Source organism: Hydra vulgaris, chromosome 10 (assembly GCF_038396675.1).
Source record: "Hydra vulgaris chromosome 10, alternate assembly HydraT2T_AEP".
Lineage (NCBI taxonomy): Eukaryota > Metazoa > Cnidaria > Hydrozoa > Anthoathecata > Hydridae > Hydra > Hydra vulgaris.
This window is the reverse complement of record NC_088929.1, coordinates 1,822,146-1,894,234: the sequence shown is the minus strand read 5'-3', so window position 1 is coordinate 1,894,234 and position 72,089 is coordinate 1,822,146. Positions and strand designations below refer to the sequence as shown.

Sequence of the window (72,089 nt, the reverse complement as noted above, 5' to 3'; positions counted from 1 at the left end):
AAATGTTAAACAGTTCTCTAGTTATAAGGTTATTTCCTTTTTTTCTATCAGCGCAATGCATAATGCAGTGGAGGAAATTCTTCTTATTTAGTGATTAATACAATTATAAAAATGACAGATGATGACAACTTCAATTTTTTTTTTGCGGTGGGTAAAAAAGCTGCAAATTTAATCAAATCAATTGAAAAACCTACCTTACCAAGAAAACGAAAAAAGTCGAGCCATTCCATTTTTCAATAAGTCATTGCTTACGAAGAACAAGCAAGCAATGTCTATTACCCAGAAACAGTCAATGATTATTTTAAGCGAATATATTTCAAAGCTCTTAACACAATTATTTATACAATAGAAGATCGATTCAAACAACTAGCATCCAAGAGGTTTATGAACGTTGAAGAACTTGTTTTGAAAACCATTAAAAAGGCGGATCTATCAAAGGAGCCTCGCGTTTACAATCTGATTTCCATGGACATTTTAATCAGAATCAAATAGAAAGTGCGCTTCATCTCATACCGACTATCATTACAAGATATGTTATGAAGTGTCATGCGTATATTTCTTTTGAGATATATGCAACACTTCAGAACAAGGATAAAGAAAACAGCCCAATCATCCAGAATACTTGGATCATTATCCAAATTGTGTTAACAAGTGGAGCAACATCGGTCACTCCAGAATGCTCTTTTTTAATGCAGAGGAGTGTCAAAACATGACTCAGATCAACAATCTATCAGAAAAGATATAATTCCTTGTCAAAGCTAAATAAGCACGTTGATTTTGTCGATAGTCTATTTTTAATATAATCGCTCGTATTCGAGCAATTTTCTGATGGACAAGATAAGGGCAGGGGTGAGTTCGGAACATTTGCTATAAAAGACCTTAATTAGACTTGAATGAAATTTTTGAACAAAACATTTATTTTTAAAATTGGGGCAACAAAGGTTTTCCTGAAACCCTAAAAACATTTGAATTCAAGGTAAATCTTTATTTTTGACCCTCTCCCCCAGTTTTATTGCACGCCGTGGCTCATGTATAGGAATTCATCAACATTGTTCGTGATATGAGCCTTTTTCAACAGAATCTTTATAACCGTTTTCGGAATAAAAATATGAATTTCAGATTATGAACAATGTAATAGAGCTATTAAGCTATACCGCGACTACTTGGTCGGTCATAGAGTTATTAGATGCCAATTTTTTTGGTACTTTTTTAAAGCTTTCATCTTTTATTTAAACTGGTAAATAACCTGACAAAAAAAAAAGAGTCACCCTACCATCTAATAATTTGTAATAGTACTAGACTGATTAGCACACTCACGTGCAGGAATATTTAAAATGATTTTGATGGAAACCAGTTATCCTTTATCAACTTCAGAAAATATGTGTTCAGTTGGCTTGCTAGTCAAAATAAAAATATTTTTTATTGAGGGTGGTAAAATGTATCCAATGCCCCCACCTCCTATGGGAGGCATTGGTTAACCTCGTAAAATGCTGTTCTTCATGGTTTCTTAAAAATTTTTACAAATTGTTTTACCTTATCTGATTTTATATTAGTTCTTCTTCTCCATCAGCCAATTTTTCCTAACAGATGTTATCTCCTCTGTTCTGTTTTTCAATTCAATATCAATCTCTTCGCTTGTAGTTCGCAAACTTTCTTCAACATTTCTTGAATATTTTAGTGTAATTTTTCGACCATCCACATCTTTAAAAATATTGTCAAACAATTCTTTTAATGCTTTAAAAGCGTTCATTGCTTTGCTCTAATAACTGGTTTATTTTCTCGAAAAGTTATACCTCAAGTCTTGAAATCATCAGACCTAAAGTCTTGAAATCATCAGACCTAACGTCTTGAAATCATCAGACCTAAAGTCTTGAAATCATCAGACCTAAAGTCTTGAAATCATCAGACCTAAAGTCTTGAAATCATCAGACCTAAAGTCTTGAAATCATCAAATGTAAATTTTGATGTTTGTGCAAATCGTGAGGTATTCTGCAAAGTTATACAAAATTTTTTCGGTGCATCCTTATATTCATATTTAAACTAAATATTACCATAGTTATCTTTTTCATATACGGTATTATTTTCAGGGTTTTCTTTAGATCTTTTTGTTTAACTCTAAATCAATGTTGTATACCATTGTCTCACTTTTTTTGTAACTTGAACAGTATCTCCGCTTACAACATTTACAGAAATGTTATTTGTTTCCGGCATAATATTTTTTAAAACTTCTATCGTTGTTTCCTGAATTTTTTATAAAACATTTCTTGAATCTATGCTTCTTGCTGTCTTTTAATGTCACCTCTAACAAAAATATTGACGTCATCAACCTTGATAGGTTTGATGGGTTTCATTTCGAAATCACCCCCGTTTAAAAAGTCCAAATTGTCCGATTCTCCATCTTTTTTGCCTCAATCAACATCAACTCTATCAATTGGTTAAACATATTCAGCCATCTTCTTTTTTTTTTCTGAACAGTAAATTGGATAGTAAATTAAACGCCTCTAAATATAACACAAACAAAAGAATGGCTTCAAATCTTTTATCTAGCTATGGAACTTTGTTTAAGAGGAACTTTACACCCCTCGTGCTTTTGAGATCATTTCGAATATAAAACTATTTTTGTGACCGGACGCAAGTTATCATTTCTATTGATCAGCAACTCCAAATTACAGTTTTAACATTGCTCTTCAGTATGAAACTGTTTATAATCAAGATTTAGCAAAAAGAAGTTGCCTATGGTAGTATAAGCCGCTTGGGACTTGCCTTTGAAAGATTAAAAAAGCCATAATTAAGTTCAACGAGACAAAACTCACGTCTCGTTACTTTTTGATGTAAATACTTCATGTGAAAGTCTCAGGTACGTTCTTATCTACTACCCACAGTCAACTAATTTTGTTCGACAGCCTGAAAAATCAAACTCAGTAATGAACATCACAAAAATTGATATCCTTAAAATGGACGGCCAAATAAACTCTTTTCATATGGTTTGTTTCCATATCACTTTGTTGAAGAGTCATAACGTTGTTTATGCGGTTCTTCACGCAACTGAAGTAATTAGACAAATATGTTAAATATTGAAAATGGCTTTCAAGCCGTAACACCTGACAGGTTTTAATCTGGAACCCAGCTATTCCTTGAAATTGACTTCATATTTGAAAGCAACTAGCATTGTTCAGGAAGAGGTCAAAAACTTGAAAATTCAGGTGACGGCATCCAAATTAATAATGGCCGAACAGCTGGTACAGGCTCAGAAGACGTGTAGTATTTTTTGTCATTGACACTGTCTCACAGTTTGGACAAGGACGTCTTCGATATGTTGCTTAGTAATTCCAATTTAAAAGTGTTTACTTCTGCATAAAGGACGCAGTCCTACAGCTCTAGTGAGAAAAATATAAAATTTCTTATTTAAAATTTTTTTTTACTTTTCTACGCCTACCAAAAAAATTTTCATTGCTCGCTTGTATTACATAAAAATTTTTTCCTCCGCTCTCCAATATGATGACCACCAGTATACCCTGTGGTGGTATCTAATTCGGGTTTAAAAACTTTTTGACAACTTAAGAGGATAAAAAAAGGGAGACCTGATAGAGATGTAACAAGGAGGGCTTTTTTTTTTAGGGGAATGGGATTTGGGTGCCGTCAAACCCCTCTGGCGTCTGGCTCTCCTTTTACATATACTGAAACAACAACTATTGTTATTGTCTTAAATTTTAAGAACCAATATCTATGATTTACAGTTATTCTAATATTGAAATACAATAACAAAAAATTTTGAATTGTAATTTACCTTTATAATACAATAACAATACTGAAAAAAAAATGTCACTGTAACAATCCTTTACAATAACAGTATATGTTGTATTGTTTACAACATTCAAAATAATTTATCAATGGTATTTTTCATACTAAAAAAATCATAAGCCAGGCATCTTGCAGACATAAAGATTTTAAAAATACAAACCATATTTTTTTAATGTAAAATTTTAGTAAAAATTTTCGAATTGTTAAAAAACAATCATAATTAACAGTTGCCATAAATCTAATATAGATCACCAAAGATTCTAAAAACTCTTTAAGAATAAAAGAAAAATTATGTGTGAATTTTCTGTAATCACAAAGCTTACATACCAAAAATGACTCTAGGTTCACTAAAAAATTAATAAATAATATTTGGATTATACTTTAACTAGCATGAGTTACCCGGCGTTGCCCGGGCCAATATTTAAACTGGCTTACCTGATATCTGTACACAAAAATGGGCCCAAAAATGGGCCCAAAAAATGGGCCCAAAAAATGGTCCCCCCTGACCCCGGGGTCAGGGGGGCCCATTTTTATGCCCCCTTGACCCCGAGGATCGGGGTACGGGGTCAAAACCCAGCTAAGAACCTTCTCCCCCTCGAGGACTACCCCCATGCCAAATTTCATCGAGATCGGTCCGGCGGTTCGGATTTCTATAGAGAACAAACAAACAAACACAGACACACACATTGCCTTTTATATATATAGAAGATAGCTGGAGTTACCCGGCGTTGCCCGGGCCAATATTTAAACTGGCTTACCTGATATCTGTACACAAAAATCGGCCCAAAATTCGGCCCAAAAAATCGGCCCCCCTGACCCCGGGGTCAGGGGGGCCCATTTTTTAGCCCCCTTGACCCCGGGGGTCGGGGTACAGGGTCAAAACCCAGCTAAGAACCTTCTCCCCCTCGAGGACTACCCCCATGCCAAATTTCATCGAGATCGGTCCGGCGGTTTGGGTTTCTATAGAGAACAAACAAACAAACAAACACACACACACACATTGCCCTTTATATATATAGAAGATTACTATTAACTTCACTATCAAATTCACTTCACTATCAACTTCACTTCAATACCAATTTCACTTCAATATCAACTATACTTCAATATAACTATACTTCAATACCAACTATCATTTCAATTTCAACTTCACTTCAGTATCAACTTCACTTCAATATCAACTTCACTTCAATGTCAACTTCACTTCAATATCAACTTCACTTCAATACCAACTTCACTTTAATACCAACTATACTTCAATATCAACTATATTTCGATATCAACTATCTCTTCAATTTCAACTTTCAATTTCTATTCAAATAATCAAAATTGATATTGTTTTTGCGAACCATGAGCTCAAAAGTTTAATTAACAATTTGCTGATATAGATTTTATGGATAAATGTTTTCAGCTCGAATAAATGCAATTCTTTGCTTGAAGAATTTGGAAAAACTTCAAGTTGGTTAATTGAAGAGTTTGAAAGAACTTCAAGTCTGATAATTGAAGAGTTTAAAAAACCTTCGAGTCTGTTAATTGAACTAACTTTAGTAAAACTGATCATATTAAAACTGAAGGAAAAATTTACAGTTGTAAGTTTAAGAGTCGAAAAAAAAACAAGAAATAAATTTTGAGTCAAAACAAGTAGATATTAAACAAAAAGTAGATATTAAACAAAAAGTAGATATTAAACAAAAAGTTCGACATTTGAAGGGAAAAAAATTTGAAGAGACATATTGAGTAAAAAATTTGTAAATTAAAACTGATCACCGATCTTTTAGGTGTGTGAGATCTATAGAGTTAATTAAAAGTATATGAAATGTTAAATTTATTAAAATACAAAAATACAACTGGTATTCCAAAAAGCTAATAAAAATTTTTACCATTAAATCTAAATTTAATAGTAAATAAATTTTCATTAATGAGCGCTAACCATAATAACTTAAACCAGATTTACTAATAAAAAAAGAAAAAAAAAGAAAAAAAGTGAAAATTCATCATCCATACAACTAACTAATCTTTTGCGATTGCGTTTGCGATTCCGATTGGACTCCAAAAGTAAAGTAATTCATTTCAAATGATTTAACATTTGAAATGAATTACTTTTTTTTTTTTTTTAAGTATATCATGATTGTCTTTGTCGAATATTGTTTAGTAAATCAAGATTTGTTGAATTTTAAATACAAGATTTTTATTGTCATATGATGAATATTTTCCACTTAGTGATTTGTAAAAGTTCTTCTTTGACCCACGTGCAGCAACTTTGAACAGTTTCAGCCGTTTTAGGCAAGTAGGTTAGTTTTGAAGGTCATACTAGTCACTTACGTGTATGTACATACATAACATCATATGTGCTTATAGAACATTTGTATGAACACAAGTAAACGCATAGACATACAAATAAAACACATAGATACATATTACATATATACACACATACATAAATACATACATGCACACACACATACATACACATACATACATACATACATACATACATACATACATACATACATACATACATACATACATACATACATACATACATACATACATACATACATTCATACATACATACATACATACATACATACATACATACATACATACATACATACATACATACATACATACATACATACATACATACATACATACATACATACATACATACATACATACATACATACATACATACATACATACATACATACATACATACATACATACATACATACATACATACATACATACATACATACATACATACATACATACATACATACACACATACATACATACATACATACATACATATATACATTATATAGATATAAATAAAATATCAAAGTATTTGTATACATACGAAAACGTTTTTATAAATATTCTTTAATTGCATACATTATTTCCTTCGTTATAAATTGCTTCATATGGTGGTGGAGGTGTAGCTTCATAGTAGCTTGGAGGTTGATCTAAATGATTGTAAAATTTAGCTGCGATAATAAGTTGTTTATAAAAATTTATAAAAAAAACTTACTGTTTTGTTCGGCCATATTTTTAATTAACGATTACTGAAACATTAAAACCTATAATCTATCTATTATCAGAATCTTAACAATTTTCTTTCGTTTCGGCTGTTAATCTATTAGTGTGTTTTTTAATTATAATAAAATCCAATGTCAGTTTCCTTGTTTTTTTTATTTTTTTATTTTTTTTTTATTTTTTTTATATTAGGTGCCCCAAGAAGTCCTAACGGTCTTGTCACAGAGCACCGCGGAAGTGCATTTAACCAGGAAGTTCACGCCTCCTTCCTTACCGTGACGCAAGAATATGTCCAGGGCTCGTTTCGAACCTGGATCTCCTGCTTATAAAGCAAGCGTTCTAACCACTGCGCCCGGCCGTTTTTGGTTTCGATCTTTTTATTTTTAAGTTCTGTTTATTTTTGATATTAAATTCTGACTATTTGTGCATTTTTTTAAAAACTTGACTTTGGTTGAAAATTATAAATTTATGTTAAACCAAAAGTAACAATAGTAGATTATTCATTTTATTAGTTACTCAATACAATATTATTTTATTAGTTGTTTAAATATAACAAATAATAAATAAAATAATAAAGGATAATTTAAAAAAATATTTTGGAAAACTTTTTTTTAATTTTTCTTATTTTTACTTTAATTATAAATGAAAGGTTAGTAAGTATATTACTATAGAAACGCCAGCAAAATTTTAAAACCCATTATTATACAGTTGCGAAAAATAAAATAAACGTATTTTCATTTTTGCTAAAAAAACACCATGCAAAATAAATTTTTTTTTTATTGCTTTTCTGTTTAAAATATTAGCATTTTCATGTTTATTTTCTAAAACAAATCATGGTTGGTGTTGCTCTATTTTAATCAAAAATGCCAATTCTGACCGAAAAATAAAATAGCACCACACATTCTTTTGTTGTAAAATACTCTGATGACGGTAAAAATAATTGTGAAAATAGCAGCTTTGGTTTTTTTTTTTTGCTGTTTTATTCGTTTTATGTTAGTGCGTAGTAGTAGGAGACATTTACATATAAAAATGTAAGTTGATATCAGCAGGGAAATCTTATAGAGAAGTTGGTCGTTTAATTGAGTATTCCAATATGATAAGAAATGGCATAAAATTTCAAAAAAAAGCCTGAAACACGTGGTCAAAAACGTTCTATTTCAACATTGCTGGCCAACCGCTTAGTCCGACAGGCTAAAGAGGAGCCTTTTAAAACAGCTACCGAGCTGAAAAAGGACTTTAACATCGATGCAACAGTACAAACAGTTCGGAGTTTTCTGCGAGTTAATGGATTAAAAGCCTGTAGCCCCAGAAAAGTTCCATTTCTAAGTGCCAGACATGTTTTAAAGCGTATTGCGTTTGCTAAAAAACACTCAAATTGGCCACTCGAAAAATGGAGGAATGTTTTATGGACAGACGAAAGTAAGATTGTGCTTTATGGTGGAAAAGGCTCTAGGGCGTATGTCAGAAGACCGCCGAATGCAGAATATAATCCAAAATATACCATCAAAACTATTAAACATGGAGGTTGTAGTATAATGATATGGGCATGCTTTTCTTATTACGGAGTAGGGCCCATTCATCACATTACTACTATTATGGACCAACACGTTTATGTTGATATATTGGATAAAGTGATGTGGCCGTATGCAGACAATGAAATGCCGTTGTCCTGGGTGTTCCAACAGGACAATGACCCAAAGCAAACTAGCTAGAAGGCGAAGAATTGGTTTGAGGAGCATAAAGTGAACGTTATGGAGTGGCCAGCACAGTCGCCAGATCTTAACCCAATCGAAAATTTGTGGGCTGACGTAAAGGAGGTGTTGCTGCTGCCAAACCCACCACAAAGGAGTCACTTTGGAACGTAGTTAAGGAGACATGAAGCAAAATTCCGCTAAAGCGATGTCAGGACTTGGTTAACTCAACGCCAAGACGTTGTGTAGCAGTCATTTCCAATAAAGGTCGCGCCACAAAATACTAAATGAATAAATGAATACTATATATTAAAACTTGTATATTTTGTTTTTTATAAAAATTATAAGCCATTTTACTTTTGAATATGTATTTAAAAGATTTTCAAACTATCAAAAATAGCTAAAAATTCTAATTTCAACCAATTTTTGGTGGTGGTGCTATTTTATTTTTCGCAGCTGTACATACGCACACACATACACACATAAATACATATATACATATACACTTATACGCACACGCAGGTGCATACGCACGTACATATATACACATAGATAGACACACCCGTACTCAATATATTTTACAAAGTATATTTCACTAAACTCTATATAACATTATTCAAGAAAAAATTTATAGATTTAGTACATAAGAACACAGTATGCGTTTACAATATATAATAACTTTAACAATAAAGTATTTTTCTGGAAAACACAAAATAAGAAAACAAAATTTTAAAAAAACATAGATATTTCATCAATTGAAAATATAATATTTTTTAGTTTTAGTTTATAGGAGGGATAACTACATTTCTTAAAAATATCAAAATTACTTTATTCCACAGAAAAGCTCCACAAAACGAGATGCAAAACTTTTCAAAATTTTTATGGTAAGAAGGTTGTCGAAAAGCTTTATTATTTCTTAAGATATATTTGTTCTTTTCTTTCAAAGTAAATAAATTTTGAAAGGGTTTAAGAGATAAACTGTTTTTACATTTGTACATAAAACAAAGAACAATGAAAATATTTAGCTCGTATATACTAAAAATATTCATATCAATTAGGAGAGGCTTGGCATAAATAAAACGATATCTAAAATCAATAAGGCGTGCAACATGTTTTTGTTGACAATATAGAATTTCAAGTTTACTTTTATTTGTACTACACCACGCAACATTTGCATAGTTTAGGAAGCAATAGATAAATGAATGATATAGTCGAGTTAAGGTGTGCTTATTTAGGATATTTCTTGTTTTATATAATATTCCAATACTTTTGGATATTTTATTGCCATAATTTTCTATGTGTTTTTTCCATGAGAGATTTTCATCAATATAAACGCCTAAAAATTTGGTAAAGCTTACTTGTTTTATTAGAGTCAATAAAAAGAAAAAGCAGTAAGTCATCTGACGTCATCTGCCAATAAGTGTTTTTTAAAATGAGGGTGGAAGAAAATCCATTTGGTTTTGAGAGATAATTTATTGATAACATTATTGATAACATATTGAGAGATAATTTATTTGTCTTGAACCAATCAGAGATTTTAACTAGTTCGTTGTTCATATTTTCTAATAGATAATTTATGTTATTGTGAGATAAAACCAGATTAGTGTCATCTGCGAACATAATGGTCATTAGGTTTGAAGCTTTATAGAGATCATTGATGTAAATAAGAAATAGTAAGGGTACTAATATTGATCCATGGGGTACTCCACATGTTATATCAAGCACATTTTTATGCCATTTGAATCAACGTAGACATATTGCTCGCGATTACTTAGATAGTTTGTAATCCAATTTAGAACATTACCAGTTATTCCAAAATATTGTAACTTTTTTATAAGAATTTCATGATCTATGGTATCTAATGCCTTTGCTAAATCTATCAAAACTCCCAAAGTACATTGGAAGTTTTCAAATGATTCAGTTATACTTCTTGAAAACTGGATAACTGCATGTACCGTAGAATTATTTTTTTAAAAACCATATTGGTTGATATATATGAGATTATTATTTAATAGATGATTATATATTCTATTATACAAAATTCTTTTTTAAACTTTTGTGAAAATGGAAAGAATGAATATAGGACGGTAATTGCTAATATTAGTTAAATCTCCTCCTTTAAATATTGGTATAACCTTTCCTATTTTTAATTGATTAGGAAAAATTCCTTGTCTGATGGAACATGAAAATATGCTAAAAAGAATATTTTTTAAGACATCATGAATTAATAACAATGTTTTCACTGATATCATCACGGCCAACGACTTTGTTAGGTTTGAGCATTTTAAAAGCACATTCAAACTCATCAAAAGTTAGCTCAAAGGAGTTAAGATGTGATGTTAGGGAGAAAGTAAGATGTTTTTCAAAAGTATTAGTTGGTTGAATTTTTTTGGCTAAATTTTGGCCAACAGATACAAAATATTTATTTAGTTTAGCAGCTGTCTTTTCTTGATCAATCAAGAATTCTTCGTTTATTTTAATCGTTTTGGGCAAAGATATTTTTGTTTTGTTACTGTCTGTAACTTTTCGAATGATTTCCCAAGTGCGTTTAGAATTTAGTTTATATTTTTCTACCAAATTAGTATAGTATTTATATTTAAGATTTTTTCTTTGTTGCTCAAAGACTTTAGCGTAATTTTTATAAATAGTTTTTCTTTCTACTGATTTTGATTTTAAATATTTGATATATAATTTTTGTTTAATTTTTGAAGATTTGCTTAGTTCCTTGGTAATCCATCGTGATTTGTTGTATTTCGGTTTAAGATTAATTTTTATTTGTGGGAAATTTGATTCGTATATTTCAAAGAATGTTTAAAAAAAATTGTTGTAGACAAAGTTTACATTATCTAGAAAATTAATATGTTCCCGGTGTAGTAAAGGTTCCTTAAATTATGTTAAATTTGCTTCATTAAAAATACGTTTAATGTGATATTGGTTTGAATGTGGCAATATTTTATTATTAGTATTAATCGCAAAGAATATTAGAAAATGATCTGAGATATCGTTTTTAATCATGCCCTTTTGAATAGTTTCATTAAATAAACCATTGGTTATTATATTATCTATTAGAGATGTTGTTGATTGAGTGAATCTAGTTGGTTTATTAATTAAGGGAATGGATCCGATTTCAAATAAAGCATTATAAAACATTTTGATTTTTTTTATGACGTCGTATTCGAAGCAATTGAGATGAGTCTCCTAATATTTAAATTTTTTTTTTTCTTGATTTTTTTATTATATTGTGAAATAGAAATGAACTAAAATTTTCAATTACGCCAAATGGTGGCCAATAGCAACAGCTAATTAAAATGTTTTTGGTTCTTTTGATAAAGATTTCAATAGTTAAAACCTCTATATTCTTGTCAGAAATACTCATGTCATGCCTGATAAAAAATTGTAAATTTTCTTTTATGTGAATAAGCAAACCGCCTCCGCGTTTTCTAATCTTTCGCGCTAATGGTATCAAATTAAAACCTTGCAAACTAAAATTATTACCAGCATCATCATCATTTTACCACGTTTCGGTTATATATTCGGTCAAACTATTTCTTAAGAAGAATCACTCATTTGGCTATTATGCACAAGTCCCAATATCAATGAGTTTATTTGGACTGAATCAATATTCGTTTATAGATATGTTTGTTTATGAAATGACTTATAGTGGAATTATTATTGTAAACATTAATTTTGATAAATGTGATTTTTTAGATATTGTAGATAAGTTGGAGTATTTTTATAAAAAATGTATTTTATTCTCAATAATAAATAGCACATTTCATGTATTTTTACAGTTTTATAAGAGGATCTATAAAGTAAAAATGGCACATTCTACATGAATTTGTATAGCTGCTATTGTTTGACTTTCTATAACTTCTTTGTGTAATAGTTGATTTCTTCCATTACGTGTTATACCAAACATGGCAACAGCTTACAGTTTTCACAATGTTAAGTATTTGTGAAATCCAGTAATTTATAAAGTTTTTTATCGCTCAACTTAGTCGTGAACTCTGGCTATTTTACATGGAGATTTTCAAGGAAATTTTTCTTGTGTTGTCTTAAATGAACACAAGCTTTAAACTTCATTTCTTTTTTTTAAGATTTTTTACTGCAACTAATTTTTACCTCCTAAGGCCTAAAGTGAAACTCCCGCACTTTAGTGTGTTTCATTATTTCAAAATTATCAAAACCTTCTTTACGTCTATATTAACATATTTTGTTACACCAAGCTTTGTGAACATCGAGTTTTTTCTCTTGGTTCGGACCGATATCAGTTTTATGATTTTGTTATTGTAAAATGAATTTCTATACAATGATATACAGTAATAAAAGTGTCGTACTAAATAGAATTTAGTACGACATTTTTATTTAGTACGAATATAGTTTGTTTACAATATTGTCCTTATTGGCCTCTTTTTGAAGCTGAGAAATCAGTTGCGCAATCGAATTAGAGAAATCTCTATTACTTTTGAGAGCTCCAGCTCCGTTAAAATAGTTTAGATCTGGATCTGATTTATGATTAATTAAAAAATCATCAGTTTGAAAAAAATTGCAAATAATTGATTTGAAACTTTTAGTTTGATTAGATTCCATTTTTGTTTGTTATAATTAGTCTGGGCGCTACGTGTAATTTTTTCTTGGAAATGAAGGGGAAATTACAAAAACTAATTAAATAGTTTAAGGTTGATGTCTTGAGTAAGAAAAACTTTACGTACTCTTATGAAAGTGCTAAAAGGGTCAAAATTGGGCCCTTATTTGGTACTGAAGACGTCACGCATATATATATATTTTTTATCTTAGTATAGAATATAGATTTATGTTAAACATTAAATAACCTCTTAAGAAAATCTTATAATAAATAACAACATCTTGAGAAAAACTTACGAGCAATTCTAAAAGTGCTTACAGGGTCAAGTTTGGGGCCTTATTTGGTACTAATGACGTCACGCTGATAAATTTTTTTTATCAAACTAAAAAAATACATATTTACATCAAACGTTAAAAAAACTCTTGAGAAAATCTTGCAATAAATAATACCATCTTGAGAAAAACTTACGAGCAATTCTAAAAGTGCTTTAAGGGTCAAAATTGGGTCCTTACTGGGTACTGATGACGTCACGCTAATCGTTTTTTCAAATATATATATTTACGTTAAATGAAAGGTAAATTCTTCCAAAAAAAAATTTCGTGAACAGATTTTGAAAAGGGAAAGTATTTCAAGAGACGAAGTTCTTGGTTGATGACTTCATTAAAATCAAGGATAAATAGATTTTTGATTTTTTTGCATGCGTGAGTGTTTGTGTGCATATATATATATATATATATATATATATATATATATATATATATATATATATATATATATATATATATATATATATATATATATATATATATATGTATATATATATACATATATAGGCGCACAGTGTGTTGGGGATCCGGATTAGTTTACCTCAGGCAGTACGTTTATGGGGCATAATTAATGAACAAAAAATACTAGAAGTGTTTTATTATTATTTTTATTTTAGTGATGTCAAGGCAGAGGCATTCAGTAAATTTTTAATGATTTACCTCGGGCATCATGAAGTCTTTGTGAGTCCCTGTATACGTACATATATATATATATATATGTCCCTGTATACGTATATATATATATATATATATATATATATATATATATATATATATATATATATATATATATATATATATATATATATATATATATATATATATATATCTATATATATATATATATATATAAAGAGAGAGAGTTTCAGAAAATCCTGAAATTGCATCGGAATCAGTCGAATAATATTTTGCTGATGTGTCATCCCAATCATTTGTGTTTTCACCAGACGAACAGTTGCACAAATCCGTACAATTCAATCAGTGCGATCGACTGTGACACATGTGTTTCACATTTTGACTTTTTACATGCAAAGGAAATTAACTGCAAAACATCTTCTGGAGCAGGTGGAATGAGCATCCATTCAACCTCAAGTTAATCAGTTCCTTCAGATGTACTATAACCTTTTATTCTTTCTTCGCATTTATGATCATGGTTTATAGTTTGTTCAATGTATTGGTCAGACGGAACTTTGTTAAACGTACCGCTCGTTCTGTTTACGGAGAAGTTTCCATCTCTGTCAAAGAGATAATAAATTATAAACATATAATTTGGTGTGTTGCCTCCAAATAAAGAGTCCAGTTACCAACCTTCATTGAACGGAGCAAACCAAAGAAAAAATTTAAGATTTCAATAAAGGAAAACCAAAAAGCGGAAGTTGGTCCGGAAATATCAGTATCATTTAACATATTTGAGTGATCATCTAAAGTTTTGAAAAAATCACCATCAAACAAGGATTTTAAATTGTCATAATTCGTCTGGAAATAATCAAAGTATTATTTTAATATCATCATTAAATTGAATGAACTATATAAACTGAATGCGGTAGTGGTATAGCGGTAGAGCACTCGCTTAATAAGCGAAAAGTCCCGAGTTCGATTCCCACCACGTCCCTAGTAGTACCGGAGTTGAGAGAGGTTTATAACCACAAAAAGTAGCCTCCCCGACTGTAGAATTTCTTATCGGCCTTGAGGTTGTGAATAAAAAAAAAAAAAAAAAAAAAAAAATCACAGACATGAAGCATATTAAGGCCAACTTATTTACCTCCTTTAAACAGTTAACGAACTCAGGTGAGAAAGAGATGTGATTCAACGAGGAAAGATTGTTTTCAACTAACTAACTTTCAAAATGTTTTATCTTCAGCTGAGTTAGTGCACTATACAGATATTGAAAAGTTCGAACGACACGGTTATATTGCTTTCCCTTCAAAATACGCTCAAACGAACTTTTACCTTAAAAATAAAATATAAATATCTTCAGGACTTTAACCCCCTTCGGTCAAAAAAAAATCTGCTGGACTATTCGCTACATAATACAACACCAATAAAACCCAAGAAGGCAAAAAAACCACCTACTGGCTATATCAGCTTCAATTATCCAGTCTTGTAATGCCATCCTTAAATCTTCAAAAATATAAGATTTATTAAAAAAAATATAAGATGTGTGAAATGCACCCATTCGGAGGACAATAAATCTTTTAAGATCAATATGATTAGAGTACATTAGGATTTCAATCGCTTTTGTATATATAGCTTGATCCATTACCACGTCAGTTTCTGTAAGACCAAGATTCTCGGCTTTAGCTTTTGACTGAAGCAGAACTTCAACTCTGCTCAAGTTTGTAGGCGATGAGTTAATAGCAGAAAGATAGCGAATAGTGTGGATATCTTCTGGTATCGTTTTAGGTATAATTAGGTAGTTAAACAGGGGTCTTGTATAGTTAAGGTAACAAAACAAATGATAATATAACTTTAAGGAAATTATGGTTTGCCATTATGTGCCCGATATACTAGCCATGAGTCAAGGGACGTCAGCTTTACTTGCAGCGTTTTCTTTTAACATGTTTGCTGCACTTTCCGTTGCGCATTTTGTAAGCGTTTCATATTCGTTCCTATTTTTATTAGTCTTTTTGCGATAGCAAATGCAACATTCTTTATTCGCAATAATTTTTCCTGAAACAAGGGAATTATTTTAAATTTGATGTAGTTTATATAACAATAAAAAACGTAAAAACTGAGGGTAATTTTCTTTGCTTTGCATTTCCCACCCAAGGGTTTTTTAATTTACGTGATCTGAGCTGAGATTCTGCGCTCAGATGAGGATGCATCATCCACGCCAACGCTCTTTTTCTGCTCTATTTTCCCGATATTGTAGAATGTTAAATATTTTTATATTCACATACTATCGTAACATCTTTAATGAAACAAATGAGTTGTTGGGCGCGTATCAGGTAGAGTGTTTATGATTTTAAAGTCAATTCGAATTTGACTAAAGTAAAAAAAATATTATTATTAAATCCATGCTATATATTGTTTTTTCCGTACCATTGTTTTAGGCATATATAAAAAAATAAATTGAGTTGGACATTTAGGTGTGACTTACCAAGCATTCTTCACTTTCGCAAGCGCATTTTCAGTAAAACCACGCAGTTTGTTATTATTATGACCAACTTCTGCTTGATGAAGTATGCAAGCATTTTTAATTTCTTTTTCAGGAACTAGATTAAGATGCTGCGCTTTTTTGCTACTCGTAATTATTTACTTTAATAATAATAAATAAATAAAATAAAACACATTTTTTTAGTAAACAGTTTTTGAAAAGTGAACATTTTTTAACGTAAACAGAGAACGGGAACAAGTTTAATTTTTTAGTATTAAGTTAAAACTATTTTATAATTTTAATACAATATTAAGTAGCAATTATAAACGAATTTGTTTTTAAATAATGTTTATGAAATTTTAATTACATAAATTAAAGTAATTTTATTTAAAACAACTAATTTTACAAATTGTTAACCCCCTGTCAATAATTTGCAAAAACTAAACTAATGCTTTGCGGTATTCGATTTATATAAACATGGCGGATATTTTATACTTTAAATCTTTTCAAAAAGTTGCATCCATTCTTGTCTCTAACTAAAGTTATAAGCAGTTTCCAAGCGGCACGTAAAATTTTTTAAACTTCTTAAGTTATATGGAACAAGTCTATACAAAATTAGAATGTCCACACAAAATGTTTAGTTTTCCTTTTTTTTTTACATGTAGCGACCAGACTATAATGCGCAAAATAAAAGAATTTCTTTTTTCATATTTTTTTTAAATTTGTCACGTGTGATTAATTTATTATAAATGGCTTTAGCGTACTTACCTTTACTTCTTAATTCATTTGCGTCTTTACAAAGTTTTTTTCGTAGCTCTGTTGTATATTCACTTAAGTCCTCATTTATGTACAATCGCTCGTTAAGCTTAAGTTTGTTATATACTCTTTTTTCCCTACTCGATGAGCTCTATCAATTACAAAGTGTTCTTGAGTTTTAAGTTTATTTCTAAGTATTTCTCTCACTTTTTCCTCGCTTTCCTCCCAAGTTTCATTTTTTTGTTCTCTTATTACAAAACAATAAATATTTACAATTTTTTCTTTAAAATTACATTAATTCAGGTTTTATAGTTCTACAATAAATAATTTTTACAAATGTTCGTAAATATATACAATTTCTATTTTTTATTTATTTTATTATGTATTTTTTGTATTTTTGATTTTTTTGTGTTTTTTGATTTTATATTTTTTTGTATTTTTTGTTTTTTATTTTTTTGCCGTTGTGCGGAAAGAAATCGAGAGTTTAGATTAGGTTAAACAATGGAGAAATTCTAAAATAGGTTAAAGAAAGATTCATAAGAAAAAAAGATTTATATCAAAACAAATTAAAAAGATTTACATAACTTTTACGTAAACTTTATGTTACGAATACTATATATAAACACTTATGTGTTAAAATAATATTTCATAAAATAAGGGCGGGCAGTAATTTTCTAATCATATATAATAATAGTTCTCCGATAAATTCGCTGTTTCAATCGAGAAAATTGAATTTATCGGAGAAAAATTGTTTCGGGATGTCAAGGAGTTATATACATGTTTATAATACTCCCAAATTTCAACAGAAAGAAGACAGTAGGCAAAGATATGGATGTTGTCCTCGATTTTACCACAAGTTCTGCATTTGTTATTTTTGACGATCTGTTGCCTAGTGCTTTTGGCTAGCAAGGCCGCAGAAGGCAAACTGTTGTGTAAAAAACGAAAGAGGATGTTTTGAGTTGGTCCGCATGCGTGGGAGTTGAAGTTTTTTTTCCAAATTTGGGTCCACGGCATTGTTGTTTTTGTTGAACCGTTCCAGAAAAGTTCTGCTGGCACGACCGTCTTTTTGTTTTTTGCCTCTTCTAAGTAAAAATTTTTTGTTATTTTTAGGGGGATGTTAAAAAGGTACCCGTTTTTGCCTAATATTTTGATTGTTGTTTTGTAGTACTGAGACGTTTTGTTGTCCCAGTGTTTTGAAAAATTGTTCTGGTTTAAAAAGTTCCTGCTTTGGTTTTGGTTCGTAAATTTTATAAGTGAACTCGTCAACCAATACTTTGAAAAGTAGTAATAATCGTGAGCTTCGAGTTTCATTTTCTCTTCGATTCCTACAAACCTCAAGCTATTTCTTCGACTTCTGTCCTCTATTTGTCCTCCGCTATTTTTTCTTATATGTTATTATTTTCATGTTTAATACTTTTACTTATATCTGTAGATTTTTTAGACTCTGAAATTTTTAAGTCGGTTAGTTCAACGTAAATCTTATCGTAGTTTTTACTAACAAACTCGACAGCTCTGTTTAACTCTGATAGCACGTTTTTAAATATCATGTTTTCTTCATTCAAGTTGATTACTTCTTTTTCTAGTTTCTCAAATCGATCATTAAAAATGATAACTTTAAAACGCGTCTGTTCGCTTCAAAAATTCAATTTTGTTTCTGCTGCTCTCTTCTATAAAAAGGTCATCAAACATCTGATACACTTTTTATAACAATACGCTTTTTATAATAATACACTTTTTAGATATGACATAACCCTAACTGTAATGAAAATCGCAAGAACTAAAAATTGATTCGCAAGAACAAAAAATTGAAATCAACATTACTAAGTTTTAGTTTTAAAATTTGCATAATAGATGCATCTTAGAAACTGTAAAATTGAAACCAGTTCACTGATCCCTTTCAATATTGCTAATTACTGAGAGCTTAACATCTAGCATTGACATTATTAACATCTAGCATTAACAAAATGATCAGTACCTATGCAACAAAACAATAAGGGCTTCACCCCTATTTTGATTTTTATTAAGTGATTACATAGTTTTATATTACATACAGCAATGCGTTTTAAAATTTTGCTGGCGTTTCTAAAGTAATATACTTAGGGGTCGTCCATAAAGTACGTACGCTTTTTTTTGTCCATCCCCCCCCCAGCATTTTGCAATACGCTTTTTTGAGTACCCTTCACCTACCTAAAAGTACCTTCACTTTTAACCTATGTATCTAACATATTTTTTTAGTTCAAGGTCTCCTTTCTTTTATAATATTCAAACCCCCTCTTCCCCTCTGAGCGTACGTACTTAATGGATGATCCCTTACTAACCTTTCATTTATAATTAAAGTAAAAATAAGAAAAATTAAAAAAAAGTTTTCCAAAATATTTTTTAAATTATCCTTTATTATTTTATTTATTATTTGTTATATTTAAACAACTAATAAAATTATATTGTATTGAGTAACTAATAAAATGAATAATATTAGTATATTATTGTTACTTTTGGTTTAACATAAATTTATAATTTTCAACAAAAGTCAAGTTTTTAAAAAAATGCACAAATAGTCAGAATTTAATATCAAAAATAAACAGAACTTAAAAATAAAAAGATCGAAACCAAAAACAAGGAAACTGACATTGGATTTTATTATAATTAAAAAATACACTAATAGATTAACAGCCGAAACGAAAGAAAATTGTTAAGATTCTGATAATAGATAGATTATAAGTTTTAATGTTTCAGTAATCGTTGATTAAAAATATGGCCGAACAAAACAGTAAGTTTTTTTTATAAATTTTTATAAACAACTTATTATCGCAGCTAAATTTTACAATCATTTAGATCAACCTCCAAGCTACTATGAAGCTACACCTCCACCACCATATGAAGCAATTTATAACGAAGGAAATAATGTATGCAATTAAAGAGTATTTATAAAAATGTTTTCGTATGTATACAAATACTTTGATATTTTATTTATATCTATATAATGTATGTATGTATGTATGTATGTATGTATGTATGTATGTATGTATGTATGTATGTATGTATGTATGTATGTATGTATGTATGTATGTATGTATGTATGTATGTATGTATGTATGTATGTATGTATGTATGTATGTATGTATGTATGTATGTATGTATGTATGTATGTATGTATGTATGTATGTATGTATGTATGTATGTATGTATGTATGTATGTATGTATGTATGTATGTATGTATGTATGTATGTATGTATGTATGTATGTATGTATGTATGTATGTATGTATGTATGTATGTATGTATGTATGTATGTATGTATGTATGTATGTATGTATGTATGTATGTATGTATGTATGTATGTATGTATGTATGTATGTATGTATGTATGTATGTATGTATGTATGTATGTATGTATGTATGTATGTATGTATGTATGTATGTATGTATGTATGTATGTATGTATGTATGTATGTATGTATGTATGTATGTATGTATGTATGTATGTATGTATTTATGTATGTAGGTATGTATGTATGTATGTATGTATGTATGTATGTATGTATGTATGCATGTATTTATGTATGTAGGTATGTATGTATGTATGTATGTATGTATGTATGTATGTATGTATGTATGTATGTATGTATGTATATATGTATGTATGTATGTGCGTATCTATGCATCTATGTACCTAGGCATGTATAATGAGAGATTTGATCATATTAAATAAATTAATAAATTAGATGAATATATAATATATTGGATATTTGTTAATATTAAACTCATTTTTAAGTTTATTGTTTATTATTTTTAAAGGCATCCTTATTGTTAAACATGAATTTGAATTTATTTTTTTAAAAGTGAAATTTAAGTAAGAAATTGTCAAATAAAAATTAAAAATGTCTTAAACAAGATTTATTAACTATACTTATAACAGGTATTATAAATATTATTCAAGACGTTAAAACTTTAAATTTAAAATATATAAAATAGCTTACATATTTTAAATATATAATTTTTTCAAACTAAGTTAGATAGAGTTTGAACAAATTGGTGGTTAATCAATAGGTTTTTCTTTAAATTAATTAGTTTTTCAACAAATGAAACTGTTTTCTATATCCTAATTAAATTTTTATGATGAATTCAATTTAATCAAAATATATTTTCTTAAACTGGTGCTAAAAAGTACCATGGCAACAACAAAATTTAACTTTAAACGTCGCGTTGTTTCGTCTTTAAAGAATCAAGTAGCCGTTACATATATATTTTCTTGAAATGAAATATTTGCAAATAAATAATTTTGTGGTTATTTAGCCCATTTGTTAGAACAATTGATTGAAAAAGCGGTAGAGTTAATAAGAAACTTTAGAAATTCTTTTGCATTTTAGGTAAAGGATAAGCTCTTTTGTGAACCTTAGGTAAAGCATCAGCTCTTTTGTTCGTCTAAGGTAGAGCATAGGCTTCGTTTAGAGGATCATAGGTAGAGCATAAGCCTCGTACAGAGGATCTTAGATAGAGCATAAGCATGGCCAAAACATTTAACTATTTTCAGTTATCTTGTTAAATAGTTGGGTTGTTTCGTATAACTTTGTTATGAACCCTTTGTTTGATCTTGCATTTGCAGTTTTTCTCTTTTTTTATTATTGTTTTGAACTTTCTTAAACAACTTTCATATGGAGTGTATACACATTTTATGTACAATTGTTAATACATTTATTGTATATATAATATATGATACGACAATATATGACATAACATTTGGCACACATGTTGCATACACAATATATATAACAACATATAGCATACATTTTGAATACACAATATGTATACTGTTTATGCAACATATGTGTATAAAAGATCCTACATTGAACTAGATTTTGGAGGAGAAAGAAAAAGAAGCTTGGGAAGCCTGAAATAGAATTATACATGAATTCTTAAGCAAAAAAAGAAATCAAAAAACTGAATTCAGCTGGTATTATTGGCAAAATTTCAACAACTTGGATAAATTAAAATATTTTTTTTTCTACTTTAGGCTAAACTTTTTCCCTTCCAAAGTTGTGGAACCGCCAGTGGATAAAATAGAGAAAGATTCCATAAGGATATTTTATCATACAGATAAATTTGCGGTTTGCTTCTGTTCTTTGTGTAGAAATGCTCCGGAATTTTATTCAGCTTTTAAAAAATAAAAGCAGTGTTGTAAGATGGATTTATTTCAGATGTTCCAGATATGAAATATTTTAATGTTTCAAATATGAAACTCCAAAATGTATATTTTTGTTAATGCCAAATGGAAATGCTTGACAAAAAATCTTAGTGATTGTAGCCAGGGACAAAATACCCACAAAAGTTTGTACCACTACTCCAAATGTAAGAGCAAAGAGTTAATAAATGTTTAATAAAATTTAAATAATGTTTTAAAATTCCTTCCTCAAGAATGTTTATGTCAACCTCCTTAAAATTAGGAGATTGACATAAACATAAGCATATTTAGCTATTGAGTTTGCACAATACCTAAAAGAGTTATAGCTAAAACTGCAAAATTGCTGCATACTCCTTTGATATCATGAAGATCAAAATCTATAATGAAAAAACATAGGAGGACAAAATAAAAACAAAAAGTTTATGAGTTATAAGAAAAAATTTTGAAAAAAACTTTATTTAAAAAAGTTTATTTAAACGTCATATTAATTTTTTTAATAATGGAAACCATAATGGTGCTTACCAAAATAAAACTTAAAACTATTCATTAAAGCTACATTCATTAAGACAACATTCGTTAAAACTACATTCATTAAACCTTCCGCAAATCTTGAATTTTATTTTGTAACACATTTTTTTTATGGAAAGTTTGTTTCCATAAAAAAATTTTTAATATAATTTAAATAAAATGTTTATTTTATTTAAATTATTTTAAAGCTTGAGGATCTACTTATCAAACTGTGATTGTATGGGATATTGTCCGCAAAAATATGCCCAGCTGCTTCACTAGCTATTTTAAAGTCACAAATGATATTCATAGTTATAAACTTAGGTCTGTATTATTGTAGTCGCTCTATGCCTTTAAAACAAACACATAAGTATGGCGTAAAGTCAATCAAGTATCCATCAATTCACTGTTAGAACTCTCTTCCTGTTGAAACTGAAAAAATATTCTACTAAATGGCAAATAGAAGTGTCTTCATAATCCATGCAAAAAAGTTTATCCTCGATTAAAATAATCAATGAACTATCAGTTATGCAATCGCCCCCTAATTATTCTCTATAACTAAATTTTTAATTAAACAAAAGTATTGCCCCTTAAAACTCATGAAAAAAAATGTAAAATCCATAAAACAGAAATAAAAATATAAAGCTCATAAAATAAAAATAAAAATATAAAACTCTAAATATAAAACATAAAAAGTATATAAATGTTCATTAAGTTTCAACCAAATACCCTCATTTTCATCATCCTGAAAAGTTTATATGGCTCTGAAGTTTGTGACATTGCTATTAAAGCATATAACATGTAATAAATAAAAATAAACAACAAACTATTTTCTGTACAATTGCCCCCGTTTAATTCTCCATAACTTCTCTATAACTTTTTTTTGTTTGTAAGAGTCCCGCACAATTGTATATATATACAGTTATTATTAAAGTAAAAATATATTGATTTGATTTGATGATATTGTGGAAGTCACGTTTTTTAGTGGTATTTGAATGTTCATAAAAGTTGCATTACCATTATTTATTTCCACTGCTTTATATATTATTGACTTTCAATAGTTCTTGATAATAAATTCATGTGGTCTTTGCAAAACCGTCATTTCTTTTTAAACAAACATGTATATATATATATATATACATACATACATACATACATACATACATACATACATACATACATACATACATACATACATACATACATACATACATACATACATACATACATACATACATACATACATACATACATACATACATACATATATATATATATATATATATATATATATATATATATATATAAATATATGTATGTATAATGTATAAATACATATATATATATATATATATATATATATATATATATATATATATATATATATATATATATATATATTATATATATATATATATATATATATATATATATATATATATATATATATATATATATATATATATGTATATATATATATATATATATATATATATATATATATATATATATATATATATATATATATATATATATATATATATATATATATATATGTATGTATATATATAAATATGTTATAGTATAGAATAATTTTTTTGTAACTTTAGTTGTAACTTTAATTGTATTTAATTGAATTTAGTTGTAACTTTAATAAAAGTGTTTATTTTTGATAAGTAAACCTATCATAAAATGTATTATTTTTTGATTCAGCCAGTAGTAAACAATATCGGACCATCCAGAGCTCACCAAAATGCAAACTTTTTTGGCTCTCAAAGTGTACAACAATTGGAAGAAGTGCAGTACCCACCGGCATGTACATGTTTAGCATGGTCTTCTTTCTTTTTTGGATGTTTTCCTGTAGGTGCACTTGCCATATACTATTCTAACCAAGTAAGTCTGAATCTTATTTTTTTAAAAGTTCTAAAATTTTTTAATTAAATTATATATATATATATATATATATATATATATATATATATATATATATATATATATATATATATATATATATATGCATGGGTTGTAACAAAATACATTTACTTTGTTACAAATCTTTGTTACCTTTTGCAGTAATTATACTTGTAACGAGTTATATTTTCATCGCAGTACTTTCGTTTTTACTTTCGTTACTTTTCAGACTTTTTTTACTTTGTAACGAGTTACTTTCAGTAAAAAAGAACAAAAATACTTAAACTTTATTGATTCAAATAAACTGTATAATATGCAGAATATCATGAAACCAAAACCAATACTACTTCACGTTATATTCCAGAAATGCATCGTAAAGCACTGTTTCATATTAAACACACACAAGATACACAACTAAATACACAACGGAATAAACGAACAAGCAGCCAAGCCTGATTTGCTACAGATTCGTACAGCTGAATCAGTCTTTATTGCAGAGTATATTGCTTAAATAATCTGGATGCTGCTATAGATAGTAGATTCAATAATCTGGATGCTGCTATAGATAGCAGATTAAATAATCTGGATGCTGCTATAGATAGCAGATTCAATAATCTGGATGCTGCTATAGATGGCAGATTCAATAATCTGGATGCTGCTATAGATAGCAGATTAAATAATCTGGATGCTGCTATAGATAGCAGATTCAATAATCTGGATGCTGCTATAGATAGCAGATTCAATAATCTGGATGCTGCTATAGATAGCAGATTCAATAATCTGGATGCTGCTATAGATAGCAGATTCAATAATCTGGATGCTGCTATAGATAGCAGATTCAATAATCTGGATGCTGCTATAGATAGCAGATTCAATATTTTCGAATATGTAGTATTTAAAAAAATTCGTTGTCGCACATTCCAGATTAAAATAGCCTACATATAAATTGGAGCGTGTTGACGCTGATTATAAAGAGGATAAGCATTGCGCTTGAATCCTTTTTTACTGAAGATTTAAGTTTATGCAAGCTTGATTGAATTCATTCAAAATTCATTTTGAATTAATTGTTTAAATGTAATAATTGTTTAAACTCATGTTCAAATTTTAAATTTTCGAATTTGGGAAATCAAATTTGAAGTGGTCAAAATTTGTCAAATTAAAATTTGAGTCAAATTCGAGCTTCAATTTCAAATTCAATTTTTTTTAATTCAAATTTGGTCTTTTCAAACTTAGTCAAATCAATAATCAGTATTATTCGAAGAACTTTCAAAATTCAAAACTTTAGAGAATATTTTTTCAACTTTCATTCATAGCCGTGGCGTAGTGATTTTAATCCGTGGGTTATGAGATCAAGTCCCGCTTGAGCTCATAAGCGTTGTCCGTTAATTTGAAATTGGAAGCCAACTATTTAAATGCTTATATCTATGTGTAGTTGCTCTGTGATAAGACTTCCAGATCTTCTGTGATGAGGCCATCAGGTCTTATAATTTTCTTAAAAAAAAGTTGCATAGAAATATTTGAATCAAAAAAAGACAAAAAATTTTTTTATTTTTTTTTAATTTGTAAGATTTTTAAATGTTTTAAATGCGTTGCATACAAATGGTTGATTTAAATCTAGAGTGATTGCGCTTGAGGACTAAAATCTAACTTGCTCTTTTTTTGCTCTTTTGCCAAAACAAACTTTGGCTGAACATTTCATGAAGACGATTTTTACACTTTAAACTTTGTCTTTTTGTACGTTATAACTGCACCTCCTGATGAGAATACTGGTTGAGAGTTCGCAGATGATGCCTGAAAAATAAATTGATTTTAATAAATGGTCAAAATTTAAATCAACATAAAAAAAGAGCGCAGAAAATTTCGAATGGCCAAAGTTTAAATAGACAAAGTTAAATAGCTTGGCATTTCGAACTTTTGCAATTCACATTTTATAGTCCCCCGTTACTAATTATTTAAAAAAGGAAATTTAATTTTTCTTTATCAGGAGAATAGGTTTTTTCTGAAACACTTAACAAAACAGGAAACTCTTAATGATGCCTTCTCCACGAATAAAGCGCATCATCATTAGCTTGAGGAGAATCTTTCAAGTTGAAGCACTTTTTTTATTCTTAACTGCATGGAGCTAATGGTTGACTCGAACAGTGACTGAATGGGCATACTCAGCTAAGAAGACATAAATTTATCTCTAAAGAAACAAGATTAATTATGTAAAAAATTTTTAAATTTTTTTTAAAGTTCAATTTTTCTTAATTATTTTTAGATCTAGCTAATCTTTGCTTCAATACTGTTGTCCTCCTCATCAACATTTTAAAGAACTCCTTGATTCAAGTCCTGGATTGGTCCAACTTTATTCTCCTTGATCATGATTTCAATCATTTCCTGTAAGTTTCACTTAATGTTGGGCAAGTGTGAGTCCTTTTTAAGTGATTGGAGAATTGCTCTATAACCATAAAGCTTATTTTTGTTTCCGCAAAGTGGGAATTTCTTTTCCAATTTTGACTTTAGAGATTAGCAGAATATTGTTGTTTCCTCCCTATTCAATGAATTCTTTATGTTAAGAACTCAGATTGTCTCTCAATGCTGAGTAGTTGGGACACCAAGCGGTCATGCGATAGGTTCTTTGTCAGAGGAAAAGAATAAAGAAATCTCTTCAATCATGCCTAGCGGGTCAATAATGGCAACAATCTAAAAAAAGAAGCAAGATTAATTTTTTTAATTATTTTTTAAGATTTGAACTATTATGAAAAAAGAATTTTAATAATTTTAGTTTAAAAAAAATCAAATTTAATCAAAATTACCTGTACAAATTCTTCTGATGTATGTATGCTATATCTCAGCTTGGGATTAGCTTCCATTCTGAAATCTTTATTGATTCTCTCAAGCACTGGCATCAACTTCAGAATAAATATTATCATCAACAAGCTGGAATTCCATAAGTTCTCAACAGGTCCAACGATCATGACAAATTCAACTGAAAGAGATATTGGTTAAATTTGATTGAAAACTACTGTCAAACTTGGTTATAAAAAATGACTTCGGAGCAGCCAAATTTTTTTTGTTTAAATCAATGTTATTTTTAAGTTTGGCTGTATATTCCAAATATTATATTAAAATCGTTTGAAAAATAAACAAATTACCATTTTCATTTGTTGAATCACACTTTATTTTGATCCTCTATTGGTCAATGATACTTTTGTGGGTTCTTGGTGGTAGTTAATTATATGCATCGACAAAGTTTTTTACTTCAGGGATGATAAGGCAATCACACACCACAAGATTAAGTAGTTGATCCGCACACACAAGATCCTCCTGAGTTTAATTTGTGAGTTGTAGCATAATTGTTAGCATATTTGCTAGATGAGAGACCTGCAATCTTTTTTGTTGCTTTCTCAACGTGTTTAGCAATGTTTTGAGATGTATTTCTACCCTCTGCACTTCCACAATAAATCATCAGCTTATCCTGGGTCAAGACCTTTAAGATATTGTGAAGCTTTAGGCTAAGGTATAGATCAAATTTCCTAAACAAGTAAATAATTTTTATTTAAATATAGTTTGAAGAATAACAAATTTGTATCTTTGATGTCGTTTTATCAATACTGTTATATTTCTAAGAGGCCATACAATGTTATTCCGTATGATGTTACTGCCTCCTTTGGAAAAATATTGAAGAAATATCATTACTAATGTAATAATTAAGTTTTTTAAAAATGACTTATTTTGATGACCTAGTTATGAATTAGTTGTGAAAGCCACTCCAAAACTATTGGTTTTTAGATTTGTGATAACCTTGTTGATTTCTGCCTTTTTGACCGATTGATAAAGAAGAGAAATCTCTGGCTAACTTCAGGTGGAGCTACCTGATTTAAATGGTTAAAAGCAAGATTACTGCATGCTAAATACTTTATCACAGCTGAATAAAATTTCAGCTGGAACGGTGACCTGACATTCTGTTTGACAATCCGCTCGAAGAATGGTGGTCTAGTTTTTAAAAATGAGGCCTCGTGAAATAACTTCTTTCCAGTTTGTCTTTTGTGTTGATAGACGATATCTAACTAAAATGATACCAAATGATATCATATTTGTTAAAGTTTAAAATAGCAACAAAAAATCTTATTTTAGTAAGCTAAATTTTGTTAAAAAATGATATTTCATTAAACAATTGAATTAATCTTACCTGATAAATCAACAACATCAATTTCAGAGTGCTCAAGTTGGCCTCTTCCCCACTTGGTTGTAAAATTTATCTATCTTCTTAGTATCGTTCAGTCATTTTATCTATCTTCTTAGTATCGTTCAGAACTTTTGTCCTCCATGTTGAGATCTTGTATTTTTGAAAAATAAGTCCATAATTTTTGAGATTTTTAAACATGTTAACTTGTTATTAGTTTTTCTTTAAAATCAAACGCGTCTTTTCCAAACAAGACGTATTGATTTGATTTGATTTTCAGGTTTTAATAGGTTTCTATAATGTAATGGTTGCTAAACAAACAGTTTCCTTTAGACAGCGATTTTGATTTTAGACAAGAATCAGCGTTTCTCCTTAACAAGTTTTGGACAAGTGCTAACAATAGCAACACTACAATTCCCTCGAACATTATTTCCTGGATACACTCTAAAACCGAATGGTTCTTTGAAGAGCCTTATTGGGTTCTTGACGTTGGTGCTGAGGGAGCACCTGTAGAGTTTCTTAAAAGAACCTTTTGCAAGGGTTTCTCCGAAGAATTTTACGGTATGGTTCTTTAAAGAACTCTTAATGGTTTTTTAAAGAACCTGAGTGTTCTTGAGAGTTTCAATAAATTCGAATCACCCTAAAAAGAATCTTTTTTTTAAAAAAATTTGATATTAAATTCTTTAATTATTTTTATAGATTTCATTCCAGTTTTTTTTTTCAATACTCAAAAATTTTCAATATCCAAAATGTTTATACCTAATATAAAAATGATTAAGACTTTCGCAAAATGAAAAATAATACAGCCAAACTAACAATAAGCATATGTTATAAACGATACAAAAAATTACAAAACTATTCGGTAAAACGTTTACAAAATTAAAAAAATTGTTCATTTATTTTAAACGCTTATGTTTAATAAAAAATAACAATTCATTGCATAAAAGCTATGAATACAGTACACTATGATATTCAACTTTTATTTTTCCGTCCTATAATATTACAAAATTTTGATGTCAGTCTTTAAACTTTTGAAAAAAAAAAATTACATAGCAACGAAAGTAACCATATAAGTCAATTAGATACAGCTTACACAAGTGATTGCTTCCCAGTAAACACACACACACGTCTATTAAATGTTAAAACAACGTTTCGACAAAACGTTCAGATTTGATCGAGTACCCGTTTAGAGCAAACGTCCGTAAAACGTATTTTAGACGTCCTTTATAAGATTATTTAACGTATATAAAGCGTTTAGAATTTGTGTATAAAGCGTTTAGATATAGTCTAAGTAAACATATATTAAAATTTTAGATCTTGTCCAATAGTTTTTTTGATTTAGTTAACGTAATTTTAATTTATTTAAATTTTAAAACTTATATAAATTAAAATTACCTTATAACTTTTTAACTTTATATAAGAGATAAGAGCTATATAGGTCTTGAAATATATATATAAGATATAGTTATAAAAGTAATGAAATTTATAAATAAGATATATTTATAAAAGACCTGGTCTTATTTTTCATATCTTTTATAACTATTGTAATATGCTTATAAACTTTTATACTATACTACTAGTAAGCGACCGGGGCCAGGGCCGGGGCTAGGTTTGATAACACATAGCCATAACCAGGGCCAGGTTTATGATCAGGGCTGCATTAATATTAATAGATCCTATAAAAATATTATCTTTAATTAAAATTTTTGATATGAATTTTATTTAAAAACAATATTTTATTTATTTATATCTATCAATTTTTATGCAGCCCCGGCCGGGTTTATGACCGGGGTTGCATTTATATTGATAGATCCTATAAAAGTATTGTTTTTAATTATAACTCATATCATAAATTTTAATTAAAAATAACACTTTTATAGGATCATCAATTTTAATGCAGCACTGATCATAAACTCATCCCCGGTCGCGGCTATGTGTTATCAAACCTGACCCTGGCCATAGCCCCGGTCGTTTACTATATACTACTTATACTACACTTTTATATTATAAAACTATACATAAAGTTATAAACTTATATAAAAAACTTTCATATAGTGGGTATTTAGAAATTTTATAGTAACTAATTCTATACAATATTTTTTAAATTTAATCTCAATAGTAAAAAATAGAAGTTTACATTAAGATTAAGTTAAAGATTACTAGTAAAATTAATAAACTTATAGACACATATTTTGGATCACTGCTATCTCTGGTTTTCCAATTATCATAAATCTTCCAAGTATACCGTTTAATGCTTGTTTATGATGTACCTGTTCTTGTGCAACATCATCTTCTACATTCACTTCCTGATCGTATGATTTCGTATTCTGATTTGTAACCGCAAAACACTAGGGTAAAATAGTTAGCATTTTAAATATACCTTCATAAATCAAAATTTAAATTACACAGAACAACTTTACATATAGAGGATTTTCTGAATGGAAGTATTCCAAAACTTCTAGTACCAGCAATGTTTATTTTTGACATTAAAAAATTAGTAACGTCGCGACATAACATATGCAGTGGTTTTTACCAGCTCTGTTCTGCCAATACTTTTTAGCAAACGTAACTAAATTAAGCTAAGATGCATTTAAAATAAAAAATAAATACTAAGTTGTTAAACCACTTGATTATAGCAAAGATGAGTACCTACTGTTACACAATCATGCTAGAGTTTATAGAATGAATTTAAACTGTTTATAAAACTTAGGATAAAAGTTCTTGCAGCAGGACTTTCATAAAAAGAGACCAGCAAGTCATACTTTTTAAACGTGGCAATGTAGCCATTAATAGTTTCTTAAACATCGGGGTCCATTATTTTATTGGCATTTAGGAAGGTAGATTGTCGCAAAAAGAGCTTTTTAACTTCCATGAGTTAAAATGGCGCACCCGAAACTCGTTTATTATTTATTTATCAGTCGTTTTGCTTTCAGTTGTTGTAAGGAAGTGAATCTTAAAAACTCATTTAAGTCTAATTTAATTATTTAGCCAATGAAAAATAGTTTTTCAGCAGTAAAAAAGAAAATATTCTTTATTTAACCGAGTTAAGGGTGCGTCGTTTTAAAGTCCGCCATTTATATTATATATTTAATTAAAATTACTTCAACTGATTGTAGGTAGTTACGCTCTTGTCAGTTTTTAACTGTTTTCGATTGATATAACAACATTAGACTCTAAATTACTCTAAACAATCTAATCTTATCTTTCGTTTAGAGATAAGTAGCTATACAAACTGTTTGCTTATTATATTTGAATAAAGTAATAAATAATAATGTTCATGAGTATTCATGACTTTAATGCAAATATTTACTTTATTTTTTTATTTTTTTTTTAATAATTCACCTCCCCAAGGCTGTGAAGGCCACTACAGATAAGGAGGCTACTTGAGGTTATAACCCTGTCTCAACTCTATAACTCCGAAACACGAAATTTTTTTTTTTTTTTTTTTTTTATTTCAGATGTAAAGGTAATTTTTTTTTTTTTTTTTTTGTTCATTTTATTTATTCATAATAAGTTTTACAATATAAGAATGAATAAAATACGTATAGCCAGAAATACAATTTTGTTAACGTTACAATAAAAACGCGGATACTCGCAGAAGATCATAAGATCTTGTCATCGAGAACCGCCTAAACAGATTTTAAATAATAAATAATCCTTTAATAATTCATAGACAAATATTCACACAAAAATACAAATATAATTATTTATACATATTTAAACATACAAACATGTAAATAAATATACTTACACATCAATATCTATATATATATATATATATATATATATATATATATATATATATATATATATATATATATATATATATATATATATATATATATACATACACATACAAATAATACGCACAAATACACATACATATATACGTATATATATATATATATATATATATATATATATATATATATATATATATATATATATATATATATATATATATATATATATATATATATATATATATATATATATATATATATATATATATATATATATATATATATATATATATATATATATATATAGATTTCGTATATATAAATTACGATAAAATATTTCCTAAGAGTATTAATAAAAAAACAAAACAAACTTAAAAATATATCAGAATGTTTTCAACTGAGATAAGAATTTCTTTCAATTTTCTTTTAAATAAGAAAAAGTTCCATTCATGAGAGAAATCAAAAAGTTTTAACACTATTTTGTTCCATAAAAATGCTCCTCTAAATGAAATACAAAATTTACCAAAATTAGTTTTGAAAACTGGTTGAAGAATAAAATTTTACATTTTATTCTTCAACCAGTATTTATTAACAGTATAACCAGTATTATAACAATTGTATTTATTTTTAACTTTTAAAGAATATAAACTGTGAAAAGAAATTGGAGATGTGCGAGACTTACATTTAAACATAAAACACAATACATTAAAAATATTAAGTTGATGTATATTAAGAATATTCATTTCGTTTAAAAGAGGCTTAGCAAGATAAAATCGATGTTTAAAATTAATAAGTCGTGCAACATGTTTCTATTGGCGATAAAGTGGTTCTAATTTGGTTTTACTTACACTACCCCAAGCCGCATTAGCATAGTTTAGATGGCAATGAATAAAAGAGTGGTAAAGCTGAATTAAAGTATGTTTATCTAGCATGCTTCTTATTTTAAATAGTATTCCTATACTTTTGGAAATTTTAGAGGAAAAGTTTTCAATGTGTTTTTTCCATGTCAGATTTTCATCAATAAAAACCCCTAAAAAATTTGTAGCCGTTACTCTTTTAACTTGAATGTCATCTATAAAAAGAGCAGGCAATTCACTTGGTTTTTTGTAGTATGGATGAAAAAGAGACCATTTTGTTTTTTCAATGTTAAGAGAAAGCTTATTTAATTTAAACCATTCTGAAATTTTAATTAATTCTATGTTCATACTTTGAAATAGGGTAGTTATGTTACTATGAGATAGAAAAAAATTCGTGTCGTCAGCAAACATAATTGTCATTAAATTAGATGCTTCATAAAGATTGTTTATGTAAATGAGAAATAGGAGAGGTCCTAGCACAGACCCTTGAGGAACTATAGCATGTTACATGCTAACAAGTTTGATTTCGATGATACGTCATAGTGAACAAATTGCTTTCTATTACTTAAATAACTTTTTAAAAGCTTCAAAACATTGCCAGAGATTCCATAATACTTAAGTTTTTAAAAAGAATTTTATGATCTATCGTATCAAAGGCTTTAGACAAGTCAATAAAAATGCCTAAAGTAAATTTGGAACTTTCAAATGATTCAGTAATATATTGTGTTATTTGGAGTATAGCGTGTTCAGTGGAGTTATTTTTTTTTAAACCCATATTGATTTTTGTATAGGATATTATTTTGAGAAAGATGATTTAAAATTTTATTATAAAGAATTCTCTCTATAATCTTTGAGAAAAAAAAAATATATATTTATATATATATATATCGTATATTATATTATATTATAGTAATATAGCCATTGGTCAGAAGACGTACATAACAGCTTAAGTCACGCGGTTTAAATAAGCATAATTAAAACGAAATAATATATATATATATATATATATATATATATATATATATATATATATATATATATATATATATATATACATTTACATATATATATATACATATTATTTCGTTTTCATTATGCCTATTTAAATCGCGTGAATTAAGCTGTTATGTAAGTCTTCTGACCAATGGCTATTTTATTATATTATAATATAACATACGTTTATTAAACGTCGATCAAACGTTTAGAATAACGACTTAAATTAGTCAATATTGTAAACTTTTGATCGACGTTTAATAAACGTATATATTAAAAGATTTAAAGCGTAGATTTTAAATCTATAAAATTTACGTTTAATTTAGGTCGATTAAAGGTTTACAATATTGACTAATGTAAGTCGATATTCTAAGCATTAGATTGACGTTTAGTAAACGAATATATAAAAAAAGTTTGAAATATACTTTTCAAATCATGGATCGATTTTTAGTCAATAATTGGTCGTTGAACGTTTTATCCATTTTTGTACCGATTTCGACTTAATATTGACCAACTCTGAACCAATCTGTGTTTACTGGGTTTTAAATGAGTAGTTCTCAAATAATTTCTTTTAATTGAGTTGACCTTTTCAAGGTCTATAATGGAGACATATATATTTGATAGATGATACTTTTTTAAAAAAGTTATCAGCTGTATATAACATTTAAATAAATCTTATACAGAAACACAAGAAAACCAAATACAACTCTTAATATTTTGATAGAATATACATATATATATATATATATATATATATATATATATATATATATATATATATATATATATATATATATATATATATATATATATATATATATATAAATATATATATATATATATATATATATATATATATATATATATATATATATACATATATATATATATATATATATATGTATATATATATATATATATATATATATATACATATATATATATATATATATATATATATATATATAAATATATATATATATATATGTATATATATATATATATATATATATATATATATATATATATATATATATATATATATATATATATATATATATATATATATATATTCTATCAAAATATATAAACTATATAAAAACTCACGTTAAATCTACTTCTTGTAGTGAAGGAAGTGCTTTAAGATTATTTATACTTTCATAATACTTGATTTCGCATTTTTCAACATAAATTAGGAACCATTGTCTTGGTTAAACACAAGAAAGTTTTTGCCGATTTTTTCTTTTACATTAAAAGTAAATTGTTACTAACATAAGTGATTAAAGCTTCATAAAGATCTGACTATAATTTAGTTATCTGCACGAGATCATTATTGACGAAAACATCAAAATAGATGAGGCTCAACATTTTTAAGTATGTATCTTGTATAAATTAGTTAGAATTACGGTGATAACTTGTAAAAAATTAAACAGAATAATGTATTAAAGGTGCATTTAATGAATAATTAAGATGACATTATTCCTATTGTACTTTGATAAAAGGAAGCAAGTAAATTTGCAAATTTAAAATACAAAGGCACTCTAAACATTTATAGACGCAATATTTTTTAACTTTAACTGAATGTTTTTGCTTTTGCATAATTTCATCCTTAATCTTTTGCATTACTTGAAAACAATTAAATTTTTACATAAACTTTTTATTAACAAAGTTAACCCATTGTCAGTTTCCCATTTTATTACCCATAATCCGTTTCCCTTTTGCAGTAAAAGTGTTCAAGAACATATGGTATTTATAACATTTATTTTTTTAGGTGAAATCTGCTACCAAACAAAAAGATCATCCTAAAGCAGTTGAAGCTTACATACTTACAAAAAGACTTTCATACTGGTCATTTTCAGTTTTGTCAATGTTTTTAATAATTTGCATTGGAGTTTGGCGTGTTATTTATAGTTCATACTATTAAATCAACAACAGTTTGTACTTTATACTGTATTTTATACAACTTTTTATGTTTACACCATAAGCTTTTTTCCGCAGTAAAATATTATTTGCAGCTTTTTCTGAAACTCGGACATAAAAATTATTATTTTGTTGTTTGATAAAAAATCTTTTTGTTTGAAAAAAAAAAAAAAAAACTTTTGTATACTAAAAATGTTTGAACAATATTTCAACGAAAATGTTGCGTTTTTATTTTATGTTTGTATATATATATTTGTATATTATGTTTCTATGTATATTTTTATGCATTTTTCAATAATATTAAAGATTTTGTTTAGTTAAACTTTTAATAAACCAAGAAAAAAAATTTATGGTCTTTTAGCGAAATAGATGATTTTACCCTGGGTAAAAGCAGGTAAATTCTTTTCCGTTTTTTGATACAATATCATTATTTTAACGTGGTATCTTAAGACACCACGTCACGATATTTTAAATTTACAACTATAATTTTAAAATATAGTCTTATAAATTTGACATAGCATTGTATAAATTCAACATTTAGTTGAATAATTTTAATTTATGTTAATTATTTTAATATAGTGCCGCATAGTTTAAACGTAGTTTTACATAATTTTAACCTAGAGTTCTAGGTTAGTTTGTACAACAAAGTCCAAGCGGGGTATAAACTGGTTCAGTTAGGTCCCAATGAACCAAGTAGACTCAGTTTAGCAGCTGTGGCACACTAGTTTGGCTTCTAGCTCGAAACCAAGAGATTTGATGCCGGCTCTAGCCAGATTAGCAATATTGGGTTGTTATTTAAAAAAAAAGTTTGGCAAATTTTATTTCATAAAAAAATTCAATTTAGTAGTTCTTTTCAAACAATGATGCATGCGCATTTTTATTTAACATTTAAAAGTAAAAGTAGAGTATGTTTTTAAAGTCATTGTTTAAGGTTTATTTATTTAAGGTTTATTTATTTAAGGTTAATATGATGTGTGAGGCATTTGATTATTTGGTTATATGAAGCGCATAATTACTTTATAATAAAAGGTGCATTAATATTTGAAAGTTTGGTCTGACATTTAGTAATTGTAAATCAATTTAAATACAAATTTAAAAAAACTTTTGTGCAACAAATTATAAAACAACTTTATAATATAAGTTCGGATATACTATTCATTGATGACATTTGATGCCCCCTTGCCATGACTTCAACCCAAGTTATAATAATATATCAATTTAAATAGTAATATATGATATCAATTTAAATGGTAATATATGATATCAATTTAAATGGTAATATATGATATCAATTTAAATGGTAATATATGATAATCCTAAACAAACACAAGACGTCTATAGAATATGATTATCTCAAGCAAACGCAGGACGTCTAGAAAATATGATGATCCCAAGCAAACGCATGACTTCCAGAGACGTCTAAATTAGATCTAGAATAAGACGAATTGCTAAAGATAATTGCTAAAGACAACTATTAAACGTTTATTATACAAAAAAAAAAAAATTAATGATATCGAAAATTTATCTAAAAGTTCAGTAGCATATTATTTTTATATTTGAACATAAAAAATAAATCTAATACAGGGGCGCCGCTAAATAAAGATGCTTTGCAAAAAATTGCGATGATTGGAGCTTGGAAACAAAAAAGCCCCAAAATTTTGTCCTCCCTGTCCCAAACATGAAAGCAACAATGTGATGAAATATTTTTTGTCCTATTTTCAACTAGACATATTCATTGATTTATTTTCAATTTCATGGTAAAATAATTTAGCGTTCAAAAAATATTACCATATAATGTTTAAACCCCCCTCAATTTGTGGGGTTTGCAAATTATATATTGTCATATGTTATATTTTTGAACTCTGAGAGATAATACTATGAAACTTAAAATTTACCGATGAATATAAGTCTAGTTGAAAATAGTGAAAATATTTATATAATTTAGAAAAATAGTTATTTTTGCAAATTTTAACTAAATATTTTAAGAATTTTCACAAAATACCTTTAAAAAATCTTGTTTTGCAGAGTATATCTGCCCGTTATTAACTTTCGCTTTTAACTTATACCGCTAACTTATGTATTGAATCTTAATTTGTGAAAGGCGTGTAATCAATTCTAAAATAATACATGTATAAAAAAATAACAAATGTAAAATTTTCTAATAAAACTTTGACCGAAATTGTATTGGTATCGGTTTCGAAAAAATATTTGCCAAAAAATTGGTTTTGGTTTTGGCACGAACTAGAGTACCCAAAATTTCGGTTTAGGGGTCATCCATAAATGATGTCAGTGTTTTTTCTCAATTTTTCGACTTTCCCTACCCCATTTGTCAATCTGTCAATTTTTAGCCAACCCCCGTTATATATGATGTCAGTTTTTATATATTCCCCCCCTAAAAAACAATTAAAATGCTTGAAAACCATTGAATTTTTTCCTGACTAAATTATACATTTATATAATAGTAGATCTCATCAAATTATATTTTATATAATAGTCGATATCTCATTAAATAATCAACTAAGCAAATAGTATTATATATCTTTAATATAATCATGGGTTGTTGAAGTGATCATCGATTGAAACAATAGATAGTAAATGCTCTCCGCGCTCTAAAAGGATATCGCATTCTTGAGGTACAATCAAATTTGTTGCGTCAACTTCATTTTCATCTAACCATTCAGCAGTTTCCGAACTCTTCTGCAAGGCGATGACTGCTAAATATTCTGTCTGACGCTTGGCAGCGATACGAACAGGTTGGACCCTTTTGATTAGAGGGAGTGTTATAGCAGAAGAATGGATAGAAGCGTGCTTTTTCAACATAGCTTGAGAGGCAAAGTAGATACTGCACTTTTTACAGATTCTATCAGCTAGGCTAGATTGAATTGATGGGCAAAACGCATCATACGGCAAAATTGGAAATCCTTTGGCAGTACGATGAAGAATACTTTCAATGTTTGATGCGATGAGCATAAAGACGGATGATGAAAACAATTCTTTTGCGCCTTCTGAGACGTCTACTGCTTTGAGCCAGTCTCTCGTTTGGTTGACAGGGATAGGTGGCGGAAGAAATCTTGCTCTAATTAGAGTAAAGTAAGAGCTTCTAATAGTCCGACAACAAGAACGATTTTCACATTTCACAATTTGAGTAAAATATTGACTTGTACGAAGATGATCGGCAATCCAACGTTTATCTTGTAATAAAAGGCTCCTTGACTCTAGCTCTGATTTGTCTGGATCAATATACTCTGCAATGGTTGGATAACCGTCAATTTGTAGATGAGACCAAATATCAGCCAAAGCCTGTCCAGCAAAACCAAAGTTCTGTTTTTCTAAGTTTTCATCTATTGTCCTGCCTGATTTAAAGAGATATGTTGGTTATTATAGGTTAAAAATTATATTAATATTTTTACAAATTGGCCTTTGTCAATGTAATTACCTTGAGAATCAAGATGAGTTCCGTAATGTTCGTTTTACCTCTAAGTAAAGAATGACCCCAGATAATTCTTTACTTAGAGGTGCCATTCGTCGCTCAGCTCTGTTGAATGCACTGCAGCCTGGAGCATTTATCATGATGAAAAGAGCTTCGAGGTTATTTTTTAAGAAATGGTGAATCCCAATTTCAATTACTTTCTGGTATCTTGGATTTTCGTCGGGTCCTCCATTTACGCTAAACACAACGATAGGCTTAACCATATTAGTTTGAGGATCTCTGGTAATAGAGTCAAAGTCTTTGATATCCAAGAGCCGCTGAAAGTCTAATCCAAGAGCGAAGGCGGACGAGAATGCGTGTTTTCCTGATCGATCAGCAATGTAGGTAGGTCCAGAATACATAACAGCATCTGTTTTTGCAGATGGTATAAGCTTTTGTTTAGCAGCCACGACCCAGTCGTGGTCCGGGACAGTTACCTGGTGCTCCAAATGCATCAACAACGGTGCCTTTTTTTTGGCTGCTGTGATTCCAATTGGCACCCTATCCTTGTCGTCTTGGCTAATGAAACACACTTCATCTGGCCCTAAAATAGAACAAACTTTATAGTTGAACTGCACATATTTTATAGTTGAACTGCAAAAGAGTCCGTAAACATGTTTTAAATGAGAATCATTGAGGACTGACCAATCCAACAGGGACTGCTTTAACGTGTCTTTTGCCTTCTAATGTTCCGTAACTACTCAGAAGTAGACAAGTATAGAGGGTGCTCTTGCTGAATGCAAATCCAATTTTGTATATCTCAGATGTCAATTCGTCGAGAGTTTTAATACTCTAAATAATAAAGAAATATATTTGGATATAAATAACACAGTCCAGCAACTTCACAGTCCAGCAACTTCACAGTCCAGCAACTTCACATTGCTGCAATCTCAGAATTGAGTCAATCTTGAGCCACTGTTCTTGCATTTTTTTGATCGCTCATTGGTGGGCTTAACAAACTGTGAGGAATTCTTTTCAAATTCAATTGGAGTATACGTGGGGGCAGACTGTTTTGGAGTATTGGCCCAAAATGATAATTGCTTGCTCTTGAACTTCATTGCCTTTTCATTAAATATATTGACTAAATACATTACTCTTGATTCAAGATCCACCAGTTTCTCTTCTTTTAATGAATTCAATATACTATGGATTTCTTTCTGGATATTAGCCTTTTTTTATCGGGATGAGCATTTCCGTAGGAGACCATCAATAAGTTAAGTAATGCGGTTTTATCCATATTTTAATATTGATTTATTAGTATTGTTTACATCACAATCAAAGTAATGATTTTGCTCATCGTTAGCTCAAGCTTTTTAAAAGAGTTTCTTCAACTTGCAAGGGAGAAATTAGCGTTTTGAATTTTCAATAGGCTTTATGTGTTTGCATTTTTCAATAGACTTTATTGTATTGCATCACGTTTTACAATCAACTAGAGAGCAATTAGAGTTTCATATTTAAAATAACGACAATTTAATTTCAAAAAATGACAAGTTTATGAGTTTACTTTTATGAGTTTAATTTGAAACACATTTTATAATCCGCTAGTGAGCGAATAACGATTGTGAATTTTATATACAAAGAGTTATTATTTCTAACATAATTTGATTCGCAGTCAAATAGTAATATATTATTAAAACCATAGTAATTTTTTATTTTACGTTAGTAGATGTTATTTATTTAATGTCTCTGGGAAACTTATTATATTAATTTATAATATTATATTATAAATAATTTAATAAAATATAATATCAAATTCCTCGCATTTAACATTAATTTCCCCACAAACAAAACATCATTTCTATACCATTTAGTAGATGTAAATACCGTTAAAATCTGCTCATGAGAATGAAAAAATAATTTAAATTGACATCATTTTGGCCTCAACACCCCCCTCACCATTGTCAATTAGTGTCAAACTTTCCAGTACTCCCTCCCCCCCTATATTTACTGACATCATTTATGGATGACCCCTTATTTCGGTTTCGACTTTTTTTCTGTTTCGGTCAATCACTAGTTTTTATAGCATTATTAATTTATTATTAGTTATATATAAATTTATTTTAACCTAATGTAAGAATATTTACAAGTTAAAAAAAAATAAGAAAGTTTTTTCTAGTGCAAATTTTGAAGTTTTTTTAATTTGAAGGGGAATTTTATTTTTATAAAGTGCCTTTTCCATCTTTTTATCTTGTATTAAATTATAGAAACCTGACGTATGACAACAGCCTGGTTCCTGGTTATCTGACATAAAAGAGTGTTGAAATAATTGGTTATTCAGTTGTGAATTGATAATGTTGATTTAATCTTAAGAACAATCAACATTATTAATTTTACAAATTTTTATTATTATAATTTTTCATAAACTTTTCCAAATTTTTATATTATATTGTAACTAAAAGTTATAAACTTTTAGTATTATATTGTTAATTTAATGTTTTTTTTTTTATAACTATAATTTATTAATTGTAATGAGGCAATTGCTTGCAATATTAAATAATGTACTGAGCGCTATCTGTGCTTAGAGTCAAGTTCTTTAACAAACTTAAAAATAATTTAAATACCAAAAACTATTAAATACAAAAAACGGTTGTCATCATCAAGTTCTCTTAACCTATCATTCACTAATATTTGCTGTCTTCGAAGTAACTTTTCTTTTGTTGAGTCTTACCTTTTGCAAAGTTCCCCAGGTCTATTTTCTCTTTGTGAGACTAATTTGAATTTTTCCTTCTCACCTTGTGAACTTAGTGTTAATGAATATCTTCTTTTAATTTGTAACGACTCCAATAGTCACATACTTGACCTGAGCATTTACTTTCGTTAGAATTCACCCAATAGTCGGGAAACTAGGTTTGAATCCACAGACTATTCTTTTATGTGCTCTTGTTTGGCACCACTTTACTTTATCACTTTTCTCTTTATTCAATTTTGCTCCCCTTTATCTTAAGACTCGACTCTTTTTGATGTTACTTCTAATCAAGTTGACCATGCCCTCTCTCTTTATCCATTAGCCGATATTGTTGTTGGTGGCTTTAATGCTCATTAAACTGAATGGCTTAGCTCTAGTGTCAGTGACTCTGCAGGCGTTAAGACCCACAACTTTTGCCTTTTTTACTCTCTAACACAAATGTTCAACTTTATACCTCGCTTTCCAGACAATCCAAATCATTTACCTTCTCTACTCAACTTATGTCATGTTTCTGATCCTAGTCAGTGCTCAGTTTCTCCACATTCATCATTAGGTGCTTGTGATCACGGTTTGATCTCACTAAAACTACTATCTCATTCTTCTTCATCATCAGAATCCCCCTATCATCGAACTTCTTACAACTATCTTAAAGCTGGCTGGGACTCTTTCTGTGATTTTCTTTGTGGTGACCCATGGGTAGAAATCTTTAGTCTTTCTGCTGACAACGTGCTTCTTACGTAACTTTTACGTAAATTTACTAAACATAACTTTAGATTCAAGGTGGTATGAAATCTTTAATTCCCTCTTGACAAATCCAAGTCTAGCATCACTCACCTCCATAGTTTTCCTCACATTGTGCTGCTGCAATTTCCAATCGAAACCATTACTTCCCTATCTATTAACAAAATAATTCTCCAGAAAACAAACGTCTGTTTACTGTTGTTAGAAACCATGGTAAAAAGGTTTTGTCTGATGCAAAAGCCCGCTTTTCTCAGGTCATGAAATCTCGTATTTCATCTCAAAAAATAGGCTCTTTTGACTACTGAAAAATCTTTAACAGTATCAATAATAAGGGAAAATCTGTTATTCCACCACTCTCGAATGGTTCAGATTTTGTCACCTAACCAAAAGACAAAGCTGAATTGTTTGCTAAAAACTTTTTATCAATATCATTTCTTGATTCTTCTAGTTGCGTCCTACCTGATATAGCTGACAAACAGGTTTATCCATTGATATTGTATCTAAAGTGATTTTCTGCTTATACTCTTCTAGAGCGCGTAGTCCGGACAACATACCTGTTGAAGACTTGCAGAAGTGTTTTCCTGAGCGAGTGCTTATCAGTGTCTTGTCTTTCAGCGCCATCTGTTATCCCTATTTTCAAAAACACTGGAGAGAGATCTGACTCGTCTAACTAACGTCAAATTAGTCTTTTTCCTATCATAAGCAAGGTTTTTGTGTCTTTAATTAACAGAAACTTAATCTCTTATTATGAATCTAATAACTTACTTTCTGATCACCAGTATGGACTTTGATCTTCTTGTTCTACATCTGGTTCTCGCCTTGGCCCGATACTCTTTTTAATTTACATTAGTAATCTTGCAGATAATCTCACATTTAAGGTGGCATAGTTCGCTGATAATACTACCATTTATTCTTGTCTTGATAAGAAGCCAACACTCTCTTATTGCCTAGAGGGGGCGTTTGAGCTTGAAAAAGATCTCAATACTGCTACAGCATTAGGCTTACAATGGCTGGTAAACTTTAATTCAGATAAAACTCAATTTTTTTCAGCCAATTGTTATCGCAATAAGCTATGTATTCCTATAACTATAAACGGTAATTTACTTGATGAGTTATATACCCTTCATCTTCTAAAATCAACTCTTACTTCCGATTTTTCTTGGAAACATTATATCAAATCAATTGCAAAATTAGAATCTGTTAAGATTCCATCTCTCATCAAGATTTCATCGTGCTCACCGCTTTCTTACTCAGGATTCTATTCTTTATCTCTATAAATCTCAAATCCGTTCTTTATGGATTACTGTTGTCATTTCTGGAGCGGATCTTTTAATAATGCTCTTTCTTTTTTAGACAAGGTGCAAAACTTCATTGTAAACATAGTTGGACCTGCTCATAAAGCCATTATCACATCGTTATTATCTCCAACCATTATCACATTGTCGTAAAGTTGCTTCTCTTTCTCTTTCCCATAAATACTATAATGGTCACTGCTCTGAAGAGCTAGCGTCTCTTGTGCCGTGTACTAAAATTCATTCTCGTGTTATTTGTCATTCAATTACGTCTCTTCTTTTTACTGTGACTGTTTTTAAGTGCTCCAAAATTTCTTATTCGTCTAGTTTTTTTCCTCGAACATCAGTTCTTTGGAATTCTCTTCCTTCATATTGCTTTCCTGATTCTTATTAGATTTTGAAAAATTTTAAGTCAGCTGTCAAACATTATCTTGCTCTATAAACTTTACCTTTTTTCTTCGAGTAACTTATAACTCTAATAGTGGTTGCTAGCAGCCTTGTTGGAAGCAAAGCTACGGAAAAAAATTTACGTATTAAAAGAATGTGTAATTGCTTTTTCAAATCCATTAACTTTATTGTTTAACAAATTAATTAACGAAGGTGTAGTAATTAATTCATGGAAGAAAGCAAACATAACGCCGTTTTTTTAAAAAAGGCCGTAGAAATAAAGTTTCAAATTATAGGCCAGTTTCCTTGATTTCAATTCTTTATAAGATTTCAAAATGTTTTATATCTAACGAACTCTTACATTCTTTGAAGGCATACAATTTATTATTTTATAATTAGCATGGTTTTACAAAAGGTGAAAGTTGCACAACTAATCTACATAGTACATGGATACAGTACATGGATACCGTAACGACAGGTGTTACAAACGATAAATCATATGATATTCTTTATAATGGTTTCAAAAAAGCTTTTAACAAGTTTTACATAGGAGGTTAGCACTAAAACTTGAAGCATATGGCATTACATGTAAATCATTGAAGTGGATAAATTTTTTTTACGAAAAGGAGGCAAAGAATTGTACTTGGAGAGTACAACTCTATGATTTGGAGTGTATAACCATGGGTGAACATAGTAAGCGGTGTACCACAAGGATCTGTTCTTGGTCCATTCTTATTCTTAATGTACATTAATGATCTTATAAGTCAACTTACAAGCCAATTGTTAATTTATGCAGGTGATTGTAAAGTAATAGCTGAAGTTAACAATAAAACGGATGCATATGCTTTACAAAATGACATTGCTGTATTAGAAAAATGGGTACTAAACTGGTTAATGCAATTCAATTTTGAAAAATATAAAATCAGGCATATTGGTATCAAAATAAAAGTTATAAATATTTTATGACTAACAATATTATAAAGCAAAACTTAATTAATACTAAATTGAAAAAGGATTTAGGCGTATTAATTTCAAATGCCTTGAAATGGGAACTACAAAACATAATTGCATCATATATTGCAAACGATAAATGTTGTATAATATCCAAATCATTCAAGTATAAAGATAGTGAGCTAATAAAGTTGCTTCTTTGAATTTATTTATTTATTTTTTATTGTATTTTTTGTATTGTATTTCATTTATTTTGCAACCGCATTTAGAATTTTCAATACAGGTATGGAGTCCTTATTTTGAAAAAGATATAAATATGTTTAAAAATATTCAAAAACGAGTAACAAAATCTGGACCTAAACTACGTCATCAAAGCTACGTCATCTGTCATACAAAGACTAGCAAAAATGAAATTGACATCTTTAAAACAACTAAGAATATGAGGAGATCTCATACAAATGTACAAATGGTATTAAAATATAGAGAAAAAAACTTGGAAAAAACCCCTTCAACATTCGTGCTCTTTAAATTTTTCAGGTCCGTCTTCAAATATTCCAGGTAACAAACATCATTTATTCACCGATAAGAAATATTTATATCGAAGTCGTGAGGGATCTGTGAACTTTCTTACAAATTGCAAAGTCAAATTCTGGAACAAATAATCAATTAAAACAGTTAAAAATCTCAACTTATTTAAAGCTAAACTAGACTTAATCGAGTATATTTAACTTTCTTGTTTTGTCTGTAAAAGCTTTAATATGGCGTTAGATCTCAACAGTATTGTATATTATTGTTATTGTTATTATTATTTCAATTATCCTTATTATTACTATTATTATTAACATAGTTATTTTTATGTTATAAAGTTTATTATTGTTATAATATATTGTTAAAATTAGCAATATAATTATTTTAATTAGATATTATTACCACTAGTAGGTGTTTACTTTATATTAGTAAATTTACTATTAGTAAACATCCTTGAATGTAAAATCTTAATACAGAAATAAATGATGATTGATTGATTAAATGATTTTTAGTGAGCTTTAAAATTAAATTTAACTACGATGCGTTACTTTAAAATATAGTCTATTAGCCCGTGGCCACCAGATCTACTTTATTTTACAAAGTCTGAAAGATTGAAATTTCTCAGCGCATGCTTTCAACACAAATAGGAACGACGGTCAACTACGTACTTTAAATTATGGTGGCTATGGCTTGTGACAAGTACTAATTGTACAAGCAATCGTAAGCAGTGGTTAGTGCGCTTGTCTCAGAAGTTTGAGGTTCGAAGTTCAACTCTGGCAAGTTTTATATCATCGGTAAAGAACGAGGCTTGAACTTCCTTTTAAATGCTGGACCGCTATACTTTGTGATAAGACCGTAAGGACTTTTATAAGATTATTTTGAACATCATTATTTCTTTTATAACTTATTACAGATGCCTTAATTTCGAACCTATATTAAATTTAAAAAAAAAATGGTGTTTAAAATACTAGCTAAATTTAAGCTTAATTATTTTTCAAATTATGAAGCGTAATTTGTTCATAATTTTCTTCTGATTAGTAATAGAAATCATGCTATCTATTGCCATGGATGGTAACGCCATTGCTTATTATGGTGGCAACCTTTTGCCAGACACCCTTTTATTTTTTTAATGTTAGTTCACCTCCTCAAGGCCGAGAAAACCACAACAGACCAGGAGGCTACTTAATTGTGGTTAAAACCCTCTCACAACTGCATAACTCCGAAACACAAACCTTGAAAAGCAAGGCCGCTACGCGAAGAAACAAGTTGATGAAGTTACAAATGTTATAAAACTTTGGCAAGTTTTAAACATTGGTAAGGAAGGAGCCGTGAACTTCCTCTTTTTTTAATAAAAACTCTTAACTCAATAACTCTGTTAATACTCTCTATAATACCATATCTAAGCTTAAACTGTAAAAAAAATGAAACTGTTTTTGCACTACAGTATAAATGCGGAAACTTATACAGGTAACTTGGGTTACTTGTATTAACTATTAGAAAATGTTTCCTCAGTAGCCAAACACTTTCTAAAGTTCTAACCCCTAGCTAGACAAGCATACATGTTCATGGCTGTAGAGTGGGAGGGGGGGGGCAGGGGTATATTATTCTGTGGCCCGGCTATGTTACGGGAACCGGATTTATAAAGCATTATAATTGCCTTTTTAAACAAATTGCATTTGGTTTTGTTGATCAAAACAAATTCGCTCTAAATTTGGAAATTATTCTAAAAAAAAAAAATTATGTAGAAGCTACTTTGAACACATTATTTGGAAGCATTTATAGTTTTGTATTTTTCAAATACTTCATACCATTTGCAGTACTTTAAATCACTTGCGGTATTTTAAAATAAAAGTCAATAAATGTTAGAGAAATGTCTATTTGATTCAACAGTTTAGTTAATTTTTATGTTATAGTTTAATCAGTTCTGTATGGGGTTTTCTTATAAGGTATAAAACATTCAACTATAAAAATTGCTTTATTTAAAATATACGACCCTTAAGAACAGTGACATTGCGAGGATTTTTGCACCCGGGGCAAAAATGAAAAAAATGTGCCTTTTTTACATTACATTTAAAAAATATTACTTTTTATGTTAAGTTGGCTTTTTCTTTGCTCCTCAATTTTTTTGGCCCCTTAAAGCTTTTGCGCCCAAGGTCATTTCCTCTATGGTCTCCCCTCGCTACGCTAATGCTTGTTGAAAGTTATGGATTTTCAGTGTCTAATAATGCTGACGTGATGCAAGGCGATGTTTTTATTCGTATCTGTGAGAATTTTAATCGGATATAGCTGTCGACATAATTAAAATAAAAATGCTTGATTTTGATGTTGGTAGTCTAAAAAATGAAAGACTAAATGCTTCTGAAATTAAGGAAGCAGTTCGTTGGGGTCCAGAAAAGACCCTATCTCAATTTCCAAAAGATGTAAACGGACATTCCTTTCCTGTTTGTATACTACATACGAGTATGAAAAATGGGTAAGCTGTTCCTCGTGATTACCTTGTTTGGTAAAAAAATGAAACAATCGTTGTTTTGTTTTCCTTGTCGTCTTTTTAGTGAAACACCGACAGCATGTCGCTTACGCTTAACCACTATATCTGGGTATTGTTTTCAAAGTGAATGGAACAAATTGCATGACAAAATTCCAGAGCATCAAAACAACAGCAACCATAAATATCTTAATATTAAATAGCGGCAATTGGAAAAATGTATTGACTTTGATTTTACTGTAAATGTTTTGCTGCTGCAGAACGTTAAGAATCAATCATTGCATTAGAAACAGGTTCTTCACCAAATTTTAGATGTCACTCTGTTTCTGGCCGAACGAGGTTTGCAATTTAGAAGAACAAGTGATTAAATTGGCGTTACAACAAATAGCAATTTTTCGGTATTTTAAAACTGATGAGCCATTATGATTCTGTCTTGAGAGAACATCTGAACAAAGTTATAAAGTCGCAGAAGTTAAAGAGTAGACAACAAGTAAATTACCTTTGACCAAAAATTCAAAATGAGTTTATAGAGCGTTGTATCAAAAAAGTATTAAACGTTATTCTAAGTGAACGAGAAGTAGGAAAATATTATTCAACACTTGTTGATGCAACCCCTGATTTAACACATATAGAACCAACTGTATTTATATTGTGTTATGTTTATTTAAATTAAAAAAACAATTTCTAAAAAGTTCAAGAGCGATTTTTAGAGTTTGTTATCTTCAATCGGAAAACGGGAAAAGCTATGACTGAATTAATTTGCAGTGTTACTAAAAAACACAATATACCAATAATAGATTGTCGTGGTCAAGGTTATGACAACGGCAGCAACATGAGCGGCCTGTAAAAAGAAGCTCAAATAGAGATTATTTTAGAGAACCCATTGACAATTTATTCTCCATGTGCTTGTCATAGCTTAAATCTATGTGGTGTTCATGCCAAGAAGGACTGTGCAGAGATTTTAAACTTCTTTGGTGTTGTGCAAAAGAGTTATAACTTAATCAGCTCTAGCCTGCAAAGATGGCAAATTTTAAAAGAAAACATTGGATGCTCTTTGCGAAAAATGTCAGATACGAGTTGGTCAACTAGGATCGACAGTGTAAAACCTTTTACAGAACATATTCCTGGTTTAAAGAGTGCTATTAATGATTATCAAAGAGAAAAATGCTAAATCTTACTGCCGAGACTCGATCAAATATTAAACGCAATTAAATGTTATTAATTTTACTATTTCTATTAAATGAAAATATTCTTATTTTCTTGAAACCTGAAAATATTCTTATTTTCTTGAAACCTGAAAATATTCTTATTTTCTAAAAACATATTTGTTTGTAAAACTCTATTAAAGATGGAGATTTTATTAATATTTTCTATTTTAATTTACAGTCTCTTCTTTTATATATTTCAAGTAAATGACTAACAATATCAATATTAAAGAAAAGGCCATTTAATTAAAAGGCTTTTTATTAAAAATATTTTGCTAAACAATCTAAGAACTGAAACTTGTTATAAATATATATGGATTCGTTGACCAACCTAACTAATTAAAGACATAGACTTTAAGTTTGATAAATTCAATTTACGTTTTCAATATAGATATGAATATTCCTGTAAATAAAAAGGGCCACGAAAGTTTTTACCCCGGGGCCTGGCTTGGCTCTCTAAGGCCCTGTATACATTGGAAATATAAATGAAAAAATTAGCTTATTGCAACAGCAAAGGTTATTTAATAATATTAATTACACGTGTAATTAATTTTTTTAATAACCTTATTCTGTTTCTTTTTTCTTTGACTTGTTTCATTAGTTTTTTAGAACGATAAAATAATAGTAAAATATTTTTTCATGATTCCTGTAAATGAATAACATCTCTCTGCAAATAACTGTCAGCATATTCATTAGGTAAAAGGTCCTTGTATATGAGGCAATGTTTTTGTCGCAGCTTCAAAATTTATAGACATTTTTTCATTGTTTTGTCAGAAAACAATATTAATTTGTTACTACTTTTTTTACAAGTTACATAAATTATTACGTTTCCTAAGATGATGCAGTATAATCAAAACAGTATATTAAAACTGAATTATGCCTATTTTATTTATTGCGCAAGAAATAGTAAAACTTATATTATCATCTTAATATGATACGCTGAAAGGTAATCGGGTTGTTAAAGCGAAAGAAGTCAAATCGAACTTTTTCTGAATTCTATTTTTTAATTTGCTCAAAACAGCTTAAAGCCTGCATTCTCTTCTCTCCGTTGCTCTAAACGGAGCTTTTATCTAAAAATTCATTACAATATTTCTAAGAAATGACGAAAACGTTATTTATGTTTGCTTGAATAAAGCTAATACTAAAATAAAACATTTATGTTTTTAACTAATACTGAAACAAAATTATGTTTTTAGAGAATTTCCCTAATAAACTAACGTTTTTACTTATAAAGCCAACAATATTGCTATGCTTATCTGGCTAGGGGTTAGAACTACAGAAATAGTCAGGCTAATGAGGAAACATCTTCTGATAGTTACCAAAGTAACTTGTATAAATTTCCACTTTTTAGACTATAATGTAAGTACACAATTTTGAGGTTTAAGGGTGCCTGACAAGGGGTTGCCACATTGATAAGTGTCTGGCAATGAATGACTTGGTTGCTAGTAATACTCCAAAGAAATTTATAAGGAAATCACGCTTTACAATTTGAAAAATTTTAGCTAGTATTTTAAACACTTTTGATACTTGTTACCAACCAAAGCCGCCATGGTGACGATCTAGCCGCCGAGATCTAAATTACGTAGTTAATCATCGTTCCTACTTGTGTTGGAAACATACAATGAGAAGTTTTCAACCTTTATAAAATAATGTGGGTCTGGCAGCCACGGGTTCTTAGAATAATATGTCAATAACGCGATTTATTTTTAGCGATCTAAATATGTAAGCTTGAGAGTTGAGTTACATTGCATTATTAGAAGCATGCATTACGTTTTTCCCTTACGCCGCGAAATCTTGTAACAAGACTAAATATTTGTTAGATATATTAAATATTTACTTTTCGATTTTTTCAAAATCTCAAATAAGCAAAGTAAGTTACAAATTAAATTAAACAAAACTTACAAAGTAAATTAAAAAAAGTAAAACTTGACACAGCCTCAAATAGTTTTATAAAACAAAATTTTTATCGTAAGGTTAGTTTTTCAATCTAAATTATATTATTTCGAGTAAATAACTTTTTCTTGTCACCTATTATTTGGTTGTTCTTTACTGTTTAAAGAAAAATTAAGCGCTTGGTATATAGTTTGGTTGTTCTTTGCTAATGAAAAAAAGAAGTTTGGTATATACTGTTAAATGAAAAAAAGGAGGGTTTTGGTATATAATGTTGAAAGAAAAAAAGGAGGGGTTTGGTATATGCAGTTGAAAGAAAAAAGGAGGAGCTTGCTATATAGTTTGGTGTATCTATTATGTTGAAGTCAATATGATTGTTTTCTTTTTTTATGGACACATTATTTTATATCAAATTATTTGCAAAAAAGTATTACAATAAAGTTTTGATTCAGTGCATACGTATTTCCTTTTTTGCTTATTTTTAAGGTCTTTTACACTTTAATTTTACCAACTTAAACTAAAGAAAAGTTTTTAAGTACTTTGGGTACAAAAAATCAAAGACATATCGAATATTAATTAAAAAAAAACGGCACACAAATCATATTTATACGTGTCTGTGACTTTCCATGCAGTTGTTCAAAATCTATTGCATCCAGATTTATTTGAAAGCATTAAAAAAAGGATAGGTATAACATGAAAGCTATTTTGTTGTTGTTATAATAAAACAAAAAAAATCACTAATTGCAATTAAAATTATCTGTACCTTACTTACAAAATATTCTTTCTTTGGAGAGAAAGACATAAAATATTTATTTAAATAAGTTTATTTTCGTAAATATTTACTGATTAAGAAGAACTTTTATTAATTTATAAAATTTGAATATTTTTTAAAAATTAAAAATTAAAATAATAGTTATAAATTGATAAACACTAAAACATAATTACTTATGATGTTTTAGTATTTACAAATGTGTGTGTGATTACTGCGTTATTCCAACATTATATAATATTCCAATAAAATTCCAATAAAAATGGCTCTTTCATCCCCTAACTATAGACATATTTCTTATAAAACTTAGATGTTCGAAAGTGTACTCTTTTCTAAACTTATTTAACTGTTTAAATGATTTTCAATTTGGTTTTCAATCAAAACATTCTACGAGAGGACATCTGTTGGACGTCTTCACAATGTCTTATAGACGTCAACGTCTTCACGATGTCGTTTAGACGTCACAAGTCCGTAGGACGTAGTAATAGCAAAAAGTCCAATTATCATTAATAATTTTTTTTTTGCCCTAATTTATTTGCAATTGTTAAAACTTATACTAGATTTTGGCTATACGACATAATATCAATACTGGTTTCGATGTTTATACCTTTCTGATACGAGTATAAATATCGGCATAATAATATATTTATATAATGATGTTGGTATCAATTGCCCAAATTGTGCATTTTGTGTCATGATGATAAACTGCAATTTTTTTTTTATTGAAAACACACTTTGAGTAATTTAGGGCTAAAAGGTACGCAAAGCTAATCCAAACAGTTAGTTTTTTTTTACCTATGTTATGTATTATTAAAAAATTAAGTATTAAATTCTTCTTAACTTGTTCTATGTAAATATTGGTGTAATGACAATACATGAGAACCATTATTTTTAAACCACGACAAATTTGAAAGATGCTTTTCCCATAACGGTTGCTTTTTCGTTTTTTTACGTTTTAAATTTAATAAAATACCCATTTATTTATTATGCATTTTTTTACAAAGATTACACTTTGTATCAGAATTTAAAGCAGTTTTGAACGTGTTTTTTTGGTGTTTAAAGGTGGGCATGCCTCTCATTGTTTTTGTTATGGATGCCCCCATAGAGAAAAAATTCGCTTAGCTTTATTTATTTTATACTTCAATATTTATCTTGCCAAAACAGATGTTTCAATAAAATTCGTCAGATTATAGTTTGTGACGAAACGCAATTAATGTTTCGTCAGTGCTTTCAAATGTAAATAAAAATTTACGCGTGAAAAAAAAATTTTTTGTTGCAAATCATCCCAAAATTGAAAACATATTTGATAATATAGCAAAAAGCATACTAAATATTTTTTTAAACTTCATATGCATAAAAGGTTGAAATTTCAATAACTTATATATATATATAATATATATAATATTATTATTATTATTATAATTATATATTATATATATAATATTCAATAACTTAACCCACTGAATAAAATGAGCACTTCAAAGAACTCTTTATTTAATTTTCCTAGACGTCTCCTAAGAGCTCCTCTCAGAGGTCTTCTACGAGACAGTCCGTCGAGAACTCTTTTAGAAGAGCGCCAAAGTTTTAAAAGAGTTTTATAGAGCTCTACCAATAGTTTCATCTTAACATGTGAGCATTCTGCATTATAAAATAATTAACTTTTTTCGTTTAAATGGTTGGCATCACAGTTCACGAATCTACACTTTCATATTTAGATTAAGCAACAACTTGCATGAGTAATTTATATTAAAAAAAAAAACAAAAGGAAAACCCAGCCTTAAGAAAAATTTATGACAAGCCTTTAAGACACCCTTACAGAAATGTCTGCACCAAATATTAAGGTCCTTAAACGTCAGACCTTAAAAAAAAAAAAAAGCCAAAAGTTACTACTGAGTTATAAAACGTGGTTGTTTTTTAATTTCTATTTTTAAACAGCTAGGACAAAATGCAGAATTCCAATCTGTACTAAATGCTCAAAATATTCAAATAATCCATACCAACCAGTCAATACTAAACATATTCAACTTATGCATAATGATTCATGCCATTAATTTTTTACATTTTGCTCTAATGGAAGAGTCAATATTTGTGATAGTCTTTATGATTCACTGAATCCTGTTTCTTTGAAATGTGTTCAGTCTTTATATAAAAACAATTTAATGAAGACTTACTTATAACTTTTCTGTCAGTACAAAAACAAACAGATGATTTTAGTTGTGGATTGTTTGCTGTTGCCTTTGCAGCCAAATTATAGCAGGTAAATCACCAATGGAAACGAACTTTGAAGTATTGAAAATGCGGGGACACTTATTATTATGTTTAAAGTCTCAGCATCTTTTACCTTTTCCTCAAAAGAATTTTTTGTGTGTATAAATATTGTATTCAAACACAATAATTACAACTGTATAACTTTATAAACTGTAAATAATTACTTTTATCTATTAATTATTTTTTTGTACCAAAACCGCAGGCCAAAAATGGTACTGGGTTCCAGTATTAGCATATTTTTAGAAAAGAAAAATTAGGAAGAAATTTTTAATAAGGGATTTTCTCATAATAATCCCAAGGAATCATAAGGATTCTAAATACTACAAGATTTAAGTGTTTAAGATAAAATAAAAAATTAACCATGGAAACCCAATAAAATGCTGATTAAAGCCGATTATCAAAAAAAGGGGTACAAATAGAAAGAAAAAATATCCTCTTGATAAAATTTGGAGGTTCCACGGTATTTTTATAATATTTTTGAAAACTTAAAAGGAAGTAAAATAACAAAAGATGCAACTTCTTTTTAATGTAAAAATACTGTAAAAACCATCTGTTTTTTAACCAATGTTGTTACGCTTAAAATTATTTAACCAGTACGCATTAGAGAGATGCGACGCGCCACCTCAAATTCTGTGTTATATTTATATATTTCAAATTCAACTTTAGGAGAGTACTTATATCCTGGGGGAGTATTTATATCCTAGGAAAATATTACTCCCGTGAGTAATTATTTCCTAGGATATAAATACTCCCAGAGTACATATTTCCTAGGAAATAAATACTCCAGGAGTATTTATTGACGGGATTAATTTTAGACTGCTATACCGGAGCTAAGCGTAAAACAACATCAAGAATAATAGTAATAATAATAAGCGTAAATCAACATCAAGAATAACATCGACAAAATGTTAAGATGGTGTAAAAAAACCGCTTTTTATCAGCACCAAAAGTGTCAAGCCTCCTTGAGAAAGATTTTGGGTTACAAGCGAGTTCATGTACTATTTGAAATCGATTGAAAGAAAGTGAATTCAAAGCAAGAGTTCCACGCAAGAAACCATTCCTTTCAAAAATCCATCAAAAACAAAGACTTGCATTTGCTAAAAAATATGTAAATATGCCGGTATCATTCTGGAGAAAAGTTTTGTGAACGGACGAGTCAAAATTTAATCTTGTTAAGTCCAATGAAGCTCAAAAAGTATGGAGAAAAAAGGTGAAGCATTCACACTCAGTTGTATTTAAGGCACAGTAAAATTTAGTGGAGGCAATGTTATGGTATGGGGATCGACGACTTGATGATGAATGAACGGAACAGGAAAACTGGAGTTTATTGATGGAATTATGGACTCTGAGGTTTATGTTAACATTTTCAATAAAAATCTTTTGGCTTCAACTAAAAACTGCGATTAGGAAGACATTTTATCTTGCAACCCGACAATTGCCCTAAACAAACATCAAGGAAAGCAAAAGAGTTTTTTATCCAAAAGCAAGTTGAATTACTTGAATGGCCAGCGCAAAATCCAGATCTCAATCCAATTGAACATCTCTGGGCTATTCTGGATAAAAAAATGTGGCACACGATGTCTAAAAAGAAAGGAAGAGCTAAAAATCATGCTCCAAGAAGCTTGGGTTGATATGGACTCAGATACAATAAAGAAATTTGTTAAATTGATGCCATGTCAACTTGCAGAAGTCATAAAAGCTAAAGGCGGTCCAACTCCATATTAAAAAGTCATAAAAATATTTTCTCGGAGAAGCGGTAATCTTTTAGTCTTAATCTTTAAAATTTTGTTCGGATACTTATTTAATGCTAAAAATTGGCATAGTTTAAATGTATCTTAATTTTTTATCAATTTTTTATCAATTAAATATTACTATTGATATTTTATTTTGCGTATTAAATTCGTAATTAAATTTTCTTTCAGAATATTAATTTTTTTAGTTTTATAAAGTTATTTTCTTCTGAAATAACCTGACAAAGTTTATTTTCCATAATAACATGTTATATAAATTTCCTCAACTTTATTTTTATAAGCATTTTATAATATTTTGTTATATCGAAATTGTATAATCAATTTCATTTACTTTGCAATAAAGAATAGTGAGTTGTAAATGTAAACTTTACTTCAACATCATTTTAACAAGAAAAGCACAAGATTTAGATTCTAAAAAAGAAGCCAAAAGGTTAATTAATATAAGGTCAAATTTGACAAAATTGTGTTCGACAGTTTGCATTGTTTACAGTTTCCTGGCAACTGTCTTTTTCAGAGCATTTGGAATTTTTTGCTGATGTTTTACTACTACCTGTGGCAAATATAACTCTTCATTCTTTAATAAAGTTGAGATTTTTTTTTAATTTTTTTTAACTTTTTTAATTTTTCATTATTTGTATATATTTTTATAAATTCTTTTTTTATAATATTTATCTATATTTTTTTACATTTTGGAAAAAGTAATCTGAAGATGGAATATTTATTAATTTAATATTTATATAAAAATTATATAAATATAATTAAAAAGTTATAAAATATTTTAATTATATTTAGCAAGGTAAAATTAGCAAGATAAAATTAGCTCCTTTAACCGTTTGCAGCTGGTGCTACAACAGTCAAAGGAGATGTGAACTAGAAACACTTATAAATAATGACAGCAGATGCAAATATAGCCTGATGCCATTCTGGTTTTGTTTAAAAATACAAAATTGATTTCAAAAAAGACTTATCTTGATCATGTATATTACACAGGCCATCTACCGTGCACAATGGAGTGCTCCAAATTACATGAAATGAATACCGCGAAAGTAAATTATTGTGAGTTCCAACAACTCCCACTCAGTGTAGTTAAGACAATTTACAAATTACTTGAATTCCTTTATTTGGAATTACCATGGTTTTATCAGCGTATTATGTCCAAACAAGAGCTTTAAATGATATAATTTGTTTTGCTTCAGGTTTTTATTAATATTTAATGAAATTTTTCTTTTTTTTTTTTTATAGAATTTTTAATCTTATTACTACCCGTAATAGAGAATCTAAAGAACACCATTTTGGAGTCTTTAGATCAATTCCGCTTATCGGCGTTAACATGAATTTAGTTAAAATCTTTTGAATAAATTCCTTAATTCACTACTGATCCTAGATCTAATCGGTTCTGACGTATATTAACAATAAATAGTCGTCAAAACACAATATTTCTATCAATTTTTACAAAAAATACTAGAATTCCGACCAAGGAAGAGCTTATAACTAAGAAAAACTGCCAGTAAACGATCAGAACAGATCATATTGTTAAACTATAATGCTCCTTTCACCTAAAAAACGTATTCATTTAAAATATTTTTAATTTGGACAAGCAATTGTGATTTTAAGAAGGTTTTTTTTTAAAAAAAAGGAATCTTCGGTCTGGATTTTTTCGCTATAAACATTTATATTTTATGATACCGCAAAATTTATTATTTTTTCTTTTTTTTTGTCTTTTCATAATTCACAGACCTGATCATTTAACGGAAATATGCCGTAGTCAACAAAATATCACACAGGCGCTATAATATTTTAAAACTGCCTTAACTACACAGAGCAATAGTCATCTCTAGGCTAATTCATGTTGAGTTGACACTGAAAAAATGAAATACTTTCATTACGATCGTTAAATTTGATAGCATCATCCATGACTTCAAAAAGGGTTTGATTGTCATACTTCTAGTTTAGTTTGAATCTATTCAACCGTGAAATGCCTGGATCAGTAAATGACATGTCAAAAACAGCAACAATTTTTTTTCATGCAACGATTTCCATAATATGAAAATTTAGAAGATTGAAGCCAATTTTCAACTTAATACAAGTATAGACACCCAAACGTACACTAGTGTTGCTTCTGGCGGTATCAAACAACAACGCTTGTACACGATTTTCAACGCAATAGTCTTCCAAACAACCCAGCACAGTCTTCACCATCTCTTCATCCGTTAATAATAGATGCAAAGAAGTTTGATAATACCTGTCCCTAGAATAATTTCAGGCAATCTGCCAACTTTGTCAGTTCCGGTCAACTCCAGTAAAAAGTTTTCCTATCTCAGTGAACCATTAGTGGAATATCCGGGTTGAAACTTTCCTTGATTTCTGCAGCTATTTGTTTTCTTATGACTATTTGTTGATCTAACTTAATTTTCTTCTGTTGTTTGCTTCTTGTATTGCCAATGTTTTTGTTTTCTTTCATCATAAAATCCCTCCTATCCGTCTCTCTTAGTGACAATAAAAATGCATAATTTCTTTGAATGTAATCAAGAGCATGAGCTAAGTCAAAAGGGTTATCAAAGTTGTCTTTGAAATTTCTTTCTTTTTCAATCTGGAAGTTGAATCTACGAAAGCTGTCTTTCTGAACAGACCGCCATTTCAATTGTTCGTTCTTTTGGAAATACATTACAAGCTGCCTTTGTCGAAATTCTGACCATGGCCTAATATTCCATAAGTTCTTTAATAATCAATTTCGAAGCTGCTTTTGTAGACTTTTTCTGCGCTTGCATAATATGTAAAAATCTTCGGAGTACATCACCTTTTGAAGAAAGTGTCATTCCGCAATACTTTTTAATTGGATGTCCTATCAGATATATTATAGTTTCTCTGTTAATCTTTATATATGGCGGACTTGTAGCTATGGCCACTCTTATTTTCTAATTACTTATTCTGTGTCATAGAAAACATGAAACTCTGTTATACCAATACTGGTAAAAACGATAAATAAATTAAACAAAATTTAAGTAACTCGATAGCCTATTTCCTATAAGATTTTTATTGATACAACAAATTTTCATTGGTACAACAAATTGGTATAACTTTTTATTGGTACAACAAATTTGATTGGGAATAAGCAACTGTGCAAACAAAAAATAAACAATTTAAAAAACATGTTAAAAAATTAAATTAAAAAAATATTTCACATACCTAGATCTGCAGTACAGAGTAGACTGATGAAGAAGCTGCCAAATTAAATTAATCTTTAAGTGTACTATCTAATTATTTTCCAAATAACTAATAATCTTATAATATTAACAATATTAAAATAATTTAATTTAAATAAATATTTTTATTATTTTGTTATATATATATATATATATATATATATATATATATATATATATATATATATATATATATATATATATATATATATATATATATATATATATATATATATATATACAGTATGCAAAAAAATAATCGTACACTTAAAAAAACTCATAATTTTTAAAATTGCATCAAAAAAATGAGTTTTCCGTTAAAATATTTGGTTTTTTTTTTTTAAATCTTGAAAAGTAATGTTTGAAGAATTTATTTTTGAATTGGTAAATGAATTGTCTTTCAAACCTGTTGAATTTTACACAATGGATTTAATAATGCATAAAATTGAATGCAAAAAAAATAATCGTACAGTTCAAAAATAATGTCAAATTCATCAAACTTTGTGGAGATTAGTATCGAGTGGGGCCTCCTTTGGCCTTGATGACCTCAGCTAGACAATTTGGCATTGAGTTGACCAAATTTTGGGTCACTTCTGTTGTTATATTACCCCATGCGCTCAATATAGCTACTTTCAAGTCCTCTTTGCGTGTAAATGCTCGATCGCTAATTTTTCTGTCCAAAATATACCACAAATTTTCTATTGGATTTAAGTCCGGACATTGAGATGGCCATTCCAAAACATTGATGCTATTTGTGTCAAAGTATACCTTTGTTTTCTTAGCGGTATGCTTTAGATCGTTATCCTGCTGGAGTATGAAATCGTTTCCCATTCTCAATTTTTTAGAAGATGATCGCAAGTTGGCTTTGAGAATTTCACAGTACATTGAAGCATCCATTTTATTATCAATAAATGTCAATTTCCCCACTCCTTTTCGACTCATACTACCCCAAACCATCACATTTCCTCCTCCATGCTTTACACTACCACGCAAACAATTCAATTTATAAGCTTTTCCTTTTTTTCGCCACACCTTCTAGACTCCATCCGATGAAACAAGGTTGTATTTTGACTCATCTGACCACAAAATATTCTTCCAATATGATATCGGCATTTTTTCGTACTTCTTTGCAAATTCCAATCGACGTTTCATTTGTTTTGCAGTTGAAAAAGGTTTTTTTCGAACTACTCTACCTCTGTATCCATGTTCTCTAATGCAATTTCGGATTGTTTGAGGAGTTACTGTGATGTTGTAATCTTCTTGAACTTTTAAAGCTAATTTAACTTCCAAAACAAATCTATTTCTTTTCACATTAATGATGATATTGCGATCAATTGAACTACTGGTCTTGCGTTTTCATCCTCTACCAGCCACACTAGCAACGGTTCCAATCAGATCATACTTCTTAACAATTGAGGACACTGTCGTAAAAGGAATTCCTGTTTCTTTTTGTATCTGGCGTTAGGATTTTCCTTGATTTTTCATATCAACAACGAGGCTCCGTTGATGGAAAGACAAATGTGATTTTTTGACGCCATTACGCTGAAATACTATTTAAATATATTTTATTTTATTTCTAGGACGAAAGTGTATTTAAAAAATTACTACTTTCAACTTTACTTACTAGTTTGATTGTTCGGTTCGCCTGATTTACTTTAAAATAACGACCTATTTTATCAGTGTACGATTATTTTTTTTTGCAGTCAAATTTATGCATCATTAGATCAATTGTGTAAAATTCAATAGGTTTGAAAGACAATTAGTTCACCAATGCAGAAATAAATCCTTAAAACATAATAAAATATCAAAAAAAAAATTCCAAACAATTTAACGGAAAACTCATTTATCTGATGCAATCTTAAAAATTATGATTTTTTTTAGTGTACGATTATTTTTTTTGCATACTGTATATTAAATTATTCATTTTTAAATAGAGTTTCGAAGTTCAAAAGAATTGTTTAAAATATTTTTACAAATATAAAATTATTTTTATATTGTATGACACTTTCTTAGAGCTTAATTTTTTCTATTCTCTTACTTACGTCTTACATAATTACGCATAAAACAAGAAGTTTTTAAATTGTGTACACGATTAGTTTCAATGATAGTTTTATTAATGATTTTTCAAAGTTTCATATTATGCATATTCATTTAATCTTTTTAATTTCTCAACTTGCCCCACACAGTTGCTCAAATTACCCAGTTAGGGCAGATTGACCAGCTCAGTAAAGTTAAGGCAACATCTTCTCAAATAAATATAATAATATACTTCTTTCATAACCAATTTTCAGAAGTTTATATTATCTTTCCAATACACAATTGGCTAAGTTGAGCAACTGTGTGGAGCAAGTTAAGCAATAAAAGATTAAATGAAAATGTATAAAATGAAGCTTGAAAAACTATACTGTTAACAGTAAGCGTGTTTACCGAAAAAAAGTTTTTTTTTTTTTTTTTGTAGTTATTTAGGTACTCCCGGAAGTCATTACGGTCTTATGACGGAGCAGCGCGGGTATGTAAATCCGACGCACCGTTCATAAGACCTAGATTGAGTAAAAAATAGCTGAACTAGTCCTGCTCTACCCCTCTGTTAAAAATGCTTTTAACAACAATAACGCATATACATCAGAAGCAACATCCTAGCCAAAATTTACGTCTCCAAATTTACCAAAAATGACTAAATACATTAAATAATACCATTAAGCGCGATAACGTTAATTCTACAATCAATATGAACCAATTACATAAAAGTAACAAAATTGAAAACATCCCTACAAAAATGTTCTTACTTTAACTTTAGATTAATCAATAAAAAACTACATTACCAACATAGTCTAATTCAAAATAGAAACTTGGTTAAATAAAACCGCACTTCTTATTGTTAAGTGGAAATAGTTTTATATTTGTGTGCAATAATATCCACTTGGTGCAGGTTCTTCTTGAAGTCCCAGAAAAACTAAAAAATACAGAAACTACATGTGTTGACCTGTCGTCTCCTCCAAGTATAAAAGGATACTAATTTCATGCATTTACCATCCACCATGCGCACATGTAATTTAAAAACTAAAAAGTAACTAACAGGATTACATCAACCTGAGATTCTGCATTTATGATGGCAAGTAGCTTCAATCTGCCATTTATAAACTGGTATATCCAAATTAGTTTTGAAGTTTCTTCTCATGATTTATTTGTAAAAATATGCTCTACGAATGCTTTAAGCCAGCCTGTATCTGATAACACATAACATAATAACCTCTTAGATTTAATAAAAACTGACAACTATAAAAATGCGTTTATTTTAAGAACTGTTACTCTATTAACAAGCACTTGTGGTCACTATTTTATTCTTTTTAATTGTAATTTAGATAATTTTAAATTTAGTAAAAAACCAATCAAACATAATTTTTACAAAGCTGAATGCAATGCAATACACACAGCCTTACATAATGTAAATTGGTTTATGCTAGCCAAACATAATAAAGATATTGAGTTATTCTGGCATAATGTTTTTAATTAAGTGAACTCATCTATTTTACAACTGTTACATGTTTTCGTACTTTTCAATTGAAAAAACAATATCCAATCTCTAGTCATTTGAAAATTAGCCTCAAAAAAACGTATTCTCTATAGAGATTACAAAAGAACCGATAATGCATCTATTTATGTCAAATATAAGATTTGTTCTCGTTTTTTACACAATTTAGAAATAAATAAATAGTTTACTTTCAGAAAGATAGATTTAGTTGATAAAGCTAATTTTGCCTAGTTTTATTATTTCGTAAAAGCTAAGTCCAAGTGCTGTAGTTCCGTTGCATCCCCACTTTGACCAAATGGTTCTTTTAGTACTGATGATAGTCAAAAGTCACAATCGCTTTATCTAATAATTTTTTCGGCTCTGTTTATGGTACAGATAATGATATTGCACCTGCCTTAGATTTGCAGACAAACCCAAGTTCTTTAAATAATGTAATGTTTTCTTGCAATTCTGTTGTGTAAACTCTTTTAACGCTTCCATAAATCTATTCTAAATCACTAAATGAATACCTAGTATTATTTTTTTATTGTCACTATTCCTCTTTCCATTCTGATTGAAATGTCAAAAAATATCATACAGGATATCTGGTAAACCGCAATAGCATGCTCCATCTTTAAAAAAGCAACTTTATCTTTAACCACAAAGTTTAGACCTATTTATATGGCGTGCTTTACATTGACGTATTTATATATGGACTTTGAGAAAGCCTATTATTTTGTAACTCACTTTAGGTTACTGTTCAAACTGCATTTCTATGGTATTAAGTACAAATTAAGACCCTTAAAGTATCGTCAAAGACTAAACGCTATAAATATTCAATCTCTAGAGGATAGACGGCATAGAGGTGACCAGATCCAATACTTCCAGATGAACCACGGCCTCAAAAATGTTGAGCTCCAGAGACCAAACCAGTTAGCTGCAGCATTAAGTATACTGGGATCTGCATATAACCTCCGAGGGCAGTGTCATCAAATTCAACGCCAAGCAGTAGCTAACTGTACCCAACGAGAATTTCTCTTCACTAATCACTTCGTACCTGACTGGAATTTACTTCTAAACTCCATCATATCTGTCGCATCATTAAACAACTTGATACTTATTTTTCTGAACGTTTATCACAATAAAAAAAGAACTGAAATTTATCTTAGCGGAGCTTTTTTAGTTGCCCTGCTTGCAAATGCTTAAACATTTGTTATAAATTACTTATGTTTTTATTATTATAATTGCTAAATTGAATTACGAACTTTTTAACACATTGTTTTCAATGTGTTTGTAGCGGTAACTCATACTTAAACAAAATCCTAAGAGTGGAATACCTCAAGAGACTAACTTAGGCTCCATCTTATTTTTAATTTTTATTAACGATGTAACCTCGTGTATCAATGGTGATTGTGGCATCAAGCAAGCGAAGATGGAAACAGCCAGAGCAGGACGGTAGCGCGACTTGGTCCACTACTCCGCAACTCTGCTGCCTGCAGACTCTCCATTTGGTAACGGAGTTGCGAAAGAGCTTTTACTAAGAAATTTAAGTAGCGGACTAAGGTCAAAAAAAGACTAAAGCGCTACTTCACTGCCATTTAAATTTAGAAATACCATTTAATATTATTTAAATTACAGACTTTTTTTATTTACTCAAAATGAAGTGAAATATCTTTTGAAATGCACGACAACTGCTATTTTCTTATAGTGACAAATTATAAACATTTCAATGTATATTTTGCATTGTTTATAATTTGTTACTATTTTACATTATTTAAATTACTTTACATTATTATGATCTTTATTATGGTCTTTATTATGTTTTTTACATTTTAAATTTCTTCATATAATATAATAATATAATGCTTATTCTCGTTACTTTTTACTTTCAGTTTTTCAAAATATTTTCTTTTAACAAAAGGTTAATATTCTCAGAAAAAATTTATAATGGTAGTCTTTATTCTCAGAAAAAATTTATAATGGTAGTCTTTATTCTCAGAAAAAATTTATAATGGTAGTCTTTTATTCTCAGAAAAAATTTATAATGGTAGTCTTTATTCTCAGAAAAAATTTATAATGGTAGTCTTTATTCTCAGAAAAAATTTATAATGGTAGTCTTTATTCTCAGAAAAAATTTTAAATAGTCAAGATGTTAAAAGTAATCTAAACTAGGAAGCTCTTTGCAAATATCATACCGTACCTGCATTAGGAGTTTAGTATTAACGGGAGAATGTGTACCAGCAAATTATTTCAAAAACTGTCATCGGATAACTGTTTCTTGTTCCAGAAAATTTTTTGCAAAGTTAAAAGTGTTGTCAATTGAAATTCGGTATTTTAACTAGATTTTTTTAATCATCAGGATTATGCAACAACTGCAGATAATTGTTAAAACTATGTTAGTGCCTTTAACCGGTTTGGTTTAGTCGAATAGGAAAAACAGAAATAGAAGGAGGATCCTGAACTAGTCAACTTAGCGCTTTTCTTTTTTGAGGAAATTTCTAGACAGTTGCAATGATGATAACATTCTACCAAAGCACCGTCGTTGTGCAGCTCAGGCAATAAACTTTCTAGCTTGTTATGATACCTAGATGTTGCCAAGTTTAAATTTGAATCCAAGGCCAGCTGCAAAAACTCGTGGTGTATAAAATTTCTAAAATAGGAGGCCTGTGATGCAAATGAGATCAAGACAGATGTGAGGTTGGCAACACCAGTGACCACTTGTTTGAGCTCTATGATGTCTATGATGCGTTAAATACTTATCCCAAAACATATGATTCTATATGTTTTGTTGAATATGACTATGATGCGTTAAATACTTATCCAAAAACATAAGGTTCTATATGTTTTGTTGAATATGAATATGAAATCTAAATTCTCAATTTACATATATATATTTAAAGCTTTACATTTGAACGGTGTTTCTATTCTTTTATACATCCTTATTACAAGCTGCCGATTGTCAACTACTTCTTCCATGAATATAATAACAGTGGACGATTAACAGATGGAGTAAAGAGATGCATAATTTGGGACTTTTTGCGCGTAATCAGCATCAAAAAATTAGATTTTGCACCAAAATCCAACGAGACTCACTAGACGAATGCTGGCAATATCAATGTAAGTCACAATTTACTCAAAAAAAAGCAACATTAAGTAAACTTAAATTAAGTGTAAAACACTAAAAAAAAGTGTGAAAACAATTTTAGCTAATCGTCACTTTACATTATCCCATATGGATATCAAAAACTCAACGTAGGAGAAGAGGACGGGAAGTTTTTACTTTTTTAAAATTTTAAGTATTTTTAATTAGTGGACAAGCACTACTAATTATAAAGTTTGATAAAATTACGGATCAGAGGTAGCAGTTTTTGGTTCTCAAAGATGCGGAAGGTAGCGGTCGCGCTTTCAAATGTTCGGTAGCAATGTTCAGCTCTAAAAACAGCACACATTTCGTCAATAACATAATAAATTTTCAGAATGAAAAAATAATTGGCAACTTAACAATCAAAAAATATTTTTATCTACGTGATAGAAACAGTCCTTTACCATTACATTCATAATCAATCAACATTGATAAAGCTATTGGAGCTATTAAATCTATTCAAGATATCGGCATAATTGTATCTTTTGATATAAGGTTTTCTAATCATTGTTTTTTTATGCAAGGTAGGCATGTTCTCATAAATACTTAACTTTAAAATATTTTATCATTAACAATTAACAACTTTTGATAAGTGTCTACAAAGTTTTAACTTGACCTATATTAGAATCTTGTACCTCAGATTGAAATCCCTACCTTTTAAAAGATATACGTTGGATAGAAAAGGTTCAAAAATCCTATATTTTCTGTAAGAATATTGTCTGTAAAAGATGCCGTGTTATTATAGAATATTGTCTGTAAAAGATGTCTGTAAAAGATGTCCTTATAAAGACTATTTCTCAGGACTCAACACTTTCAGCCCTGGATCTCTCGAATGCCGTAGAATAAAATTTGACTTTATTATGACAAACAAAGTTATACACAATTTTGTCAATCTAGCTTTTTCTGAGTTTTATGTATTTCTATCTTCTTACTGCTCTACAAGATTTTATGCTCAAAAACTTATTCCACGTAATAAATGTAATAACGACACACAGATATTTTTCTTCTGTGAAAAAATTATTATGATATGGAATTCTCTTTCTGGTTATATTAATTACTCAGCCACATTGTCTTTGATGTTTGATAATTTTTTATTCTTTAAGATTTTGGTATTGCCTAGAATAAAATAAGGCAAAAATAAATCAAAAAAACTTTGATCACCGTGATTATAAAATAAATATCTTTTGTTATTTTTGTTGTTAAATAAAAAATTATCTCTTGTTATTTATTTTTTTTTTTCAAATGCTTTTCATAAAATGACATACAATAAAACTACTTTTTTAATTAATATAAGTTCTTTAAAAAATTAAACAAACTAACCATTATAAATTAAAAGAAATTTTTAAACGAAATAAAAGATTTATAACTAAAAAAAGTTTACAATTTTCTTTAAAAAAGAAAATTGTAAACTCTCTAAATTTTTTAAAATGCAATACAACGGTTTGGGTGTTCTCAGTACACCTAAACCGTTGTATTGGATTTTAAAAAATTTAGAGAGTTTACAATTTTCTTTTTTAAAGTAGTACTGTACTGACTAACATAGAGTCAACATAGTTAACTCTGTACTGACTAACATAGTTTAATGGGATGATTTTAATGAAATATTCAAGAACGCATAACAATTATAAAACTTATTTTTCAGGTGAAATCTGCTACCAAGAAAAAAGAGTTTGCTCGAGCAATTGAAGCTTACATTCTCACAAAAAAATTGGCCTTCTGGTCATTTTTTGTGATGTCAACATTTTTACTATTTTTGTTAATTGGATTTTTTTAAATATGTTAGATTACTAGCTCAATTAAGCGTTTAACCTTAATTTTATTCTTCTTAATGATTCTAGCAACCTTTTTTTTATACTGTAAAGCTAAAAAAACCTAATGGCAGGTTTAAACTTCACTTCAACCTTTATCAGACTCAAACTCCGAATTAAATGTCATGTCTTTTTATATTTGACACATAAAAACTTTAATTTTGTCGTTGCTTGATAAAAATAACTGAAAAATATTCAAGTTGAAATATTGCGTACGTATATTATGTTTTTAAAAGTTTACATTTGCATGCTATGCTTGAATTCATTTTGTATAATAATGAAAATATAATTTACTTGATTTTATTAACAACCAAGAAAAATATTTTTAATTTTTTTTTATTTATTTCATTTTTATCGTGTAAATGTTATATAAGATACTGACATTATATGTATGTGCAAGAAAATTTATAAAAATATCTAAATATATTTATTTTCATTGAATGCTTTTAACATATTATTCACAGGATGAAAAATTACATGATTAGTAGTGTAACCGTTTATAAAAACAATTTGTTTATTATAAAGGAAATTGTTTTATTTAAAAAATGGTAACATCTTTTATACATAAGATATTTTAATAATTCTGAGAAGTACGGTAATATGAAGATAAATTCATATTACTGAATTTATGCTGACTAATCTGTTCTGATCATTTGAGTTTATTGTTGATTAGAAAACCCAGTGTTCTTTTAACAGATGCAACTTCAAGAGAAATACGACTACACTTTGTATGCATCATTATCAAAGGGATATTCAACACTGGGGAACCACCGTGAAACTTTAGAAACTTGCATTTTTTTACGCTATTCCATGCACCAAATTTATGCAATTTCATGCACCAAAGCATTGACCAATCACAAATGATATTAATGTCTATCATCGGCAAAAAGATTTTCAAGTATTTTTATCTAATTTCAATATATAATTAATGAAGATCAAAAATAGTAGAGGCTCTATGACCGTCCTTTGAGAAACACAATTCAAGATGTCTATCCATTCTGAGAAGAAAAAGTCCTGTAGTCAATCGAGAATCTTATTACAAAAGCCATAGCCAGCTAACTTGAGATGGAGCAGCAAACGTGACATATGATTACTAGCTTTGGCAAAATCTTGCAAGATAAGCAATGCGGTATAAACATCACTTAAAGCTTCAATAATTAATATTCAGTTCAGGGGGTGGATGCAACATTTTTTTATGGTTGAGCTAACTTCCACACATCAAACAAAATTAAAATATTTATAGTTTATACTTATGTCAAATAAGGATGCTTTTCAAAAAATGCGATGATTGTCTGGGAACAAATAAAGTCCTAAAATGTTTACTACACCTACCACAAACGTGCAACAAGTTGATAAAATATTTTTTTTACTATTTTCAACTAAATTTATATTTGTCTATAAACTTTAAAATTCATACAATAATTTCTTAGCATTAAAAAAATATAACTAAATAAAGTTCAAATCAATTTAAGGGGGTGTTAAATTTTATAAAGTAATAATTTTAGAAGCGCAAATAAATACTCTTGATATTATGACAATTTAATAAGGAACTTGAAACAAGAGACAAACAGCTTTGGTTCTTTGAGGAAAATTAGTCAATTAAGATTGAGTTATAGGTGATGAAAAATTTTAAAATGTTAATCGTTTAGGCATTCTTAATAGACTTTTTCTCAACTAATTAAGCTCCATTGTGGTCAGAAAGATATTGAATATCGCTCTTAAAAGAATTTTGATTGTTTATATGCGTAAAGCTTTTTTGGGTGAGACTTACAAGCAGAGATGATTTCATTCTAAAACCTACATACCGCATCACGAAAAAACTTATTAACTAGACAATATTGTTTTTTGTATAAGACTCAAATGCTGTCTTAAACTTGTTAGAAGTAAATTGTAACTTCATAAATTCTCTGAAAAAGCTTATAAAAAGTTTTTATATAGTCGCTGCTTTAATAGAAGGATTATTTTGGATCACACTTTTCAAACTAAACAATACATTGAACTTAGTAATGTGCTGTTTTTAGCTGAATGTATATAAGCTGTCGTATGTTGATTTATTTGAGAATAAATTTGGCCAGTCAGTTGCTTCAGTTGACTGCTTCTAGGCACTCGTTATTAGCATTGTAGTCACCTTCAGGGATTCCAAATCCGGATTTTGGAATTTCGGAGTTCCAAAATTTATTTGTTTTTATTAATTTTGAAATTTAGGAATAGAATTCCTGATATTTATATCGTTAGCTTTTTTCGAATTCGAATTTTTTTTGTTGTGCTGAAGAGAGAAAACCGATGCGAAAAGCAATTGCAACACATTTTGTTTTTATTGAAACAACAGCAAAAAAATTTTGTTTTGAAGTTGTGAACAAGCAGGTGGCGTAAGTTTACACTAGTTTTGATAATATTTGTTATATAATATTTATTATATATGCCCAGTTCAAAGCATATTATGTAAGTTTTATTAGTTTTAACGTTGAATAAATTTATTGTGCATACTTAATTTTAATCTCTAGGATGTCAGCAAGTTTTTGTAGATATATCCAAAGAAAAATCATCAAACTTGGTGTGGAAATATTTTTTACAAGGAACAAAAAAGCAAGTGGTAAAGTGCATACATATTGGGTGGGTGTACGACACCAATACCCATTTGCAAGCAAAGCACAACAAGGTAATAAACAAAAGAAAATTTGATAATGGTTCAAGTTTTGCTGGAGCGAGTGCTGTTTAATTAAATAGAAAAAGCAAAACTTCGAATGATTTTTATAATTCAAAAGTAGACGAAATTTTTGCTCCAATAATATCTAGAATGGTTGCCTGAGACGGATTATTGTTTCACGATTTCTTTACTTCAGTTAAGAAAGTGTTTAATAATGCGCGGATTTGATGTTCCTAAATCACCCACTAGTATACAGAAGGTGGTAATGGACTTCAGTGAAAAAGTTTGCCAGTCAATAATTGTAGAAGTTGTTTCCCAAAATAAGAAGGTATTTTTCAGTGTCACACGTAAACGTACACGGATCAGAAGGTCATGTTTGGAATTTGGGGCTGTCTCGTACTAATGGCCAATTTGCGGCTAAAGTTTGTGTAAAGTTGTTGGAAAAGAAGCTTGAAACTTGCCAATTAAATATTCGCAAGGATATTTTGTGCATTGTGATTGACGGTGCCTAAACGATGCAGAAAGTGGGTAGATTGCTACCTTGTGAACAAACATTATGTTTTGCCAATGCAATTCAAATTGCTATAGTGAATATACCCTATAAAAAAAAACTGAAGTAGAGGATGAGGAAATCAATAGTGAAAGTGATCTAAATCTTGAATCCGATGAAAAAATTCTTACTGATGACGAGGATAATGAAAATAGAATGTGGGTAGACACGGGAAATAAAACTGATGTTATAAAAACCACCGAAAATTTTCGGCTACAAGCATTAACGAGCAT

The 72,089-nt window shown here is 28.9% G+C and overlaps 1 protein-coding gene across 1 annotated transcript; it reads left to right on the top strand.

Annotated features, from left to right (window-relative positions):
• The first annotated feature begins 19,944 nt into the window (after positions 1-19,944).
• Positions 19,945-36,889, top strand: LOC136086472 (uncharacterized). Its single transcript, XM_065808771.1, has 4 exons — positions 19,945-20,062; positions 20,128-20,198; positions 24,695-24,874; positions 36,425-36,889. The coding sequence occupies exons 1-4, from the start codon at positions 20,047-20,049 to the stop codon at positions 36,575-36,577; spliced, it is 420 nt and encodes a 139-aa protein (XP_065664843.1). The 5' UTR covers positions 19,945-20,046; the 3' UTR covers positions 36,578-36,889.
• The last annotated feature ends 35,200 nt before the right edge of the window (positions 36,890-72,089 follow it).

What these genes read in the sequence shown, in the direction of transcription:
- LOC136086472 (XM_065808771.1), top strand. An exon ending in TTTATAACGAAGGAAATAAT is followed by an intron (nt 20,199 to 24,694) that starts GTATGCAATTAA and finishes TTTTTGATTCAG; the next exon opens with CCAGTAGTAAACAATATCGG. An exon ending in CCATATACTATTCTAACCAA is followed by an intron (nt 24,875 to 36,424) that starts GTAAGTCTGAAT and finishes TTATTTTTTTAG; the next exon opens with GTGAAATCTGCTACCAAACA.